The sequence below is a fragment of the Acipenser ruthenus genome, chromosome 2, assembly GCF_902713425.1.
Source record: "Acipenser ruthenus chromosome 2, fAciRut3.2 maternal haplotype, whole genome shotgun sequence".
NCBI lineage: Eukaryota > Metazoa > Chordata > Actinopteri > Acipenseriformes > Acipenseridae > Acipenser > Acipenser ruthenus.
The window spans coordinates 45,152,401-45,224,489 of NC_081190.1; the positions used below are offsets into that span (position 1 = coordinate 45,152,401).

The following is a 72,089-nucleotide window of genomic DNA, read 5'->3' on the forward strand; positions in this document are numbered from 1 at the left end:
TACAAATCTGTGGGGTGTCTTAAAGTTCACAGTTGCTGGAATGTTCGCGGTACGACGCTATATCGTCCCACCTATTTAACATGATACACAATAAACCCACATTAGAAATAATAATAATAATAGTATATATGACAGTTACCTGTAGCTGTGACTTTCAATCTTGGCTGCCCGTTCTCAAATCACCTCAGGAGAAATTTGAACAACTTTTCACACTCGCGAGACCCTGGTGAAGCGCGAGCTACCTGGAGTTGATTGTGATTGGTTAAGAGAAATAACCCAGGCGCTGGGTTAAGATCTGTCCCTGCTCAGAACGGTAAACAACCCAACAAAGTGACCCAACACACGTAACCCCATGGTTGGGTTACAAAAACAACCCAGCATTTTTTAGAGTGTAAGAATAATTTGTGAATACAATAACATATCGCATATACACACCACCGTCAATTAAGTGCTTGATATCCCCAACCACAGCAGCTAGCATTTTCAAAACAACTTTAAAGAAGACCAGTTGTGAATTGTTTCACAGCTTCTGCTTGTGAAAAAACAAACGGTTGGGGATATCAAGCCATTTTACTCATGTCGGGCAAAGTGTGAAGCAATTCACAACTTGTCTTCTTTAAATTAAATTGGTTTAAACGCTGTAACTGCTGATTCAGGAGCATCGTCTGATGCGCCTGGAGTACAGAAGGATATACCGTCTGATTGCACGCACCGCTGCCAGGCAGGATCGGCAATACAGCCACCTTTTGGAAAGGCTGGACCACGCTGATCAACAGCACCAAGAGGTGCTTGCGTTGCACGCCGAATTTCTGCACACAATAATAAGAGAACTGCAGGTGCCTACCCCGTGGCACCCGTTCTGCTATGTGCAGTCCTGCCGAATCAGCGGTCCGAGAAGTTTGTACAGAGCAATACCCACTCGCTTCTGCAGCGCACAGGTGTACGGACATGTATTGGTGACGGCTCCATGTCCACCCGTACAAGTTCCACCAGTTGGTCAAATGTAGCTCGGATGACCCGAAATGTTTCAATCCATTGTTTGTCAGAGAAAGACTCGTGAAGCACAACCTCCTCCCACCAAACAGAGGGACGATGATGCGCCCGCATTCGTCTTTCCTGCCGATACACAAATAGAGGTCTGTACATAGGAACGAAGTGGATGAGGGTGTCTGCTGGAAAGAAAGCTCTAGATAAGAAAGCAATAGATGCACGATTCCTTTCCTGCAAACCCATTGCATGGGACTGAAGGACTTCTTCCCATACAAGACTTAATCTAGCCAGTGTTTGTCTGCGTCTTCTCCATCCAATCCATTTTTGTTGCAACTACGTTGTAAGTAGGCCTATGATTTTATATACCCTTATAACTAATTAGCAAATACACACAAATTATGTATGTATTATATTAACAGTGTTTGTGTAAGTTTCCACATTTTCTGCATAATTAATTTTAATATTTCAACAAAGTACCTGTGTTTGAAACCAACACATCATAAGTTGTTTTTAATATATTTGTTCCACATTAACGCATATTTGTGATTATTGAACGCATACTACTTTTGTTTAGCACATTAACAGTTATGCAGTTGGCTAAGACTAATATATATGGGTGTGTGAAAGGACATCAGTAGCCTAAGAAGCATAAGAAAAGCAGTAATGGGAATTGGTGAGTGCTGTCGGTTTTTGTACACATGATACTTCTACCATTTATAGAACAACTAATTCTAAACAATAATAGTAATAACTACACCGTGTAACAATTTTTTTTTTTTTTTTTGGTTCCTGGGTAGTAAGTGTTATTTCCTAATTGCTTATGCCTCAAAAGTATAGAAAATGGCTATTATTCCCCACAAACTTTGCTTTTGTGACCTGGACAGTGATATTTTGAAATTTACCTATTTTCCAGAACATTCCAGATAGATTAAGTGCTGAGTAAACTTGGAGTAACTTCTAGAACTTTCTAGAACTTTCCAGTAATATAAATAGTAGTATAAATACAGGGGCCTTAAGCCCACCAGGTCAGTTTAGTTCCAGCTGCCTAAGTGGATACATACCTGCATTTTTCTGAGATGGCATCAAGAGGCTGCAAGCATCCGGCAGACGCATTTTGCTATGTCTGCGGCCAATTTATCAAGACAAGAGCGAAAAAGTACTCCGTGGAAGCATCTGCTAAGATGTGTGAGGCCTACAAGGCATATTTCGGCATGCCTGTCGGGGATCAAGACAAACCCTGGGCACCTCATCACCTGCGAGCACTGCAAAAAAACCTCTGGAAGGTATGGACAATTGTTGCTCGGAATTTTATGTTATAAAATTTATTAAAATTTTTAAAATTGTAAAAGTTTTTAATTTTAAACTGTTTTACAATTTTCAATGTTGTTGAAAAAATATATCATATATGAAAAATGTTGCGAGAATCTCTTACACATTAGTCATGGGTGAAATAAATGTATTTTTGTAGGATGGTACAGAGGGGAAAAGAGAGCCATGAAGTTCGCTATCCCAAGAATTTGGCGGGAACCCACTGACCACTCAAGCAACTGCTACTTCTGCATGGTGGACCCTTCCAAACGTCGGACTGGCAAGAATGCACCTGCTATCATGTATCCGGACCTTCCTTCATTCATCGCCCCGGTGCCACACTGCCATGAGCTCCCCGTACCCACTCCTCCGGAGAGAGAGCAGCCGTCTTTAGAAGAGAGCAGCAAGTCAGAGAGCGAGGAAGACGTTGTAGATCCAGATGACAATTTCAGAGGTGGAGCTGAGGAGAGAAACCCATACTACCCCAACCAAAAAGACCTCAACGACTTGATTAGAGATCTTGGTCTCACCAAGTCCAATGCCGAGCTTTTGACGTCTAGGCTCAAGCAGTGGAACTTGTTGGATGAAAGTGTGCAAGTCGCAGATCAGAGGAAGCGTCACCAACCTTTTTCCAGCTTCTTCACCCGTCAAGATGGGTTCTGCTTCTGCCACAATGTGACCAGTCTGTTCGAGGCAATCGGAATCGCCTGTAACCAGAATGAGTGGCGCCTCTTCATTGACAGCTCATCCAGGAGCCTCAAAGCCGTGCTGCTCCATAATGGTAACAAGTACCCGTCTCTTCCCCTGGCTCAATCGGTGCACCTCAAAGAGGATTACAACAGCATCAAGACCTTGCTGGACGCCTTGAAGTATGATGAGTACGGCTGGGAGGTCATAGCAGACTTCAAAATGGTGGCATTCCTGATGGGTCTCCAAGGCGGTTTTACCAAGTTTCCCTGCTATCTTTGCGTTTGGGACAGCAGGGACACCAAGGCGCACTACCACAGGCGGGACTGGCCACAGCGGACAGAGTTCTCTGTGGGGAGGAACAACGTCAAGTGGGAGCCACTGGTGGACCCCTGGAAGGTGCTGATGCCACCACTGCACATCAAATTGGGCCTTATGAAACAATTTGTCAGAGCTCTAGATAAGGAGTCGGCAGCCTTCAAGTACCTTCAAGACTTCTTCCCTAAGCTGTCTGAGGCAAAGGTCAAAGCCGGTGTCTTCGTCGGACCACAGATAAAGAAGATCCTGGAGTGCAATGAATTCCCCAAGAAGCTCACTAGTAAGGAGAAAGCGGCTTGGAACAGCTTTGTCGCAGTGGTTCGGGGCTTCCTGGGCAATCACAAGGCCGAAAACTATGTGGAGCTGGTTGAGACTCTGGTGAAGAACTACGGCACAATGGGCTGTAGGATGTCCCTCAAAGTCCATATCCTTGATGCTCATCTTGATAAATTCAAGGAGAACATGGGAGCGTACTCGGAGGAGCAAGGCGAGCGCTTCTACCAGGATATACTGGACTTTGAACGCCGCTACCAAGGACAGTATAACGAGAACATGATGGGAGACTACATTTGGGGGCTGATTCGTGAAAGTGATTTACAGTATAATCGTAAATCTCGAAAAACTACTCACTTCTAAATCTTTTGTAGTCATTTTTGTATTACTTTAGTATAAATACATGTTAATTTGGATTCATATGTTGTTTTTTTCTGACTTTATGTGAACGAAAACACACAAATTCGCCCGTTTTCTCATTGGAAATAGGTAAATTTCAAAATATCACTGTCCTGGTCACAAAAGCAAAGTTTGTGGGGAATAATAGCCATTTTCTATACTTCTGAGGCATAAGCAATTAGGAAATAACACTTACTACCCAGGAACAAAAATTGTGTTACATAGTGCTATTATTATTTTCTTCTTCTTGGCAGCATGAATCGTTTTAACTGCAAGCCTTTTGCATTCTAGACAGATGGGGGGGGGGGGGTAACCTTCTCTTCATCTCTGCCTAGCGCATAAAGCCTCATGTAAACCCCTATGCATTATTTATACGATATACGATATCCTATAACGGAAATGACATAGACAAGTGGGCGGGTGTTGGTTGTGGAAAGACATAAATCAGATCTCCGATTGGATGAACATTTACTCAGTTACTGTGATCCTGGACCGTGGAAGCTGTCGTCTTTGTACACTTTTGGGTCTCTCTCTCTCTCTCTCTCTCTCTCTCTCTCTCTCTCTCTACATTTTTTTCTTTCTATAAAAATATAGAATCACGTATTTTTAAAAAAAAATATTATTACAGTAGTAAAGGTGGGACTGAACAATGGAGCATACAAAATAGTAGCCTGCATTATAAAATTGTAAAAAGCACTGAGCTTCCACACCACTACTACAGTCTATGTACAGCAGCTATTTTATAGATATGAGTGATTACATAATGGTGTAACTGTATGAGGGATTCTGTCTTCCTTTTAAGAATTTAAATATTCCTGTGTGTAAACTTTTGGACGAGCAGCGTATAAGTAGAGTGTAGGCTGAACTTGGGCAAAGCAGAGAGGAGTTGCCCTTCGATTCCTCCTAATTATGAAAAGCTGTTTTAATAACGCAGTTAGATTTATTTTTTAACATGAATACAACTGTCCACGTTTGTTAATCTTTGTGACATTTTATAGAAGTGTTGTTTTAATACTAAAAAATATAACTTTTTTTCTAGATTAGGATGTATTGTCCATTTTAAAGGACTTCATAAAACATTTTTTATTAGTATTACAGCTCCCGAGTCTCAAGACCTTAGGTAATGAAAATACATATTCCCCTACTGAAGTGCACATGTCAAAGCACATTCACCATGTAAAAACATGGAACAATGTGGATGGAGACATTTGCGGAACCCCGGTCACGTTAAATTTGACTTGACTGTTCCGTTTACAAAGCGGGGTGTTCACTGGGAGGACCCTACCATCACAGCAAACAGTGCTATAAATACTGTATAATCAAAAGCTTTCATGGTAACCTACCTGGACAGTTGTATTCATGTTAAAAAATAAATCTAACTGCGTTATTAAAACAGCTTTTCATAATTAGGAGGAATCGAAGGGCAACTCCTCTCTGCATCACTCATATCTATAAAATAGCTGCTGTACATAGACTGTAGTAGTGGTGTGGAAGCTCAGTGCTTTTTACAATTTTATAATGCAGGCTACTATTTTGTATGCTCCATTGTTCAGTCCCACCTTTACTATGGTAATAATATATATTTTTTTAAATACGTGATTCTATATTTTTATAGAAAGAAAATGTGGAGAGAGAGAGAGAGAGAGAGAGAGAGAGAGAGAGAGAGAGAGAGAGAGAGAGAGAGAGAGAGAGAGAGAGAGACCCAAAAGTGTACAAAGACGACAGCTTCCACGGTCCAGGATCACAGTTTTGGTGCTGTTTTTTTAAGATGTAAGCCTTTTTTTGTGTTTGTACACAAAAAAGATGTAAGCGTTTTTTTGTGTTTGTACACAAATTTTAAGATGTAAGCGTTTTTTTGTGTTTGTACACAAATTTTAAGATGTAAGCGTTTTTTTGTGTTTGTACACAAATTTTAAGATGTAAGCGTTTTTTTGTGTTTGTACACAAATTTTAAGATGTAAGCGTTTTTTTGTGTTTGTACACAAATTTTAAGATGTAAGCGGTTTTTTGTGTTTGTACACAAATAAGATGCAAACGTTTGTTTTTGTATTTGCAGTTGTTTTTTTAATTGCAGGTAAGCTTTTTTTTTAATTGCAGGTACACATTTTTTTGTTTGTCTGTATTTTTTTATTTGCTTGTGTCTTGCACTTCAGGGCCACCGTAGTTTGGGGATGTTTTGCTGCATCAGGACCTGGATGCCTTGCCATCATTGAAGGAACCATGAATTCTGCTCTGTATCAGAGAATTCTACAGGAGAATGTCAGGCCATCCGTCCGTGAGCTGAAGCTGAAGCTGAAGCGCTGCTGGGTCATGCAGCAAGACAATGATCCGAAACACACAAGCAAGTCTACATCAGAATGGTTGAAGAACAAGAAATTAAAAGTTTTGGAATGGCCTAGTCAAAGTCCAAACCTAAACCCCATTGAGATGTTGTGGCAGGACCTGAAACGAGCAGTTCATGCTCGAAAACCCACAAATGTCACTGAGTTGAAGCAGTTCTGCATGGAGGAGTGGGCCAAAATTCCTCCACGGCGCAGAAAGACTAATCAATAACTACAGGAAGCGTTTGGTTGGATTTATTGCTGCTAAAGGTGGCGTAACCAGTTACTGAGTCTAAGGGGGCGATTACTTTTTCACACAGGGGCATTGGGTGTTGCATAACTTTCTTTTATAAATAAATATGTATCACATTTTTGTGTTATTTGTTCACTCAGGGTCCCTTTTATCTAATATTAGGTTTTGGTTGAAGATCTGATAACATTCAGTGTCAAAAATATGCAAAAATGCAGAACATCAGACAGGGAGTAAATACTTTTTCACTGTATATATATATAGTTTGAGAAAAAGGAAAACTGCTGAGTACCAAAATGATCAATAAGAAAAAAAAAGAGAAAAGGATATTTCAGGTACTTAAAAAGTGTGCGTACCTAAATTCAACGGTACTGTTGAGCGTTGACTCAACAAAAACGTCACTATTGTCACAACACTTCCGGGTATTTAGGAACGCTTCGTTGCATTCCTAAACTAAACGGATTGAGATCTGGTGACCGGGCAGGCCACTGCAGTAAGCTGAATTCACTGTCATGTTCGTGGAACCATTCCTGGACAATCCTAGCCTTGTGGCATGGGGCATTATCCTGCTGAAAAAATCCATTAGCAGATGGATACACTGCTGCCATGAAGGGATGCACTTGATTGGCAATGATGTTCAGATATCCTGTGGTTTTCAAACGTTGCTCCACTTTTATCAAGGGGCCCAATGTGTGCCATGAAAACACACCCCACACCATCACACCACCACCAGCAGCCTTCAATGTTGACACGTGGCATGATGGATGCATGTACTCATGTGGTTTTCTCCATACCCTAGTCCTCCCATCAGCGTGAAACAGCAGGAACCGGGATTCATCAGACCAGGCAATGTTTTTCCAATCCTCCAGTGTCCAATGTTTTCGTTCCTTAGCCCACTGCAACCGCAGTTTCTTGTGTTTTGCTGAAAGAAGTGGAACTCTGTTAGGTCGTCAGTGTGGTCATTTCTGTTAAAATGTCTGGCGACAGGAAAGGTAGAGGTGTTAATTCATATACTTCTCAGATGTTCCACGAAGCGATCAGCCAAGCGTTGTTTTGTTTCACCAATATATAGCTTGTTACATTTGATGCAGTCAATGCAATATACTATTCCTTTACTAATGCAAGTAAAAGTATCATGGATAGTAAATGAGGATTTTGCTCCCTTTACTGTGTTGCTGTGAATGTATTTACAAGTAGCACAGCGTGACCTACTGCATAGAAACGTACCCTTAAGACTGTCCAGATTGGGTCGAATGTTACTGTGGACCAGATGCTCTCTTAGATTTTTGTCTCTTCTGTATGACATTAGAGGAGAGTTATTGAAAATAGGAGCTGTAGAAGGATCATCTTGAAGAATGCTAAAATTTCTTTGTATGATGTGTTGTACTTTTTTGGTCATAGGATGATAAGTAAGAAGAAGGGGAATACGATTGTTGGTATTCTGTGTTTTGGTTTTGTACAAGGCATCCTTTCTGTTTATTGTCGATACACTTAACTGAGCTTCTCTAAGTATAGTGTCTGGAAAACCACAGTTTCTGAAAAATGCACAGATGTCATTTGTTTTATTCAAAAAATCACTATCATCACTGCAAATGCGTCTCAGTCTTAGTAATTGGGAGTATGGAATGGAGTTGCGACAAGCTTTGGGATGTGAGGAGTCGTATCTTAGATATGAATGAGAGTCTGTTTCTTTGTAGAAAATTGTAGTATTGAATTAGAAACCGTGATGGTAATGTCTAAGAAAGAAATTTGTTTAGAAATGTTCCATGTATACTTTAGAGCAATAAAATGTATGAAATCCATTAAATCTTCATTAGTGTTATCTGAGATGCCAAATATGTTGTCAATGTATCTAAGATATAAAATTGGTGTATGTCCCTTGTACAGTTGAAAAACTTTATTTTCAATCCGCCCCATTTTTGTTCCCATACTGACACCTCTAACTTGTTTATAAAAGTCTCCATTAAAGGAGAACAATTCAAAGAAAGGACGAGTTGGGCTAGTTGCAAAAGAATATCGGTTGCAGGTTCTTTTACTGTCCGTTTATCAAGGAAGTATTTTAGTGCTTGTAAACCGTCACTGTTGGGGATAACTGTGTAGAGGCATTTGACATCCATTGAGAAGAGAGTCATATTTTCACTGTTACCATTTAAAGAAAAATGATCTATTAGTTGCAAAAAATGGTTAGAGTCTTTAACGTATGAAGGTAGAGATTCCACAATGGGTCTGAAGACATCATCAAGAAACTTGGAAATTATTTCAGTGGGGCAGGAACATGCTGATACAATAGGACAGCCTGGGTTGGTAGGCTTATGAATTTTAGGAAGTAAATAAAAACGGCTACAGCGAGGGTCTTCAACAGTAAGATTAGACGCAGATTTTGGTAATAAGTTATTCTGGATGGCAGAATGGATAGTAGATGTGACTGTAGTTTGTAACAGTTGGGTAAGATCATTTGGGACATTCGTGTAGAAGTTAGTGTCAGAAAGTTGTTTAGATGCTTCTTCTATATATAGATCCTTTTTCCAAACTACTACAACTCCTCCTTTGTCAGCAGGTTTTATATGATGTCATTACGTTTCTGTATATTCTGTAAGGCGTGATATTCATCTGTTGTCAAGTTTAAACGATTAGTGTGTTGTTGAAAATTAATTTGACTTATTTCTCGTTCACATTTATCAATAGAAATCTAAGGCTTGAAATGCTCCGGAGGCTGGTGTCCAAGTAGAGTGCTTTTGTTTGTATTGATGGAAAATATCTAAGGAATCAGAAGCTGTGTTGGAGGATTGTGAAGCACCTAATTCATTTGTATCTGTGTCTGCAGGAAAATGGGCATGTAAACGCATGCGGCGAAAGAAATGCTGTGTGTCATTGATGACTGCAAATGTGTCAGTGGATTTTTTTATAGGTACAAATGTGAGACCTTTGGATAAAACAGAGTGTTCAGCAGTAGTAAGTGCCAAATTTTCTGGGATTGTAACAACAGTTTTATGTGGTCTTTGCTGTATTATATTTTGATAATTAATGGTAGTCTTTAATGTCTTATAGTCTTCCTTGAGCTTATCCATTTTTTTGCTTTATTTTCATGAAATCATAGATATCTGCATTTAAATTGTGAATAAGGCGACAAGCTTGGTAGTATAAATCATTATTATTTAACATATCTTTCAAGCATGTCTTGGAAATTATCATATGGTCAAGTTTTTGTATTTTATATTGATAATTTTTGATAGTATGCCTCATGATACTTTTACTACATTTAAATAAAGTAGATTGCACTTGCCTGTAATATCCTCTATGGTTGTCACTTGAATGGAAATTCATTCTGAAGCCTTTAGGAAAGAGGTTTACTTTTAAACAGTTCTTAATGAAATGAATATGGTTGGTAAATCTTGTCTTGCTCCATGTTGATCTTGCAAGTTTGATATAAGTTGGAGATATTCTTGGGTTAAAAAAACTGGTAAATCTTGTTAGTTCTTGGAAGCACTGTGATGTTATTTTTCGTATAGAAGTCATAGTTCTTAAGTAGCAGTAAAAATATATGTAAAGTTTGAGAAAAAGGAAAACTGCTGTGTACCAAAATGATCAATAAGAAAAAAAGAAAAAAAAGAGAAAAGGTTATTTCAGGTACTTAAAAAGGTAGAATAATTGATTACAAATCAATTATCAGGACGTTTCGGACTACAAGTCCTTCATCGGCTGAATACAAAAAAACAGTGCTTTATGAAGTTGATAAAAAACAAACAAGTTTTAAACAAAATTCCAGAATGCTGATGATGTTGATGATGTTTATGATGATGATGATGACCTCAGAATAGAATGTTCATTCCTAATGGCTCCAGTGCCTAGTTTGAAAATAAGTGCACATTCCTATATATAATAAAAGAAAAACGAGACATTTTTTTTACAACTATTTAAACTGTCCCATTGAAGTAACAATAAGGTTGTTGGAATATAATAAAATATGCCATCAGAAGGTTGTGAAAATGTCATGTGGATGTCCTCACATGGTTGTAGGAATGTCACAATAACGTAATATTACAACGTCGCAGGAACATTCCAGCTTCCTTCATTTGAACGTTTTTAGAACGTTGTTTCGCTACGTTGCCACGACGAAACTCCAACGTGCTGGTGACGTTGCAGTGACGTCATTTTATTAGCTGGATGTTCGTAACCTTTCTTACGTTCTTATGGTCTTACAATAAGATGTCGTTCGCCTCCATTAACAAGGGGCAGCACTAGTTTTAGTGGTTACTTGCATTACGATTAGCAGGTCTCTAAGGATCTCTGCACCGTCACTGTGGTTCACAGCCGCAACCTGTCCCCCGAAGTGACTTTTCAAAGCTGCGCTGGGGCTGTGCACAACCTGCACAGATTTCTATGGGTGGAGTTGTGTGACGTCACCCAGCAGCCCTCGAAGAACGCGCATCTCTGCGATTCTGTGCAGAACTCCGCAGTCTGCAATAAGAACACGAACAATTATTTCACCAACCTAACTATATAGTTTTTTTCATTGGTTCGCTTTGATTAATGTTTTGCCAACAGTAACAATCTGATTGGCTCGCATTTTGTGAGCGTGCCTGAGAGGCTTGAGCATTATGTCATTGAACTGAGAAGAGTCGCCTTACTTCAAAGCTATTGGTCTGTACTTTGACAAAGTAATTTCCTATTTGATACTTTCTGTGCCACTCTAGATATCTGTCAACTCGACTGCATCATTCGGCTGTTGTCAACCCAGCTCCTCCTCCTTTTTCTTGGTCTTGATTTTTATTGGAACTTTTTTCCGGCCGTCATTTTTTGCTTTCCTTTCTATTGGTTGAAATGACTTTCAATCTCTCCTGTACCCTCCCTGGCCGTGAAAACAGAAGGCAGTAATTAATACGGTAGGTTATTGACTAGCAGGTTCAAGCGATGTAGTGAGTCTGACTGGAGGGGTTGGGTTTAGGTTAACAGGATTAAAGGCTCAAAGGCTCTTTGTCACTCCTCGAATATTTTAGCCAAGAAAACTGACCCACATGTTAACTCGATTATTTTATATAGCGGGACAGAGCCGAGTTTGGGTTTTTCAGGAACAGCAGTTGGTTGTTTGTAATGTTAGTCAGCAGATCGAGCGAAAGGACATAGTGGACTCCAGACATCATATGTTTTTGTGATTATTGCACCTTATTTTTATCTGTACCACTTCAACCTTCAACTGCTGGACTTCCGGGTTCGTACAACTTTCTTTATTGTTATATTACTTTATTGTTGTTTAGCAAAAACATGGGAAATGAGAATGTTCGGTATCCACAAGTAACTGGAAATAGTGATCTGTTGTTTCTCCCTGTGGATATATCCAGACAGTTAGTTACCCTCATTCTAATTTAGAAATATATAAATCTCCGCAAGGCAGATGCTATGCAATCTCACATATGACTAGATTGCGGTTTTGGTGTTTTCAGTCTTACCAAGTGTCTCGAGGTGTTGGTCATTTTCAACATCGGAGTCATATGGCGGTTTATATTGCACAAATTTATATATATATAGATAGATAGATAGATAATTTGTGCAGTGCCGGTACCTTTTGAAAATGAAACTAAAGCTTTTAAAAGTATGTGTGTACATATACAAGTACTGGGCCTTTTGTGGTCAGGCTACACAGTCACACACAGTCACATTCCCTGTGGTCCATATATTAATAAACTGATTTGGAAATCACACTGATGTGATTTTGAAAGAATGGAGTGTATGGGTTTTGTATAAGCAAATAAATAGAGTGCTACCGTACATTTTACAACAAGCCCCTGTTAGTAATCGAATCAAAATGTATCATCAATCATTACTCAATTCACCAAATGGACGTGAGTGATGGTGCCCAAGGCAGTTGATGTATTTTGAGGTTTACAGCAGAAGGTGCTGCAAAACCTTCTACAATGAAAGTGCATAATATAACTGGAATGAAAGAGTAATCAGAAGCCGTCAAAAATTGTATTTAAGACCAGATTCTTACTGGACGGGGATAAAGATGAGGTTGAGGTGGGGGGAGGGTAGGTGATGTTGGTGCTGTCCCAGACTTTTGGCAAACCACATAATGTAATTTGTTTTTGAGCTACTGTAAAAGTAGTTCATCCCAATAGTGTCAAAGCAGTGGATCCTGTGTTAATGAGCTGTGGTTACAAATGTAGCTTGGACTGCAGTTAAAACAACAATAAAATACATAGATGTTTATGTATCAGATGTGATGAACATCACAGAGGATATGATACTAGGCAAAGATATACAGTGTCTTGTTTCCGGTTCTTGAATAAGGTCCTTAATCTTGGCACATTGATATTGACTGGAGCCATTCCAGGTACACAACATGGCGTGAGCAGTTAACACTGATCCCTGTGAGCTGCAAAGCGATATCTAATCCATCCATATATCTCCCTCTGTACAGGATCATTAAAAGTACACATATTGTAAACCATCTAGTTTTCTTGTTATACAATATAGTCTTTATGCAGAGGAAAAGTTAATTAAAAGTTTGTACATAAAATGCGTCAAACAGCAGCCATATTTTGTTTTCATCAGATGCCTTGCATCCATTTACCAACTGGTGCTAAACTTATTAAACCCATCTTGCAAGTCTTTTCTATTCACAGGTAGTACAGTAATATATGATCTTTGTATTCAGAATGGGTGGGACTTGGGAAATAGCACCTGCTTCTCAAAGACCAAAAAATAATAATAAAAAAAAACAGACATAAAATGGTATATGGCAATTTGGTAATCAAAAAAACAATTTATTTTACACTCGCTGCTGTTCTTCCATTTATTGCATTCAGTTATTTTTGGTATTTATTTATTTATTGTGGTTTAGATTTAGATGTATTGAGTACAGTATTACAACAATATGTTTTGTCACAAGGATGAAAAGATGATTAAAAGCTGAAATGTGAAACATTTATTCTACCAACAGTAGTTGTATCCCTTTGCTGTACTTTTCTATTGTCATGATGTGGGACTTTGCTTCCTTGTGCATGCAGTACATGTGTTTCTGTAGAACATCAAAGAAGGGCGAGACAGTGCTTAATTTGTGTAATGTACAGCTGCTTGCTAATGCTGAGTGGCACACATTACTAGGGATGTGAATTTTGGAACATTTATATGAATGTTTAAATGCTATATATGAATGTGGAAATACTTCACTTCTGGAAAAGGGAGTTACCAGGTATAAAATAGCAAAAGATTCTGGAAATGCTTTTACCGCCATCAGTATCTCCATCCACAGTAATTTCTTAATGTTTTTGTTTCAAATGGTGAAGCATTGAACTTGTGCTTTTTGTGGTACCCCAATTTTGTTTGCCATAATTTACATACCACGGTTTTCTCGTCTGGTTCCTTAAAATACTTCCAAACGTTGCCTCACCTCGTTCCTTTGTTTAGAGATGCCATTTTATTAAAAAAATATAACAAACTTCAGAAAAAAAACAAAAAAACACTTGTCATTAACTCTCTTACCACGTGGACTGGATAGGATACCATACCATGCCTACTACAGCATGAACACAGAGTGCACCACTGAAGCGCCAGATCGACGAGGATTAAACTAGCACCAGTGTGAATCTTTCTGTTGCACCAGTTAGAAAAACTACTTTGAGGCAATTGCCAAACCTCTTCTTTTTTAAAATATCCACCCTTACTCTGGCACCACCTCAGTCAGATATGTGGCCCACTGCATATGATAAATTACTAAAATAAATATGCATTTGATGAAATTTGTCACGTGAACGGTTATATGTCTAGCATATTGTTAAACGTTTGACCACTTATACATTTTAAGCGTTTAAAATTCCCATCTCTAATATTTACTTCATTTACTGTGTTGTGTAGAGAATTTGGGGCTTTTATAAGCTTCAGCGCACCAGCAACATAGCTTATGGGCTGTCTGATAATGTAATTTGATATTATTAGAGCTTTATATAGTAGATTGACTCTTTCCATTTTTTTTTTTTGTATTCCAGAACAGAAAATGAATAACCTTTCCTTTAGTGAGCTGTGTTGCCTGTTTTGCTGCCCTCCGTGTCCTAGCAAAATTGCCTCAAAACTCGCTTTCCTGCCCCCCGACCCTACGTACACCCTGATCTGTGATGAGAGCGGCAGCCGGTGGACTCTGCACCTCTCGGAACGAGCAGACTGGCAGTACTCAGCCAGGGAAAAGGATGCCATTGAGTGCTTCATGACCAGGACCAGTCGAGGAAACAGAGTAGCCTGTATGTTTGTTCGCTGTTCCCCAAATGCCAAGTTTACCCTGCTCTTCTCCCACGGGAATGCTGTGGACTTGGGTCAGATGAGCAGCTTTTACATCGGACTTGGCTCTCGAATAAACTGCAATGTCTTCTCCTACGATTATTCTGGGTATGGAGCAAGTTCTGGGAAGCCATCAGAGAAAAACCTCTATGCAGACATTGATGCTGCCTGGCAGGCACTCAGGACACGGTAAGGAGACATTTCAGTCTGTCTAATAGTAACCTGACCCTATGTTCGTTGCTCAGGGGACTTAAGTAATTGACTCTTTTAAGCCCCCACATTCATACATCTCTTGGAGACCCCCCGCCCCCACCCCCATTTAATTCCCAGTAGAAGTGAATTTGCTATTGCAATAGTTTCCCGACAGTGTCATTTGACCATGAGCTTTAATGGTTTACATCAAGTTTTAGTAATTATTCACTTTGGCATGGGGAAATTACTGTGGTATAACCATGCCCATTTTCAAAAGTGTTGAGTATCTCTGTTTTACACACAATACTACTTAAAAGCATTTTCTTTTTATTTTTTACTTAGTTATTTTCCATTGTGCACTCTATCAGAATAAACTGACCATGACAGCCTAGTTTGTTTAAATTCTCCAAGCATAGTACAGTAGCTATTATCACATGCCTCCCCCTATATAAACTTGTTACTCACTAAGTGACTGAAAAAAACTGTCATGATCCTGTAACAGTTTAGTAGAATTAGTGAGGCTCAGAAGTACAGCAGGCTTTCTTTTCTTTTTTTTAATCTCCAAAAGAAACCTTTATTGTAATTAACAATTTAGTCATAAAGAACATTTTCAAGCTGTTATTAAATCCAATTTTCAAAATGGGCTGCTGGGAACCTTCTAATTACTACACAGCTGTATTTTACTGTATTCTACCCCTTAGACTGAATACGTTGTCAGCTGATCTATAGTCTGGTGTACTGTAACTTGAATCTTTAATATTCTGATGGGAAACTGCAGTGCCACTCTGTCATGTGAGCAAGCAAGAGGCATATGTTATGAGGAGTTTTCTGTTTTAGCAGTAGGGTTTAGGAGCTCAGTACAAATTGCAAGTCTGCCTTTGTGTTTGTGTTTTAAACAGCTATTGTTGGGGTTTTGTAAAACCGAGCAGTGCTTAGATTTTTAATAAGTAGATGCCTGATACAAGTGAAAAGATTATTTGAATTATTTGTTAAAATAGTCTCAATACTAAAAAATGTAAACTAAAAGGGATTTTATACGTCAAGAGATTCGTGTTTAATGATGTAGCAGATTAACGCTAATAATGTAATGTTTTACTACTCTGAATAAAAAAAAAAAAAGTGTTTTCTTATAAAGCTGTGCTGTACTGTACAGTATACAGGACAAGTATGTACATTTTGTTCCTAACTCTTAACTTTTTAGTTAGGGTAAATCTTTTTCTACACTTTAAAAAAAAAAAAAAAAAAAAAAAAAAAAAGGATTACCGAGGTCTCAATTACTTAATTGGTCTAATTATTTGATTAACTGGATACATTTAATAGTTCTCTTCAGGCCTCAAAATGTTTCATAGGTAGTGTACCTTGAACCAAGTGCATTTTTAAAACAATGAACTGTAAGAGACCTTGGAAAATATTAAATATGTCAAATTCAACAAATAATTAGATAAATTATGTTAATTGAGAGCTTAAGTTGGAATGAAAACCAGAAGACTCTGCGGCCCTCGAGGACTGGAGTTTGACACACCTGGATAAGTGAGACTATATGGGCAGGTTATTCTCTGGAAACCTTATTTCCATTAGGTTCTATCAAGATCTATATAATCTGTTTCAATAGGAAACCAAACGGTTCTTAAAATGCAGTAACTATTCAGTACTTTAATGCACCATGGAGCCCTTCATGGTAATAATTATTTCACTAAAAGATATGTTTCTAGCATTCAGGTAATAGAGAAACAGAAAGTTGAGATGGTTAAATTAGTGGAGTATGAGAAATATTTTTTACAACTAGAGAGTAGGGAAACTTGCAGTACATGGTAATTCACAAAAAGTATTTGCTCAAGTAAAACTTATTTGGTTTTAGATAAGATGTATGCCAATCCTTTCTCGCTACACCTAAAGTCAGTAATGGTAAGATGGAACTCATTGCAACTGGCCCGGGTTGAACCACCCCCTGTAATTAAGTCAGTGCTGGAATCCATTTCTGTCTGCAAAATTTAATTTGTGACATTGTGCACATCATATTTAAAGGGGTAGTGTAAATCCCTATGCTGTTGGGGAATGTCCTGATAATTAATAGTCTTGTTGTTTTAACTTGCTGATTATTACATTACATGGTTTGCTGACTTTTCAGATAATCAGTTACTGTTCTGATACATAGAGAAGCACTACCCATCCATTGAGACCGCAGGAGAACAGGACAATATTGTATGTTGACAATGTCACAAAATGCATAACTACATTTTGCTTATAGGCTCTAATTTAAAGAGTATACACACATGCTCAGGCAGTACAAGTCAACAAATGACAGTGGCTAAGTCACCGCTAGGGGTTGTTTTTACAGTTATCCTCATCAGAGACATAAACACAGTAGTCCAGGTGTCATGTGCTTTCTGTTTAGTAAACAAGTATACTATATGCAGAACAAAAACACAACGGTATAGGCCTAATTAGAAACGTAAGTGTACTGATTCCATATAAATGAGTAGTGTCACTGTATTTAGTGTGTTTACTGTACAGTAGGTACTATTTTCACTATTCCCTATAGCTTTGTTAAACAGTGCTGATACTGTAACAGGCCTGTTTTTACTTTACACAAGACTTTTTCACAGTTTTTGTTTATCTGTTTACAATTTTTTTTTTTCAAGTTCACTTTTAGGTTGACGGAAGATATTATTTATAATATAGGTCTACTTCAGTAAACAGCTACTGTAATATGCATATCCAACAACTTTTAAGAACAATAATAAATTTTCTATAAAACATAACAAGAAACCTAAATTACAGTATGTGGAGTTAAATTCTAGATTATAAATGAGGTCAGTCACTCCCTGACTGGTCATGATCCAGTCAAAGAGGTCTAAGTACTGCACTGAAGCAGAAAGTGAAAGCGTTTGCGAGCTGGCTAATCCCTAATTTAACTAGTCATGACCACAATTACAACAACCCTTGCTGTAGCGCTTCCTGTAAATGAACTGTGCTGTAGAGCACAATAAATTTAATATCTACTGTATTTGTAAGTCTGGCGAAAGAATTATGCAAGGCTTTCCTTTGGTGAGAATAGTTTCTTGAGGAAGTGCAGCACTAAAAATGTACAGTTTATTTAGTAGGATATATATTTAATGGATTTTAGCAAAGGCTTTTGAGGATTTGCATGTGCAAAACACAGGCTACTGTAGAAATGGGATTCAGAAGGAACCAAATAATCACAGGTTGGGGATTAGAAGAGCGACAAGGAGCAGCTGTCTATACATATGTCACTTCATAAATGTGGCACAGTCTTGGATTTTATATGATAAAACTTTAGGCTTTTCAATCTAATGGCAAATTTACATTTTCCATAACTGTTGTTTAACATCAAGTTGCAGGTGGATTTTAAACAGCATTTGGAACTGTCAACCCTATTTTGATATTCAAACAAGATTTTTATAGACTGCTTTCATGGTATAGATTGGCATTTGAATCAAATTCTATATTTGTACATCTATATGAAACCGTGTGATGTTGTTTGACAACAGCGGTTGAAATGACAATCCTGGTATTGAAAGGGTTGCAGGTAGGGTGTCAAACTCAGTTCTTGGAGGGCCGCAGTGCCTTCTGGCTTTCGTTCCACCTGAGCTCTCAGTTACTTAATTGGTCTAATTAGTTGATTAATTGGACAAATACTCTCCAGGCCTCAGAATGTTTCATAGGTAGTGTACCTTGAATCAAGTGCATTTTTAAAACCATGAACTGTAAAAGGCCTTGAAAAAATATTAAATGTCCAATTGAACAAATAATTAGATCAATTAAGTTAATTGAGAGATTACATTGGAATGAAAACTAGAAGAAGTAGTATTCGGTTTCCTGAGTGGCTCACCTTGTAGAAGCGCAGCAGCTTGGTGTGCAGGGCGAGTCATACAGTGCAGGTTCAAGTCCTAGCATTCTGGACACACAAAACGATATAGGAAGAAAGTTGGCCATGCAAAAAACAAATACAAAGGGAAAAAGGAGAACTACCTGTATGCAAAAAGAAAAGAAAAAAACATACATGTAACAGCATAAAAAAATGTAAGAATGGATGGTATTTTTATATTGAAAATATGATGAGATGCTAGTAGAATGTATTCTTATAGTGGAATTATTTAGTGTTAGAATGCATTCTCATAGCTATTTGAATACCCACATTCTCCTTCATGGGAATGACAAATTACAATTCTTCTTGAAAACCTTGTTGGATGTTTGAGTAGAGCACACTGTTTGGCTTGGTTGTTTACAATTTATAATCCACATAATAAATCTTGAAAGCTTTTGAACTCCTTCACCCTTTGTGTTGCTCTTAGATGGATCACTCTATCTCATAATCATATTCTGTAAAGCCATAAATATTTGCGACCAAAATACTTGGCGAATCACACCCATAATACCTATTTTGCTCCAGAAATGCTGTGTGTATGTATTTCTAGTGGAATTTGATGTTTGTGTCAAACATGGTTGCAGTTTTTTTTTCATACGCAAAAAACACATAATAAAAGGCTTGCAAATATTTATGGCTTTACAGCATTTGGCATGTTACCAGATGTGTAATTTTAATGGAAAACAGACATTGAACCCGGATAGCTTCACAAGATATATCAAATATAAATGGTAATAAACCTATACAAAGAACATCTTTATTTTGAAACAGTATTAACTATCATTATTTATTAAAGTTAACAGTATACATTACCGTACGTAATTCTGCAAGAGCTTGAAAAATGAGCACAAACAAAAATAATTCCTCAAAAGTTATCAAATTGTAATGATACATATACTATTTTCACGTTCAAAGATACTATACCAAGTATATGTGCATAACATATTCTCAAGTACAATTTATGAAGGATTCAGTATTCACTGCTGTTTATTAGTATAAAAGCACTTAAAATTGTTGGATAAGACCCAGGCACCATACACACAAAGTGGTATTGTGCACATCAGTCATGAAGTGCTGTACCATTGCTGTGTGCCGTTCCAGTAAAGAGTTTAGGCGCCTTCCTGCTTTATATTCCATAAGGTTTTAAACAGAATCGACTGTTGGTATCTAAAGTCAGCAATCCATCCTGTTGGCAGGGGGCTTGGGAATTCCAAGCACTGTAGCGGCAATCAATTGATTTTTTATTTACAAGATTCTCTTGTGGATGAAATACAGTATGCTCCTCTGGCTTGCCACCAGCCACAGAGGAGAGTTCAGAAGCTACTTTCTAAACCTGATCTCCTCACTGACTGAGTAATCAGCAACCATTTTCACTTTATCTGATCACATCAAGGTTCTAAACTTGTGACTATAACCCAGTGGTCCTTCTACTTTGGATGTAGAAAAGGGTTTCTTGTTGATGTGAACACCAACAGGGAGTTGGTTAATACTCCTTTTTCGCTTCAGAGCAGGTCATCGTCTCCTGAGATCTGTATTTTGAACATTTGAGGGGGTGCAAGAGGTGGGTGTGGGTGAGGATCTGTATGTACATCACAGTGGAGCCTTCCCTGTGAAACAGTAACTAGTAACATCTACTGTATGAACTTGCACAAGTTTGAGTTGGCATTGATGCCACAGAAATATTCAAATTACTCTGAGATTTATTTGTACCTAAAGTAAAATTGTCATATTGTAGCAGATTCATTTTCTTTATTAGCACAAATATTTGACTACCTTACAGTTCCTATAGTGCTAATAGGGATCTGTGGTCTTCAGATCAGCTTAAATGAAGAATAGCTATGTATTTGTTTGTTTTATGTATGTGTTTTAAATCTGATTATCTGTGTAACCAACAACAAGCAAAGTGACTGGATCAGAAGCACTGTGAAGATCAAAGCTGCTTTCATTTGCTACAGAATTTCATCTGGGTTTAATAGCTTATATATATATATATATATATACAGTACTGTGCAAAAGTTTTAGGCAGGTGTGAAAAAATGCTGTAAAGTAAGAATGCTTTCAAAAATAGACATGTTAATAGATTATATTTATCAATTAACTAAATGCAAAGAAAAATCTAAATCAAATCCATATTTGGTGTGACCACCCTTTGCCTTCAAAACAGCATCAATTCTTCTAGGTACACTTGCACAAAGTCAGGGATTTTGTAGGCATATAGTCAGGTGTGTGATTAAACAATTATACCAAACAGGTGCTAATGATCATCAATTCAATATATAGGTTGAAACACAATCATTAACTGAAACAGAAACAGCTGTGTAGGAGGAATAAAACTGGATGAGGAACAGCCAAACTCAGCTAACAAGGTGAGGTTGCTGAAGACAGTTTACTGTCAAAAGTCATACACCATGGCAAGACTGAGCACAGCAACAAGACACAAGGTAGTTATACTGCATCAGCAAGGTCTCTCCCAGGCAGAAATTTCAAGGCAGACAGGGGTTTCCAGATGTGCTGTCCAAGCTCTTTTGAAGAAGCACAAAGAAACGGGCAACGTTGAGGACCGTAGACGCAGTGGTCGGCCAAGGAAACTTACTGCAGCAGATGAAAGACACATCATGCTTACTTCCCTTCGCAATCGGAAGATGTCCAGCAGTGCCATCAGCTCAGAATTGGCAGAAACAGTGGGACCCTGGTACACCCATCTACTGTCCGGAGCAGTCTGGTCAGAAGTGGCCTTCGTGGAAGACTTGCGGCCAAAAAGCCATACCTCCGACGTGGAAACAAGGCCAAGCGACTCAACTATGCACGAAAACACAGGAACTGGGGTGCAGAAAAATGGCAGCAGGTGCTCTGGACTGATGAGTCAAAATTTGAAATATTTGGCTGTAGCAGAGGCAGTTTGTTCGCTGAAGGGCTGGAGAGCGGTACACGAATGAGTGTCTGCAGGCAACAGTGAAGCATGGTGGAGGTTCCTTGCAAGTTTGGGGCTGCATTTCTGCAAATGGAGTTGGGGATTTGGTCAGAATTAATGGTCTCTTCAATGCTGAGAAGTACAGGCAGATACTTATCCATCATGCAATACCATCAGGGAGGCATCCGATTGTCCCCAAATTTATTCTGCAGCATGACAACGACCCCAAACATACAGCAAAAGTCATTAAGAACTATCTTCAGCGTAAAGAAGAACAAGGAGTCCTGGAAGTGATGGTATGGCCCCCACAGAGCCCTGATCTCAACATCATCGAGTCTGTGTGGGATTACATGAAGAGAGAGAAGCAACTGAGGCTGCCTAAATCCACAGAAGAACTGTGGTTAGTTCTCCAAGATGTTTGGGCCAACCTACCTGCCGAGTTCCTTCAAAAACTGTGTGCAAGTGTACCTAGAAGAATTGATGCTGTTTTGAAGGCAAAGGGTGGTCACACCAAATATTGATTTGATGTAGATTTTTCTTCTGTTCACTCACTTTGCATTTTGTTAATTGATAAATATAAACTATTAACATGTCTATTTTTGAAAGCATTCTTACTTTACAGCATTTTTTCACACCTGCCTGAAACTTTTGCACAGTACTGTATATAAAAAAATGTATGTGTATATATATATATATACAGTGTGTGTGTATGTGTGTGTGTATATATATATATATATATATATATATATATATGTATATATATATATATATGTATATATGTATATATATATATATATATATATATATATATATATATATATATATATATATATATATGTATATATATATATGTATATATATATATGTATATATATATATGTATATATGTATATATATATGTGTATATATATATGTATATATATATATATATATATATATATATGTATATATATGTGTGTATATATATATATATATATATATATATATATATATATATATATATAATGTTTTTTAGAGAGAGAGAGAGAGAAACATCAAAGAATCATAAGTTTTCAGTATGAAACGTGACACACTGTCAAAATGAAAACATTACAAAGTTAGTATCGGGTATGACCTCCCTGAGCATTAACACAATCCTGGCAGCGTTGATGCATAGACCTAATCAGCCTCTCGATAGACTGCTGTGGGATGTTCCGCCACTCTTCCTGTGCAGCTGCAGCCAGCTGGCGAAGGTTGGCTGGTTGCGGTTGTCTCCTGTGGATGGCACTGGTGATTTGGTCCCACAGATGTTGTATTGGACTCTGGTTAGGAGAAAAAGCTAGTCATGACCAAGACCTCAACATTGTTTTCTTGAAGTCATGCAATTGTAATCCTAGCACTGTGTGGTCTTGCATTGTCCTGCTGGAAAATTGACACTTCCGGATTGGCTTGCAGGAATGAAAAAACTGTTGCCTCAAGGACTTCGTCAATGTATCGCTGAGCAGTAAGGTTGCCCTCAATCTGCACTACAGGCATCCTTGTGTTTTAAAGGAGATTCCTCCCCACACCATCACACTTCCACCGCCCCACTGGTTGGCTTGAAGAACGCAACAGTCAGCATAATGCTTACCACGATGTCTCCACACACATTGTCTTCCGTCAAGTCTGTCAAGGGCAAAACGGCATTCATGTAGACGGTGAGCTACAGTCATTCTGCTGATGCGCGGGTTATTTCTTCCTGGAATTCCTCGTGATGTAGCCACTGCAGTTTGAAAAAGATTACACAGATGGATGTGACGGTCCTGGGCCGGTGTGGTGACCCTCTGCCTTCCAGGACGTAGCCTGTCCCACAAAGAGCTGGTTTCCTGGTTTCTGCAGACTAGTCTGCTGATTGTTGAAGCAGAACATCTCCAGGCAACTTCTCTCACAGACATACCGCCTTCAATCATACCAGTAGCAACTATTCGATCTTCATTACTCAAGCGGAGCATGGTCGTATCTTTCACTGTACTTGCGTTGATTAAAATCACGTCTTTTTGATTGGCTACTTATACAGATTACTAATTAACTCATTTTGGCAATTTTAACCCAACTCAAATACCAAAGCATCTGGCGTTTTTATGAAATCACATGTCTTGAGCTCAGTATTTTGTTATCCCAAGGAACAACACTACTGAAACAATCAACAAACCTATCTGCTCACTATTTAAAATGTAAATAACACTATGTATGTTCCCATTGAGCTATTGATGTAAAACGTAGACTGTTGCTTTTTTATTGTGCATATATATATATATATATATATTATATATATATATATATACTATAAAAATTATACACACAGGGTTCGACATTAACCATGGCCCGGCGGCCTGGGGCCGGTAGAGATCGCAGTTTGGCCGGTAGTTATGAAGCACCACAGGCCCGACTGGGCCGGTTACATTTAACTAGTATAATATATACACTGAGTGTACAAAACATTAGGAACATCTGCTCTTTCTATGAAATAGACTGACGAGGTGAATCCAGGTGAAAGCTATTATCCCTTATTGATGTAACCTGTTAAATCCACTTCAGTCAGTGTAGATGAAGGGGAGACAGGTTAAAGAAGGATTTTTAAGCCTTGACACAATTGAGACATGGATTGTGTATGTGTGCCATTCAGAGGGTAAATGGGCAAGACAAAAGATTTAAGTGCCTTTGAACGGGGTATGGTAGTAGGTGCCAGGCTCGCCGGTTTGAGTGTGTCAAGAACTGCAACGCTGCTAGGTTTTTCACTCTCAACAGTTTCCCGTGTGTATCAAGGATGGTCCACCACCCAAAGGACATCCAGCCAACGGCAGGCCAGTGGTCGAAAACGGCTCATTGATGAAAGAGGCCAAAGGAGGCTGACACGAATTGTGCAGAGCAACAGACGGGCTACAGTTAGTCAACTGACAGTCCAGTACAACATTGGTGCCACATGAGTACATGCATCCATCATGCCGCATGTCAACATTGCAGGCTGGTGGTGGTGGAGTGATGGTGTGGGGTGTGTTTTCATGCCACACATTGGGCCCCTTGATAAAAGTGGAGCAATGTTTGAATGCCACAGGATATATGAACATCATTGCTAATCGGGTGCATCCCTTCATGGCAGCAGTGTATCCATCTGCTAATGGATTTTTTCAGCAGGATAATGCCCCATGCCACAAGGCTAGGATTGTCCAGGAATGATTCCACAAACATGATGGTGAATTCAGTTTACTACAGTGGTCTACCCAGTCACAAGATCTCAATCCAATTGAGCATCTGTGGGATGAGATGTTGTCCTTTGCTGATGATGTCTTTCCCTTGGAGTTCCATGCCAACATCACCTTAGACACCGTTGCTCGTGAAACATCAGCAAGTTGAGCTGTCTTGGTCACTGAAGCTCCTGCCAAATGCGCCCCAACACTCGCCCCTCTTTCAAAGTCACTGAGGTCTCCTCTAGGCAACCAGGCCTGTCCAGCATTTTTATACATGACCCTAAGCATGCTGGGTTGTTATTTGCTTAATTAACGCATGAGCCACACCTGTGTGGAAGCTCTTGCTTTCAATATACTTGGTGTCCCTCATTTACCCAGGTGTTTCCATTTTTTTTGGTCTCACTTAAAAGACAGTTGTTCTACTGAGTTCCCCGAACTAACTTGCTTACCAGTATTCAATAATGCAAACTGTGCGTGCTCTGCTCTCCGTGCCACCACTTCAAGACATGAAGCTCTAGGAAAATGGGAAGTGAAGTCCTGCTTTTGTTACATTTCATAAAACTGCATCAACATAATTATTATAAAACTTAACTCGAGGCAAGTTAAATTTTTTTTTTTTTTTTTTTTAAACATATTTAATACATAATAAGTCTTTGAAACAGTTACTCATGCTTGGGGAAGCAGTCAGCAAGAAATCCTAAAATGGATTTTCACCAATACACGCAACCGTACACAGAAGGTCACATGAAACAGGTGTAACTTAGGATAGTGTTAAGTCCACTCAGTTCCGATACGTATCCTGGTCCATTTTTTTCCAGTTCCAGTTCAATATATATATTTTCAAGATACCTTAACCGTATGAAAGTAAATTGTGGCATTTAATTTGATATATGATATAGAAATGTTGCTTCTAGGCCTTTTAAAACATAACATTTACAAAGGAAAACAGTCCAAGTAATGCAACTCAGGCGGAATCAGAGTTTTAAAACCATTGCATACTAGCACATTTATTGAGTTTATCAATAAACTCAACCTAATTTGCTTAATATTACAGAAAGAAATGTATCTTAAAAGGCTTAGAGGTACTAAGTAATTTTTTGTTACTTTCAGTTAAAGGGTTGTTCACTAATGCGTTTAAAAAAAATAAAAATAAATAAATGTAAATGTTTCACACAGAACACATAAACCCTTTAACACTTAAACTTGGCACAATAAAATCTGAGTTGTTTGTCTAAATAAAATCCTCAGTGTAGTTAAAATGCGCAAACATACAGTAATACTAAGAGGTCAATTGTATTTTGAATAACCCTACTAATGTAAAAGCACTGGTATTGTAGCTGCTGTTTTATAAACACTTGCAAAATACCCCAGCAACACAAACCAACACTTTTTTTTATTAGTTATTTTAATTTTTTTACCAGCGTCATAATTGATCTTTTCACCCACTATGACAAAATCCAGAGACCATTTCTTAAAAATTCATTGAAAACAATGCAGTTACATCCTCAACCTCCTTAAGTCTGGAAATGTTGATTGTGCCTATTTCCAAAATTATGCTGCTGTGGTCTGGTCTGCCCATTTGTTTTTATGAATATATTGTTTAAAAAAGCAAAACGTTTTTAATCAAACTAACTCTAAAACATCTATCCAGCATGCAAATCCATATGTATTAAATTAATCAAACACGTCTAGAGCTGATTCACTCAATTTGGGAATTCTGGAAAACAAAGATGACCGTGCAACAGCTTCATTGATCATCTGTACCGCGGGCTGCCGTGCCAGTGGCTGTAGAAGGCTATGGGAATGTAAAAAAATAAATATAATTATTCAGGCTCCAGATGGTTGTTTTTTGTGTTATACAGTGCATCATTATGTTAAATTTTATGTGCTTTTTTCTTTAAGTTTATAAGCTTGTACATGAGTTTGGATTCGCAAGTGGTAGTTTGGATTTTAAAAACTAACAATTTTAGCAAAATATGGCTTTTCTCCAGTTTTTTTTTTCTAAAACAATTATTTTTTTTATACATAGTATAACTTTTAGATCAATATACATTAAACCAGACAACAAACACTAACCCCCTATTTTTTTTTTCTCTATCATTTAAGTTTTAAGCTTACTTAAATAAAAATCTATGATTGACCCACCAAAACAGTAATTTCTTATTGATACTTGGTAAGAAATAATAAGAGACCTTAAAATGATTTAAGTTGTTTTAGACAGTTCAGACATTTCTCAGTGCTGGCAGGATGCAGACTGTTTGTTTGTTTATTTCTCTCCCTGTCTACTCCATAGTTCTTGTGAACTCGACGAACGCAGGTACTCTTGATTTTACCTTCCATGCTGCTGACGCTCTTCTCTGTTGTCACGTGTTCCTCTCACTCGATCTTTCGGGGACAGAGCCTTTTCATGTCTAGCCCCAAGGCTGTGGAACGACCTCCCGAAGGTCATAAGGGATAGTGACTCTGTAACCACTTTTAAATCTAAGTTGAAAAGACATTTTTATTTAATGGCTTTTATTGTATGAAATTATGTTTTATTGTTTTTTTTTGTTTGTTATTGTTCATCACTTTGAGATGCACATGAAAGGCGATATATAAAATAGATTATTATTATTATTATTATTATTATTATTATTATTACTCATAGAGGCAGGGCTTGTATGCATCAGAAGAAGCGCTGCGGTTATTGAAAACGAAACTGATCGTGTAATTTATTTTATCATAAAGACTATGAGTCGAGTGGAGACTTTTGGGATGGTAGTCGAGTGTAGTCTTTTGAGCAGGGACTCGAGTCGAGTCACCGTAAATTACGACTCGAGTCAAGTGATTACAGCTCTGATTCAACCACAGGGGCCTTCGCCCTGTCTTGGACCAGCACCACCTGCTCACAGTGTCTCGTCACTGTATGGAGGCTCTCTCGTGGTGGAAACAACCAGCTCATCTGTGCTTGGGCACAGTTCTGGGCAGTGTCATGAGGACAGACACTTCCAACCTAGCTTGGGGCGCTGTCTGGAACGGCCAGGGTGTGCATGGCGTGTTAAAACCCCCACTCCACATAAATGTTTTGGAGCAGCTGGCCCTGCTGCAATCTTCCTGGAAGATTACAAGGGAGACACATGTTGATCTGCATGGACAACACCACAGTGGTGGCTTACATTAACCACCAGGGTGTTCTCTGGTAAGCCGGTCTCAATTGTGTTGCCCGGAAGTAGTAGCCCCGAAGTGGCCCAGGAGAACTTGGTTCTCGGCGCTGGCACAGCTCCTGTACGGTCAGCCGTGGGAGTTGCCGGCCCGTCGCGACCTGCTGAGTCAGGCGAGGGACACTCTCTGGCATCCAGACCCAACAGTTCTGCAGCTCTGGATCTAGCCCCTGAGCGGAGACATAAGAGTCACCTTGGGTTATCTGACAGGGTCATGTCACCCTTCAGAATTCCAGGGCAGTATCTACCCACTCCCAGTACAGCTACAAATGGAGTGTCTTCCAGACGTGGTGTCAGTCGAGTGCACTGGACCCTGTGACTTGCCCACATGGCAGATATACTGCAATTTTGCAGGACCTGTTTGATGAAGGAAAATCTCTCTCCACACTTCACTACCTAGGTTTCCTGGGGACAGAATTTTATGGGTGTTCGGAGGTCAAACCCCCCTAGAAAGGACCTTGTCCCTCACTGGTGGCTCAAAGTAGTGCTGGACACACATTCAGCAGAGCTGAAATTCCTGTCCTTAAGACAGCTTTCTTGCTTTCTATTACCTCCACCAAGTGGGTAGGTGAAATGCAAGCATTCTGAATGGTGAAAGCCTGTTTGCTCCCTTTCAAGTACGAAATGTAACCACTACCTAATGGGTGTTTACCTCCTAAAGACCCCGAAACCTGAATAAATTTATCAAAGCCGCTCGCAGAGCCTCTGTGATGCAGTCATGCCCGCCCCCGATGGCATAAAAGGTCTGCACTCACATAACTCAGCGTCATTAAGATAATAACTCATCATCCTCCTGCTTACATATGTATCTGAGATGGATTTACAAAGTGGTCAAAATGTAAAATAAAATTAAAAAAAATAAAATAAAAACTAGAACTGCCAGGCAGTTTTATGGCTCCCAAGCCCCAGTACCAGTACCAAACACTTAAGCACTTATGGAAGAAGCGGGTTTAGTTCTTGATATTTGACAAGTTTGAAATCAGTAACTTCACCAGTTCTCCAAGAAGATTTTGAAAGTTCTTTCCAAAAAATGCGTCGGGCGGCCATCTTGGTTCACCACTTTTGAAAAAGTTAATTGTACTAATACAGGCATGATGGTTTTCAGGTTTGGTTAATCAAGTAAACTGTTTTTAAACTGAAGCAGTTTTAAATTTAATTTGAAAATTTAGGTCCGGCAGCCATCTTGTTTCACCCTTAGCGGTCCATTTATTCAGCGAGTGTCAGGCGCGTCGGGTCCAATTTATTTTCACACACGCAGTTTATTTTAGATGCGCTGTTTAAAAGTATTTTTTTCACAGTAAAACAGGTTTAAAATGCACTGCATACCAACAGGACACTCAGTACTGCATCTCCAGCCCTGCCCCACCCCTTGTTCGCTATATTTTTCAAATGCCTCTTAATAATAATAATAATAATAATAATAATAATAATAATAATGGTACATACCGATAAATCATCTCTTGATCACTCGTTTTATCACCAAACTCCACAATAATGCGATCCAAGTCGTTATTTTATTAATATAACATCTAAAAAAAGCTCTGCAAATGTATGTGATGTTCTTTGAGCGCTGGATGCGGAAGCAGCTATCTTGTTTGTTTATGTCTGTGTTATCTATGTGGTGTCGGGTCTATAAGTATTCATGAGATACGCCCTTTTTATTCGGCTTCTCTCGGCTCCTATCGGTCTCCCTCGGCCATTGAATGGTTTTCTCGGCTTTTTTCGGAGAAAAAACGACTAGAGACCTGTTTTTTGCGTCTTTTTGATGATGTCGGACAGGGTCCGACATTGGACCGGAAAGGGAAAATTGCGATGTTGGACCAGGTCCGACATAGGACCGCAAAGGGTTAACAAAATAACACCATTTTGCCATATTTAAATTCTGTTGTCACCGGGATGATGCCTACCAAGTTGGGAGTAAGTTGGTTAAATGGTTTTCGAGCAGAAGCAGTTTGTTTGGTGCACGTTTTGGGGAATTTGGTAGCAGCCAGTTTGATAGTAAACTTTATCGCAGCACCGTTTGCTTCGCAAGCTTGAAGCAGGTTTGGTTGCTGATGACATATGCCAAATGTCAGATCAATCACTTCAACGCTTCCCAAGAAGAATAATTTTGGTTCCAGTCAACACCATTTTTTTTTTTTTTCAGTTGTATTGATACAGTGACAGGGATGATGCTTGTGAAATTTGGAGTTAGTCAAGTAAACCGTTTGTCAACTGAAGCAGTTTTAAATTTAAGACGTAAATGTCCGTCTGGCAGCCATGTTGTTTTACAAAACAACACAATTTTTACATATTTGTATTCCATTGTATTCCCAAGCCCCAGTACCACTACCAAACACTTATTCAATTACTGGATGAAGCGGGTTTATTTCCTGATATTTGACAAGTTTGAAATCAGTAACTTCACCAGTTCTCCAGAAGAAGAATTTATTTCCAAAAAATGTGTCAGGTGGCCATCTTGGTTCACGCACAAACACCATTTTTGAAAAAGTAAATTGTACTGACACAGGCATGATGGTTTTCAGGTTTGGAGTTAATCAAGTAAACCTGTTTTTTAAACTGAAGTAGTTTTAAATTTAAGAAGATGTCGGTCTGGCGGCCATCTTATTTTACAAAAGAACACCATTTTGCCATATTTGAATTCCATTGTCCCCAGGATGATGCCTACCAAGTTTAGAGTTAGTTCGTTAAACAGTTTGCAAACAGAAGCAGTTGCTTTGCACAAACTTGATAGACAACCTTGCCAAGGCTATGTATGCAAAGTTTTGTTTCAATTGGCATAACGGTTTCAGAGAAGATGTTAGAATATTTTTGTCAAATCTAATGTGGCTGCCGAACCATGTGACCAATCGACTTGTGTTGATCAAATCTACTTATAGGCCATAAGGGTAGTATGTGCCCCAAGTTTCACGTCTTTCAAATAGGAGGCACTTTTTTACACAGAGAATTGTGAGGGTCTGGAACCAACACCCCAGTAATGTTGTTGAAGCTGACACCCTGGGATCCTTCAAGAAGCTGCTTGATGAGATTCTGGGATCAATAAGCTACTAACAACCAAACAAGCAAGATGGGCCGAATGGCCTCCTCTCGTTTGTAAACTTTCTTATGTTCTTATCTCTACCATAAGCGGTTTTGGAGAAGATGATTTTGTTAAATTGGCCAGCATTCGTGAAAAATGTCTGCCAAACCATGTGACTTTGTTTTTGCTGTGACACAACTTGCTGCTTGCATCACCATTACAAAGGCTGTTTGGGTTCTAATAAGCAGGCTTCCCTCAGTCTCGTACTTGTACTGACTGTGTGGTTAGCCAGAAGCTTATACAGATGGGCATCCCTGTATGTTGCTTCCTGCGGTAACATGAACCGAGAAGGCCCGTACTGTACCCGTACCAAGGTCACTGACCTGCTCCGTTCCCGACGCGGTACCGTACCAAACAGGGAACGAGGTTACCGCACCAGTACCGGACCGGTTTCTTCGCGGCATTGTGGCAATTGATGAGGGCATCCACAGCAATTGCCGCATGGCCACTGTTCATTTAAAGCCCTAAATACATACATACATACATACATACATACATACATACTGTACATACATACATGTTATATTTATAGAATTCTGCCATTAATAAGGTGCGTTGAGTAGAAGATAGTTAAGTGGAAATGTAGTGCGTCCAAGTGAACTTCAGGTTCCGGAGCACATTGAAAACAATATGGTATTAGGAACTCTGTTACCTGGTAAATGCAGTGTGTGTGTTTAAGTTAATGGTAAGGTAGAAAAACTGCTCTTCATTTAGATTGGATTGCCTGTAAGCTGTAAGATTTCTGATCCTTCTATGCAAGCACAGATCTGAAAAACAGAAGTACCGCTTTGTATTTAATTAAATGCCAGCTTGACATGCATCCTTTACAAAATTAAAGGTACTGTAGACCTCTTATATTCACATGGTAACTTGCTTACTTTATATTTTCTGCTGCTCAGCCATAGTCCATCGAGTCACCTCAAATATAATCTTTGAGTCAAACTACAAAAAATCTCGTCATCTTATTGAAAAAAATAAAATAAATAAAAAGTTCTGACCACGTGGTCATGATCACTTTTATGTCTCTCTCGTGTATATGACTCTGCTCTAAATCATGTCTTAGAAAACATTTTCCTATGTGTGTGCAGACACCTGGACCCAAGACGTGAGGACCAGACCTTTTCATCTTAACTGTTTATAATGAAAAGCGTTTAGACTTTTGTGTTTTGTCTGGTTGGCATGTGTGCATTTCATTTAAACCTATTGAGCATATTGAGTAATTCATAACTAAAGAATATTGGATTTTGTTTGAATGGTTAAAAAAATATTGTATTATTATTTAGATCAGTGGTGGGCAACCAAAGATAATCAAGAGGGCAGCAGGTTCCGGCCCTCAAACAACTCCAAGGGCTGCAAGACCTCCTTTACCGCAATCGCAAGCCAAAATTTATAAATTTTAATTTAAAAAGAGCTATGTATTACATTATATAAACATTAAGTATGTAATAAAGGTTTGAACATATCAATGCAAAAGAAAAAGCATTTAAAATCATAAAAATACTACTTACGACTTCTGGGTGACCATATTTTCCACCAGCTTTTTGAAGTTCGGAGTAGGGCAGGTGCAGGCCCATCACAGCTCAGCAGTGAGGTTTCCATATGTTGGTCTGTTGCATTTGTTGTTTTTGATTTTTCCCATCACAGAGAATGTCTGTTCGCATGTATAGGTTGAACATGGCCTGGAAAAGTATGCCATAGTTGGGGAATGCCCTCTTTCTTCAGCTGGTTGATGATGTCTTCATCCATGCACGCACGTGAAGTTTTTCTTGTCAAGCCCAAGCCTCTGGCACACAGTTCTACTGTTAGCAAAGTCAAATCCGAACGGGTTTGTAATCAATGAAATTAATGGCTTCAGCTCATTCAGTAATTAAAACTGGTTTTCAAAACGCTCCTCCAGTCCAGTAAGCATGCCTGCGATAACGGATGCATCGTACTCTGTCTCGCTGGCATCAGAGCAGTTGTTCATTGCTTCTTAAGATGGGGGAGATGCATGAAATCGTGAGACTGCAGCTGAGCTGAAATTAACTGTGGCATGAATTTCCTGACGCTGGCAATTAGGGGAGGTAGGAGGTGATTTTTCCTCAAGTTTAGTGTGTTGATGACCGGAGATATCAGTGAGAAAAGCTAAATCCAGCACCCACTGCATCGTCAAGTTCAGCCTGTACATGAGAACACTGAATAAGAAACTGACGGACAGATGGGAGTAGTACAGTGAGACGTTCCAGTACCTTTCCCCTGCTAAGTCAACGTACTTCAGTGAGTAATGAGGTCCCCATATTCAATATCCAGTTGATTCAGTTCGATAAACTGCCAGTGGTGCAATAGTCGTGCTTATATAAAATGAACAATATGCACCACTTTGTACATCACAGCCTCCAGTCTATCTCCCTTGTCTAGCTTTGCACAGAGGTGGCTCCTGGTGGATTATGTAATGCACCCTGAACAAGTTATGTATGTGAGATGTCAACAGTGTCACAAATACAAGATTTACTCTGACCATAGAAGGACAGCCATCTGCTATGACAGAAACTAGTGGCAAAGCATGCGATCTAAGAAAAATCTAAAATGCTTTGAAAAAGTCAGTCCCTTGTGTAATTCTACCAGGTCCAGAAATACACATGCAAAGCTGAGCAACTTCCCTGTTGTCATTGGACTCATCTAGAGCTACACTAAACACCTCACTTGAATAAAGTATGCAAAAAAGTATGGCCAATTCATCTGAAATATCATTGTCTCTGCGACAAACTGAGTCTGCTGAGTTACAGGCTTCTTGTGTGTCTGAGAATCTTCTCTTGGTTTTTGAACTCCTCGAATGAAATCCCAGAAGACTCGATAAAGCACTCTTTTATTCATTCTCCCTCCAAGAAGGGCTTTGCATTTTTTGCAAGCAACCACGCAATGCAATAGCTTGCCACATCACTTTGCAATATGCCAGTTTTAAACACTTTCTGTTGTGAAGCACGGCTGCTCTTAAGCAAGCATGCAAGCTGCCGTGTGCGTAGGGCAGATCCTTGGGAAACTTTGCTTCACAAGCAGAATGGCGAGTTTCGTAGTGTCTCTGAATACTGAACCATTTTGGAATTGACAGTGCTTCCTTGCAGATGAGGTAAAATGACTTCCCCTTGTGGTCCATAACAAAGAAATCCAACTCCCAGCTCTCTTGAAGAGTCCAGTCCTACCTTCATCGGCAATCTTTTGCTTTTTGACACTTCTTTCACCGCGTTTTGAAGTAGCAAATTAACTTGGCTCTCCACCATCTTATCTACCTAACCTTTTCTTCCTTTCTTTAAAACTATAATTATTACAACAGATAAGTATTCAACTAAACTGGCGGGTTTAATCAGCAACAAAACTTGCGCAAACTGAAACGTCATACCTTGCGACAGCATTCTGCTATACTGCTAACACTTTCACTCTCTGTTAACACAGTAAATTATACACGTTTTAAAGAAACCGTGTACATTTATGTTTTGATTTTATTTTCATCAATGGAAGAGAGCATTAACTCGCTTTTCTTCTTGGGGGATTATTCTTTTTCTTTCTTTTTTTTTTTTTTTTTGGATGGATGAGGGGATGAGGGGGGCCGTCGAAGGCCGAGGGATATTTATTTATTGTTTTTGACTGGACAAGGGGGCCGCAGGTAGATGCATCGTGGGCTGCGGGTTTAGATAGTAATTTAGATAGTTTACCAACCCAATTTGAGTTGGTCCGGTAGTATTCATATGAGTACAACAATAATACTCTAATTGTCCAACGAATTGAAGAGGACCTAAATAGCGCACAATGTGTACAGTAGTTCCTGGCATATTTGTTTTGTGGTTTGGGCCACCATATCGCCTCTATGACTTGTCAATACATTGTATGCGTCCTGAGGGATTGATCTGTCGTTACCTGCTTGGGATTGGAGTTTGCGTATAAAAGGTTGTTTTCTGAGACTGTTACCATTCCAGAACCCCCAGGACTGTCCTAATGGACACATTGAATGAGACAATTACACAGGCACCCACTCAGGGGTTTCGCTGTCGCTCGTCACTCTCGTAATTTGCAAATGTTTTTTGAAAGTGACGACAAAAAAAAATGTGGAATCGTCACTAGTGACGATCGTTTCTGTTTGTACTATAAAAAAAATCCCTTTTGTTAAAGTCACACACAACGTCTCGTTCTTCAAAAGAAGGGATCGCTAAACCATAGAGTCACTGCTGCTGATCAGATCAGCGCCTCGGCCTCATCGATTCATTGACTCTGCAACGCAATGAAAACACAATAACTAAAAAAAAAAAAAAAGTAGCCTACGGTAACGTTATAAAATATGTGAAATGTGTCTTTTCTATGACCAAAAATGCTAAAATTCAGGGCCAAAATTATTCCGTATGTGTTAAGCACCAACTGTCTCTTGACCATTTCGCCAGTAGACCTATAACGAGCATGATAAAATTATATTTATACTGTGTATGTGGTTTTATACGGCACTGTATATATGCCTACAATACATCTTGCATTGAAAAAACACCACTGGAATCGGAATAAAGGAAATTATTATGTAATACAGTTCACGTGCAGCATGGTTTTGGTAAGTAGCATTTTCTAAACTATATAATTATGTGCAGTATTAAAATAAGTTAAAAACATAGCAAATCCACAAAACCAACGAAATACATAGTGTATATTTGACATTTTATTTGTAGTGTTCTGTGTAACACGGGCCAACGTTTAACCTGAAGCAGATATACGCGTTTATCATATCAACAACACCAACGTATGTTGTAAAAATAAAGCAACAATTGTTTTGAAAACTGTCCAAAATATTTACTTGGTGGCTAAGAATGAAAAATGTCAAGATAAAAATGACATTTTCTATATATATGGAAATTGTCAAAATAAAAGGGGAAGCTAGAAGACTTTACCAGTGAGGACAACAGCATTTAAATACTACTAATATTAAACTATATCTGTTGGTAATGTGGTTTCTTCTAGCAGTTTTCAAACTGGGGTACACGTACCCCTGGGGGTACTCGAGAAAAATTCTGAAATGGCAGACAACGCATTTTATTTAGTACCACTTGCCAATCTATTGCAAACTTTTGTCATGTAATCAACGTTTAATCGCTAACACCAGACTGATGTGCTGTGACAGAGCGTTCAGTGCACACCCGGCTAATTTACATATTAAATATGTACATTTTAAATAAGCCCTGTTGTTTAAATGTAATATAAACAGTTGGGCGGTTACTGCAGTCTGTCTGGGATACAAAAAGTTTAAAAAACTTTTAAGTTTAAAAAACTAAAAGCCTAGTCTTTAACTCATTTTATTTCCTGTGTGCGTTCATGCCTGCAAGTCAATATTTATTCTTTTCAATGACCCGATTAAAGTTTACTGTAACTTAAGTACTACATTTCAAAATACAGAATGTTTGGCCAGTCAGAAACCGCAGTATTGTCATGCGGTCTAGTTTGACAAGCCGTTACGTCTGGTGTGAGAGTAGTAAGAGTTTTTAGCTTTCAATCCAGTGAAAAAATGTGGGTTGTTTGCTCAATACTAGTACATTACTAGCAAAGGGCGATCAAGACGAAATACCATCAAAGATTTAAAAACGCCAAAAATGTCTTGCGACTGAAGCTCTCTCCAATTTCCCTGCTATCATCAGTGATTTGTGTGGTAACAAGCAGGGACATCCATCACACTGATACTAGGTAAGCATTTTATTATTCTTTTTTAATTAGCATCAGTACTGTACGTTTTAGTCACCAATAATTAAAAAATGCCGGTAATATGTTTTCATATTGAGGTCAGCTGTAGAGATGTGTAGATAGTGAACTTTTCTTTGCCTTCTTTTCTATAACTTTATCATCAATATAAATACATGATTGCGGTAAACTTGTGCGCGCAAATTAAAAAACAAAACTGTTAGTCAATACTGTAAAATGTCGCAGAAGAAAATCCATTCGTTTTTCAGCACGGCCACAGCAAGAGTGAAACAAACAGAACAACACGTTGTAGAAAATGAAGACTTGGATTCGGAACACCAGAAAAAAAAGAACAAACTAAGCTCACAAGCGTCAGATAAAAGAAAAAGAAAACAAGTAGCAAAGTTTCAGCCTTATTGCAAAACTCTGTTTCCATGGGTTGTATATAATATTTTAAAAATGTTTTTTTTTTTTCTTTTTATTGTAAAAAGACATACATGGTATAGTAATTCATAATGCATTCTGTGTCTGTATGTAGCTTTTCAGGGCAAATAAATCTGGTTCTTGAATTTTAATGTTCTAAAACTTTACAGCTGTAAATTACCAATTTATTTAAACTGTAGAGCATTATTAAAATGGTTTAATTAAATAATTGTTTTGGTCAATACAGTGATTTAAGGTATAAAATAAAAACAGGATTCATAACACCCTTGAAAACTTGTGCGCCAGTAGTGACTATTGAATATCTGGAGTGACTAATGTTTTTAGAAAGTATTAGTCACTAGTGACTACAAAAATCTAGAACCCAGGGGAAACCCTGCACCCACTGTAATGCTCCTTTTGTGAAGTCACTTCAAGCTGTCCCATGTTTATTGCTGAATAGTTGCAGCATATTCTCACACAGCTACTATAGGTCTAGAGGATCACATAACCCATCACTGTGCTGCTTCTACTTCAAAGCAACTTTATTGTGAGACTGCTTACAGAGCATGTGAAATTGATATCCAAATCTCAAACTAGGTAATCCTTTAAAATGCTGGCTTGAAAGAAAATAATCACAACTGTCCTTCACATTCAAAATTTGTTTAAATAATCCATTTCACTGTTCTAATTTAAAAAATAAATAAATAAAGAAATAAATAAAACTGACTGATTTAAAGAAATGAACGTTTTGAAAAAGGTATTTAACCATACCGAAACAGTGGGCAGCTGACTGATCATTTTGTAATAGTATCTGTAATAATCTGTTCTTTTAAGATTAGTCTGCAACATGATTTTTCAAAAGTAGGTTGTACAAGTGTACTTGGCATGTTCACCCTCGTTTCAAATCTATTCTTGAAGGCTGCTGTATACAGCTGAAAAGCTACAGTACCCTAATTTCTGCTACAGATTTTTCTTTTTATCCTAGAATAAACCTTGTTCATTCAACTCTTGGGTCTGTACTGCAAATGAAAGTTTAATGGGAAAATGTGCCACAAAATGTGTTCTAAACAGCTCAAATAAAGGTAATTTACACAGTAAACAAGGTCAGTTTTAAATATTTGTTCTGCCAGACAATACGCCCTTCTGTTCAAGCACCAGATACAACTTTTTATTATTCATGTTCCTCTAACAAACTGTAACGCTAGGCACTGGCAAAGATATTAATGATGCTTCTTATTCTGCTATAGTGAGTTTAGAATGTAGTCGTGGTTTGTTGTTATGGCAACTACTGTAGCTATAAATCCGTTCTTGTGTAAAACCTGATGGATTGATTTAATTAAAGGCACAATGGTGCAGGCGATGTTTTCTGTTCGTCGGGAGATTTTTTACTGGTAGGCCTAATGCTTTGATCAAGTAATCAAACACTTATGACAACATACATTAGAAATGCTACAAAATTCATAAACTTGAACACACAAAAAAAATATGATGCCTTTTAAACCATGCAGCACATGCTCTTCTGGAATTCGTTTCTTTGGGGAAAATTGTACATGTTCTTGTTTTAGGGTTTAAATCCAGCTGACCTGTTTTCAAACTGCCAAATTATGTGCTGTTTTTCTTGAATGTGCTGTAGATCTGTCTGTAACATTCATTTAGCAGATGTCAGCATGTGCACAGTGCAGCAGATTAAATCCATTTCTCCAGTGAAAACTGCTTAAGAGGCATACTGGCCATCTGATCCTTGCTTCCTTACAACCAATTTTAGCTAAAATGTTTTGTGTGTAAGCTCAAAATATAAAATCTAATGTGTATGTGTACAGTAAATTGATGCAACCTGAATTTCTTATTCATTTGTTTTGTGTGTATTGTTTAAAGGTAGTACAGTATTAGGGTGTTTTTTAATGTGTCTGTCTTACAGCTTTGGCAGTTAAGATTTTTTGTTTCAAGTGGGTGTTGATTCTGTGACCATCTTAAAGCTGCAGAGTCCCACAGTCATGTATTGTAATATTTTTCAGTGTACCCTAAAATATGGCAATGGAGCTTTTAAAAGTTAACATGCGTGCAGAGGGTGATCTTTTGGATAATAATAATAATAATAATAATAATAATAATAATAATAATAATATTATTATTATTATTATTATTATTATTATTATTATTATTATTATTATTACTATGTTCCATATATTTTAAATAATGTATAACTACTGAATGCAAAATGCATCAATACGGGGTACACTATTTACTATATACAGTACTACCTTTCACATTTATCAGATGTGTCCACGTCTAAGTTTCTCTTTTCTATACTGACTACACTTGGAAATGTACTGAATACTCTTCTATTCTTGCAAGTGTACTAATAATGTTTCCCTTTACCCTTCAAATCACATCATATATATATATATATATATATATATATATATATATATATAAAGGTTGTAGTCAAAATTTTACATACCCCAACAGAAATTTATAATTTCAGAAATTTCTCAAAGAATTTTAGAAAAATTATTTTGTGGCAAAAGTTTTGCTTTTGTGAAAGTAACAAGAAGTACATGGCTACAATTTTTTATTTCAGTATTTTTTTTGCAAAACTCCAGAAATGCTAATTCAAAAAGTATTCATACTCTTTCATGCTATGGTAGTATTATCTACAAGGTGCAAGAAATTTCAATATGATAATGCAGAACCAAATTCTAGAAAAGTCTATAAAATGCTGGATTGTAGGTGAACATTCTTAAAGAGTATAAAAGAGTTAGGCATAGGATGATTGCTGTCATTACCAATAAGTCAATATGGCACAATTGTAAAACCGATGGGGGCCTAGGTAGCCCCAATTGTTTCTTCTAACTTGTATCAAAAACAAGCTAAGTTAGTAGAAACAATTGGGGCAACCTTGGCCAGCACCAAGCAAATAGACACAGCTGGCAAAGTGGTGGGGGCCAAGGTTGCCCCAATTCTTTCTACTAACTTTGCTTGTGTTTTTTCAGGCACAACAAACGCAGATGAAACGCATGAAAAACACGAGCCAAGTTAGTAGAAACAATTGGGGCAATGGTTTCTTGGAACTTGGCTTGTGTTTTTGATATCTCTATTTTAAATGGCTGGGCACTTTTGATAACTTGGGTTTGCTGCTGTATCCTGTGGTAGTCATGGATGGCGGTACCAAACCAATTAGACCCTGCACTTTAATGTAGACTGCCATGTGCTTATTGGTTGCAAAAAATGGTACGAGGATAAAGGACCATTGCGGTTAATAAAGTGCTGTCTGTCTTGTCAGTGTCTATTTGAAATTTCTACACCGTTCACTGACCACGATGGTCTTGAAATCGCGCACAACAACAGGGCCCTCCAGTCTAAACAAGTCATTAGTTATCGGGCCATATGCAATGGGGTGTACCGAAGAGATTGATACGTTTTGCACTTGAGACATTGACTGTGTAGCTACTTGGAACGGTTTCAGTACATGTACCTTTTCTGACCTGTTTTCCCAGTCCATTTCTTTCAGTTCTAGCACCCTAACATCTGTGCTTTTGATAATCTGTCGATCACTCAAAACTGTGTTTATTGGCCATCTCTGTTCAACTAGCTGTTCAAACATTGCATAATGCTATTCCATTGAGTGGCAGTGCTGGTTTAGGGGAAACATATCTAGGTGTCCCAAACTGCTCCTATGTTTGTTTAGTACTAATGTTCTCAACATCCTATTTCTTTGTATCAAGCTTTTCTTTGTTCGATGTTGTTTCCTAGGTCATGATTAGTATTTTAGGAGACCCAATTGCACTCTGGAGATTCTTTGTAGAGCAGGTAATAGAAGTGATAATTCTCCTTCATGCTGGATTGTGAATTCCTTCCTTGGTCGGTGGAGAAGCAGCTTTTATATATATATATATATTTTTTTTATTTAATTATTATTATTATTATTTTTTATATTTTTATTTTTTTTAAAACATTTGCAGCATTTGATAAAGTGGACGCTTCATCGTTGTTTAGTGTTTAGACACGTTTCCCTGTGTAAATGCCTCACAGAAATAAAACAACTAATTAACAGTCTAGATTAGGATTTTGTAGATTGAGGGCCATTCAGAGTGGTATTATTATTATAAGAGACCATCAAACTTGCAGCTCTTTGTATGCTTTCATTTTGGATCCTAAGGTCCTTTGAACAGGTAGATAATTAGTTACCCGTGAAAAACAAAACCTATTGGTGCCTTAAGATGACATCACTGTAGTTCCTATGTAGAACTACAGTTGCCACCGCTTAGACAGGCACGTTTGTGTTAGCGCGATTCACCCGCAGTAAGCGATGGATGGTATAAACACCCACACAACCTGACTTTCAAAATGTCCCCCCAATCATCAGTACAGTATTAAGACACTCATTACACTAATAAAAAAGATGTATTAAAACCTGCGATGGGACCAGAGTAAGGGCGGATATGTAAAAAGGCAGATAAATGAGTCCTGTTTTAAATACCATTATACTCGGCTGTAAGAATTACGGTACTATATTATTATTTTGCAATTCGTCTTTTATTAGGGAGCTCCCCGAAGTCCCTTGTTTAGAAAGGTACAGGGTAGCCGTCTGCCATGCGGGTGCGTGCATTCATTGCTGAGTGACAGTCAGGAGATCGAGACGGAGGTTGAAGTTGATACACCCCGCAGGCGAACAGGATTTATTTACATATTGTAGCGCTGAGCTGCGGGGTTTCCAGGATATAATGAGACAGACAACAGTTGTGGTTCAAAGCAGTAGGGAAATGCTGTATTTATTATTTTTTTTTAGCTTTTAGTGAATAAAGGCTGTCATTCTTCTCCTATCACTGACAAACACAACCTGTGTTCACTCTCTCTCAATTCTCCCGCCGCCAGATTCTGCTTTTCTCTTTCAAACTGTCATCTCACACACACACACACACCCGTCCTTCCCCCTTCCTCACTCATTGGTCCAACACTCCCTATCTCTGACTGGTCATGTCAGACCTGCTCCTACCCTCCTCAGTGACGCACTCACACTGTCTTTCAGCTCTAGTCACATGCACTAAAACACACAGAGAAGGCTAACAGATCTGAACAAGAATAACACAGTTTATAAACACACATTATTTACAGAGTACTCCCACCCCCTTATCGCTCAGTAACGAGGTGCAAACAGCTGATTGAGAGATCTGTCAAGCTTTTTTACTACTACAGTAAAGTGCTGCCTTTTGTATTGAAATCTATGTGAATGGCAAGGTAACAAGGTGAAAACAGCTGATTGGTGGATTAGTAAAAGCGATTCCTACAGTAATAAGCAGTGTGTTTGTTATTTAAATCTATGTGAATGGTACATAACGAGATCCAAACAGCTGAGTTTGCCCAAAATAACGCTTAACATGGTATAAACGATGCCTTTGTTCTTGAAATCAGTGGGAATGGCAGACTCTTATTTGTCCGATATAAACGGCTGCCTGAAATAACCCTGTACGGTGTAAGTGGTGGCGATTACTTATTTAACTTGTTGTGTAACCACTGCTCTTTCCTTGATCTATGCTACTATGTAATCCAGAGATATGCACTGTAAAATGTGGGGGGAAAAATGCAGCGTTCCTTTATCTTCATAACACATGGTTCTATTTTAACCCTTTGCGGTCCTATGTCGGACTTGGTCCGACATTGCAATTATTCCTATCTGGTCCAATGTCGGACCCTGTCCGACATCATCAAAAAAACGCAAAAAACGGGTTTCTAGTCGTTTTTTCTCTGGAAAAAGCCGAGAAAACCATTCAATGGCCGAGTGGGAGCGACAGGAGCCGAGACAAGCCGAAAAAAAAGGGCGTATCTCATGAATAGTCATACTTGCCCCTGGCATCAGATAGGGGCAGCCATAAGGAAACAAGCTGGCTGATACTGCATCAGCGCTCAGAGAATATCACAGACATTTGCAAAGCTTTTTTCAGATGTTATAGTAATAAAATAATGACTTGGATCGCATTATTGAGGCGTTTGGTGATAAAACGAGTGATCAGGAGATGATTGATCGGTATGTACGACTATTATTATTATTATATTATACTATATATTATCTGTGAAAGCTATAGCGAACGAAAGGGTGGGGCGGGGCTGGAGATGCCTAGTGAGTGCTTTGTTGATATGCAGGGCCTTTTAAACCCGTTTGACTGTGGAAAAAATATTTTTAAACAGCGTGTCTAAAATTAACTGCGCTTGTGAAAATAAATTGGACCTGACGCGCCTGACACACACTTAATAAATGGACTGCAAAGGGTTAAACATCCAAACACTGGTTATATTTACTGTAGATCTGCCACTGTTTTTAGATCAATTGAATAGAGCCATAATGTTGTTTTACATTGTATAGGTACGGCATCTGCCCTGAAAATGTGATCATATATGGCCAGAGTATAGGAACAGTACCATCGGTGGACCTTGCTGCACGATATGAGAGTGCAGCTGTCATTCTGCATTCTCCCCTGACCTCCGGAATGCGGGTAGCTTTTCCAGATACAAGGAAGACATACTGTTTTGATGCATTTCCAAAGTAAGTATGTTCCTATCATTTTAGGCAGTCTTTAAACTAAATTATGTTTTGTATGCTGAATAACTGTACATGGACAAAAAATGTTGACTTGTTCTGTTGCCGTTAGGTACCCAGTAAATTGTGCCAGTTGAGTCATGCTTGCTGTTAGCAGCCTGGATAATTGTATTTGCCCAGAAAGCATGCTTATCCCATTAAAAGGTTTTGATGACATCTAGCCTATTTCTTTTGATCATGTGAGGAAATACCAAATAATTGTCTCTTTCTGACAAGGTATTTGTTCCAGCCATGTTTTAAATTAAAACAATTAAACCTCCATCAAGTCCTAAAGCTGTTAACTGCTTAATTTATACCTGTTACAGATCACCCCTCCATGATTGTATTTGACCATGCCTAAATAATAATAATAATAATAATAATAATAACACTATGTAACACAATTTTTGTTCCTGGATAGTAAGTGTTATTTCCTAATTGCTTATGCCTCAAAAGTATAGAAAATGGCTATTCCCCACAAACTTTGCTTTTGTGACCAGGACAGTGATATTTTGAAATTTACCTATTTCCAATGAGAAAACGGGCGAATTTGTGTCTTTTCGTTCACATAAAGTCAGAAAAAAACAACATATGAATCCAAATTAACATGTATTTATACTAAAGTAATACAAAAATGACTACAGAAGATTTAGAAGCGAGTAGTGTTTCGAGATTTACGATTATACTGTAAATCACTTTCACGAATCAGCCCCCAAATGTAGTCTCCCATCATGTTCTCGTTATACTGTCCTCGGTAGCGGCGTTCAAAGTCCAGTATATCCTGGTGGAAGCGCTCGCCTTGCTCCTCCGAGTACGCTCCCATGTTCTCCTTGAATTTATCAAGATGAGCATCAAGGATATGGACTTTGAGGGACATCCTACAGCCCATTGTGCTGTAGTTCTTCACCAGAGTCTCAACCAGCTCCACATAGTTTTCGGCCTTGTGATTGCCCAGGAAGCCCCGAACCACTGCGACAAAGCTGTTCCAAGCCGCTTTCTCCTTACTAGTGAGCTTCTTGGGGAATTCATTGCACTCCAGGATCTTCTTTATCTGTGGTCCAACGAAGACACCGGCTTTGACCTTTGCCTCAGATAGCTTAGGGAAGAAGTCTTGAAGGTACTTGAAGGCTGCCGACTCCTTATCTAGAGCTCTGAAAAATTGTTTCATAAGGCCCAATTTGATGTGCAGTGGTGGCATCAGCACCTTCCGGGGGTCCACCAGTGGCTCCCACTTGACGTTGTTCTTCCCACAGAGAACTCGGTCCGCTGTGGCCAGTCCTGCCTGTGGTAGTGCGCCTTGGTGTCCCTGCTGTCCCAAAGGCAAAGATAGCAGGGAAACTTGGTAAAACCGCCTTGGAGACCCATCAGGAATGCCACCATTTTGAAGTCTCCTATGACCTTGATGCCATCTCAGAAAAATGCAGATATGTATCCACTTAGGCAGCTGGAACTAAACTGAACTGGTGGGCTTAAGGCCCCTGTATTTATAGTACTATTTATATTACTAGAAAGTTCTAGAAGTTACTCCAAGTTTACTCAGCACTGAATCTATCTGGAATGTTCTGGAAAATAGGTACATTTCAAAATATCACTGTCCTGGTCACAAAAGCAAAGTTTGTGGGGAATAATAGCCATTTTCTATACTTTTGAGGCATAAGCAATTAGGAAGTAACACATACTACACAGGAACCAAAAAAACACGGTGTAATAATAATAATAATAGAGATTGCTCACTCTGTAGCAATTGGCTCTTACAAGGAACTTAACTATAATTAGAAGCATACAGGAACCTTCAGTTCTTGGAATTGGTGCCTCTCAGACAAATTGCTAAATATTTTGATAGAATGTAAGTTAAAATCAAAATCTTTATACACTAACCAGAACACCGGAAAAACTAAGCTAAATTTCAAATCTCAATCTGCCTTTGAATCCTTTTGATTCTTCCTGTGAATAATTTACCAATTTTACCTTGTCCTTTCTTCTACCACTGTACTACTTAATCTTTAGTGCTGTTTGTCTTGTCTGTTGCTACCATTTGTTTTTCCTGCAGCCAAACGCTATGCACACCTTCCTTTTGCAGAGACTAGGCCACTGTCCTTCGCCATGTGTTTAATAAAAGCCTTGTCCTTCACAAGCAGCAGCACGTGTTTGCATTTTAAACAGCAAGTGCACCACACAACAATGTATCCACTCAAGATCTCATTACAACAATGTTAAATGGCTGTACAAAGTACAGATGCATTAATAATGACTGCTTTTGAAAATAGTATCTTAAAAGAAAAAAAAGGATTTCCAAATGCCATGTGTCAGTGGACATTTATTTATGCATTTATGTAGGCTTTAATTATTTATTAATCAATATTCTAAAATGCATGGGCAGTATCCTGAAGTCTCACAATGCTATAATTCCCTTTTTCTTTTTTTTGTTTTGCAGCATTGACAAAATTTCTAAGATTACCTCTCCAGTATTGATTATTCATGGAACAGAAGATGAAGTCATAGATTTTTCACATGGACTAGCACTGTATGACCGCTGTCAAAGACCAGTGGAGCCGTTATGGGTGGAAGGAGCTGGCCATAATGACGTGGAGCTCTATGGACAGTACCTTGAAAGATTAAAACAGTTTGTTGCACATGAGCTGGTGAATTTGTAAAATATATATATATATATATATATATATATATATATATATATATATATATATATATATATATATATATATGAGAAAAAGGGACTTAAAAATGTTATATAACTGTGAATTTGTTTTGTTTTGATTGCTGCTTCTTGTCATTTACTGACTGCATGTGGTGAATAAGATGTAAACCTGAGGGTTTATTTGCAAATCATGTTTGCTGCCTTTTGAAGAAATGTTTGCAAATATCAGTAATGAAGGTTTTCATGCCAGGTATTTAAAGAAAAAAAAAGCTGGAATACTGTCATGCAGTCGGTCTGTAACTCGTTTCTGTACTTAGTTCTTTATGGTTAAACAATTGTTGTTTTCATTTTTATAATATTTAACTGTAGATGTACTACATAACATTTAGAAAGTACGGTAGAAATTATAATGTAAATTCAGAAAATTGCTGTGCAAGTGTTGCCAAATGTTCAGCATATCGGAATCAAATTTATACAGAAACATTTTTAAACATCTCAAGAAAGCTGTTTTTTTTGTTTTATATATTTTGTTTAATTATGTACAATAATAAAAATAATAATTCAATCGGCTTGAAGTTTACTTTTATTTCTGAGACCACTCTTAAAAGTTGGATGAATTTGAAGGCTTTCTTTAACATTAAAAGGGAGCTTATTTCAAGCCTTTTGTCTTTTAACAACGTACAGCTTGGCTAATAACCTAGCTAATTTTTGTGCTCTCTCTCTCAATTCAATTTCAAGTGCTTTATCATTGCCAAAGCAATGATGGGTAAATTCCATCTTTACAATGAACATTTAAAACATATGTAAATAAAACAAAAACAACACAGTACTTCAAACACATCACAACAACAATAATAATGATATACATTTATATATGTATTCTATAACTATTTATTTATTTATTTTTCTTTTCCTCCCTGTGTGAGGAGCCTCAGTGTCACTCCCAGTCCCTCAGGCTGTGGCAGGCGCTTGTGTACTGGGCTGCCACTTCTATACAGCTTGTCTGCTCTCCGAAGAGGATGGGGAGTTTTTCTGGGTCTGGCAAGTCTGAGAAGTCTATGCAGAGATTTTGTATTTTTGGGAAGAAGGCTTCCCTTATATTCTTATATTTTGTGCACTGCAGTAAAAAGTGTATCTCTGCCTCGACCTGATTGAGCTGACAGTGATCACACAGCCTGGCCAGCTCATTGATATAGATGTTGAACAGTGTTGAGCTCAGACTGCAGCCTTGTCTCACTCCCCGCCCCTGTGTGAAAAATTGTGTTCTTTTATTGCCAATCTTAACCCCGCATTTATTTTCTGTGTACATAGATTTGATGATGTCATATACTTTACCCCCTACACCGCTTTGGATAAATTTGTAAAATAATCCTTCATGCCAAATTGATGAAAAGCTTTTTTAAAGTCTATACAATAAGCAAATATTTTCTTTTTATTTTGGTTTACATGTTTGTCTATTAGGGTGTGTAGGGTGTAAATGTGGTCAGATGTCCGGTGTTTTGGAAGGAAGCCAATCTGACTCTTGCTCAGGACACTGTGTTCGGTAAGGAAGGCCAGTATCCGGGCGTTAATGATACTGCAGAACACCTTCCCCAGATTACTGCTCACACAGATGCTCTCTCTCGCTCTCGCTCTCGGGAGATGTGGCTTCATCACGGTCCACACTGCTGATCCTGGCATTGTCGGATCACTTCCTGTTTCAGAGGGTGGTGGCTTTCTTCTCCCCTTTAGCAGGCAGGACCAGCGGCAAATAGTACATAATCACCTCTCACCATACCCATACAATCAGTCGTGATCCCAACATTGAATATGCTGTTTACTTTGTAGATCATAATGGAGGAAATGCAATCTCTCCGCTTTTTCAAATTGTAAATAATTTAGTGTTTTTACTTTTACATTTTTATTTCCTCCTCGTCTGTTAAGCATACATATTTATAAATCAATTTTCTTTAAAACAGCGTGGGTGACTAATGTTATTATTTTTTTATTTGTGTAACTTACCTTTCATTACAAAAGGAGCTTTGCTTATTAATAAATACAATGTAAAACATTTTTTTTTTTTTTTTTTTTTACACAAAACCAAAATCCAACAACCACATATAGCTAAATGCACTATATGTTTACAAACTATACAACTGATGAAAGTTAATTTACGGTCATTGCTGAACACTCCCAAGTACTGAGATTGTCATCTGCTGATCTGAAACGCCTTGAGAAACAAAACAAGATGAATTCCATGTTCTATATAAAATTTTAAAGACAAAGGACCATGATTGGCTTTGGACAACCTGATTTCTCAACCAAGGGTTTTCACGGTTTTTGTCGGCAGTATTTCTCTGGTAAAACATACGTACAAAGTAGCAAACCTTTTCAGGGAAATAAAATATATTTTTGATGGACCAGAGAATCCCTGGGTGTTGGCTAATGCAGAACAAACCAACAATCCTAGAATGCTAAACTAAAGAACAACCTGGGGATGGAGTGTTTGTTGTCCATTTTGCCCAACGCCACTTGCTTACTAATGAACTTGTTATCCCTGATTGTCCAATATTCGGCTCCTCAAATACAGTATATGTAAATAATTTTTATTAATAAAAAATACTCTGTATCCAAAAGAAGATAATTTCCCCCCTCTTCATGTGAAGTCCCAAAGTGCATCCTCCCCTCCAACAAAATGTACATTGTTTTTGTATTATTCCTGTGGACATTCTAGTTTCCAAAGGTGCTGTTTCAATTTTAAATCAACATACAACTAAGTATGGTATAACACTGTTTAAAAATAAAATAAAATAAATGTTACGTGGCAAAATTGCTGTGCAACTTTTAACTCTAATAAGTAAGTGCAGTACTTGGTGTTTTAAAGCCTGGAGACTTTGCTTTTGATCTTTCTTAACTTACTGCAGCTCCTGTTTATCAGGGAGCACGACTGCCCTCTTTCCTTCACTCAGTGGTTGTGAATGCGTGTGATGCACATTTCTTTCATATGCTACAGTACCACACAAAATGTAAAACATGCATGTTCTCTGTGTCCCCCTGGTGGCCACCCTGCAACACATCCACATTCATAAAAAATAATCCCAATATGTTGGTATATTTAAGAAATGTTATCATATAAGCCCATGCTAAGAAGGTACAACACCATGTGTCAAAGAAAGGTGCTCCATAACTATTAAAAACTCAATAGTGCGAATTTAGAATACTAAAAGAAACTTACATTCAATGACAAACGCTTCAACTCAAAGTATTTTTTAATGTCTCAAGAAATGTGTCGTTTGTCATTGAATTTAGTACAAGCTACATATGGGGAATGTAAACACACTGGAACTGCTTTATTAGAATTTTTGGAACTGGAGAATATTGTAGTACAAACACACAAAGGAAAACAGCTTTAAATACTACTTCTCCCATTGCACTGCTCCCCACCCCCTTCAGCAGTGAATAATAATAAATACAGGGGTTTGCTATTCTAGATAAGAAGACTCCACTGCTTACAATATATTATTCATCCAGTCTTTCTTTGAAATAAAAACAATGTGTCAGGATGCGCATCCATGGGTTAATGTAATGAAGGTTATTTAAACATTCGCATCAGAAGGACTGAGACATGTGTTCTCCATGTCCATACATTAAGGTTACCATGGTAAAAGTATTTCTGCAGCTTACCAGTCTTACAACATGCATGTGTAATGACCCAAGTATAATGCAAATCAGACTTCCTTAACCATTTTAGGTCTGCTACACCTGCATGGTTAGTTGGTCTTACAACTTCTTTGTTAGCAAACATTATCTGTTTTTGTCATTCTAGTCTTAGAATAAAAGAGAGGTCATATCATTGGTGGAAGGATTAGGGGTTGAATAATCAAAAAACAGAGAAATAGACACACTTAACTCATCTAAATATGTTTTCCATCATTAAAAAATCTGACAAGGCACCAGGGACAAAACTGTCTGTTTGGTAATTCAGGTCAGTCACGAGTCATTTGCCATGTTCAAACATACCTGTCAGTGCTTTACCAAACTGCTTACCATGTATATGACCCATCACGTCAAAAACACCTCATGGGTTAGATAAAAGTTCTACTTCACCGTGTAGTGTATTAACAATTCTTTACTACACTTCGCTATGCTTTTACCATGTAGTGTATTAAGAGTTATTTACTACACTTCGCTATGCTTTTACCATGGACATTTTGTTTCATAGTTTAAACAATCTAAACAGTCACTAAAACGTGAAGCTTTTTATCATTGGTTAGGAAATAGACTCATGAGAATGCTAAGGTTTGCTAATATAACTTTCTATTACCGTCTACGTAAGAAATATTTTAACACCATGTGTCATAACAACATGATCATAACTCCCTAAATTACATAGATTCATGTGCATTTCTGTGTCCTAGAACACTATTTTCACATGTGAAATCACTGGAGGTTTGACTTCTGCTGACCTCTGTGCTGTCCGATTGGGAAGCTGTAATGAATGCCACAAATAAACCATTTTATTATAAATGTGGTGTCTACATGTACATTAGATATCACACATACTTATTACATGCAGAGAGCTGAGGAACTGGTAGGTCTGAGTACTAGCTTAAGCTAACATTCTCCAGAACAGGAGCAGGGGGCAGTACACTTGAGGGCGGCCTTGGCACATTTGCATTACCCAGTGCATCCCTTCCTACACCCACAGGGAATGAGTTTGTAGCACGACTGTGATGTTTCTGGAAGGGTGGGCCACAGTGCTTGCCACCCAGTGGTGTCCTTCCTCCAGCCCCAGTCTGATGGGCTTGGAAGCTTAGGGTCAGGAGTTAGGGCCTCTACAGTGATAGCGTTTTCAACCAGTAATCGAACTGGACACTCTGCTGTGCTCTCATTGCACACCATTCTTCCAAGGACACAGCATCTGTCTCTGCTGCAGTTGTTGCAGATGTGTATTTAGCATATGCTCGGTGCAGTAGTGTGTGAATACTTGCAGCTGTGACTTAGTGTGCGTGCCGGGTCTTCATCACATGGCTGGCTCTGATGAAGGAATCTGCTGTACCAGAGCTTGCGATGTCGACCTGCACTAGAGCACTTGTCCATCTGCTATCATCTAGCCAGTCTCCCAGTACCTGCAGATATAAAATGAATGCTTCCCAGGGAGGTTGCCTTTAAGCTGTGGACTACGGCGGCCCTGGTGGTCCAGGTACCCTTTCACCATCAGCCTAAGGTGAACTGTGTCAAATGGGAATGCCCATTCTGACAGCACATTCAGGTGGTTGACAACAGTTGCTCTTCGTCATGCGTGAACAGTGTTGAGTAGCCGGCTGTCTTCTGAGTCATTGTTCTGATTGCGACTTCGTTGGCTTATTGTGCTCTTTGGTACAGCGTACTTTTCTGACACCTCTCGTAAACTCATCTGCCCTGCCTTTACTTTCCTTATCGTTTCCGACAGGTTAGCTTCACTGTACGATTTGCACGGTGTGGACTGCTTGCCGTGACGGGCATTGGAGTACCTTCGTCGGTAATGACGCACCATCTTTCACTGGTAATCTGCAACTGTGAGGAAAAAACACCACCATTCGTTCAAATTTCCTATGGTACATTATAAGCATTACTCACATCTGTCTGTATGTGTGTATTTCATGCGCATATGCTGGTAGTTTAATTAATTAATTTATTTATTTATTTATTTTTTGCATCCTAAATAACCCCTAACCATTGTCCATAATAACCATAATTACATTCACAGTTACAGCCTATAAAATACATGGCTTTTTTAGATAAACAAAATGTCCACTTATCCAGCAAAACCTTTACTATTTCATGGTGTCATTCAAAAAATTACCAGATTTATTGTATTTTCTGTATAAAACGTATAAAAGTTTGACTGGGACATGTTTTCACATACATTACTTACATACCTCCTGAACAAACTTCAAAAACGTGGTTGCTTTAGAGAGCAGACATATTGGTTATGAATCCCTGCAAGTTTTGTTGGAGGCACATCAGTGGTTAGCCTACACCGCGACCTAGTATAATTTTTCAGCACTAATCCCAAACAGCCCCGTTCTACGGTGCCTATTCCGTGTTGGTGCACATAGCTGCACATCGAAGACTCCGAGGACACCAGGAAACTCATACCTCCCAAGAAAACCCTACTTTGTATTTTGTTGCAGCTCGTGAGAGATTGATTAATTCTCCTGCCCGCTTTACTAAAGCTGCAGGTACATATCGCACTGCACAGCTGACTGACTCATGTCTGCAGTATACAGTAACCCACAGTGTGTTGGAACGAGCCAGTGGCATAAAATGTTAGTTTAGCAGATACCCTTAATGCTATAGGCAAACAGTGTGCTCTCCGCATGTCTCCTTCCAGGTCAACCTGAAGCAGTTGGCAGATGTTAGTGATTGTTTGGCTGTTGCGGCAAAATTTACATACGATCAGCCTGATTTTCAGAAGGTGCATTTTTAGAGAGAAAATATATGTCGCAATGCATTTGCACGTCGAGTTCTTTTGCCACCTAATTATTCATCTCGATTTTCAATAGGGTCAGGTTAATTTCTCTTACTTGCAACGCTCTTTGCGACTGCTGATTATTATGGAGAGCCATTTGTGCCAAAACTATCCGACCGTTAGTTTGTCAATTTGTTTGTCAATTCGTTAATTTGTCAACTTGTCTGTCAATTTGTCAGTTCGAGAATTGGTCAATTTGTCCAGCAATTTGTCCATAAATGTGTCAATTCATACAGTAATTCATAAACGTATTTGTTAATTCATCTAATAATTCATTAATTAATTTGTCAATTCATTAATTTTCCAATCAACCAGACATACTTCCCAACAACCAGACAAACTTCCAACTGTCAATCTTGCACTGTGCCGAAAACACTGCAACTTTTCTAGCCAATGGGAGCACACACTAATATTTTAATCAACGAAATTCCAGCCTCACTCAAAACTGCTTCAGCCAATAATATTTAGAAGGGCGTTTCAAAAGATATTCTATTTAACAAGATACTCGACTCTGCTGATTTTCAATGGAGACTTCCGTCTCACTGCGCGCAAAGCATTGTGGTATATAGAGAGTTAGGGGAAAAAAATGCTATGGAGAGTTTATGCAGGCGTAAGAAATGTTGCTGGTTTTCGCCATGTTAAAAAAAATGCTGGTAGTTTGTTTACTGTACTATATTGCTGTGTCTTGATAATATTTTATGTTGTTATGTATTTCTAAAGTAACCGGTGTTACCGGACTGTTAAATGATTTAATCAATACCCTTCTTTAGAGTGATGTTTCTGCGCATGCGCCAACGAACGGGACTGTGCTCAGAAAATAGCATTTTTCATAACAACTACGTATTGTCATAATTTGCTAATGTTGCCATTTTCTTCAAAAGGCCTTGGGCAAATGTGAAATCTACTTCAAAAGTGTTATGCGAAAACCAGCAACATTTCGTACGCCTGCATTGACTCGCCATAGAATGTTTTTGCCTAACTCTCTATCACCACAATGCTTTGCGCGCAGTGAGACGGAAGTCTCCATTGAAAATCAGCAGAGTCGAGTATCTTGTTAAATAGAATATGTTTTGAAACACCCTCCTAAATATTATTGGCTGAAGCAGTTTTGAGTGAGGCTGGATTTTCATTGATTAAAATATTAGTGTGTGCTCCCATTGGCTAGAAAGGTTGCAGTGTTTTCGGCACATGCGAGATTGACAGTTGGAAGTTTCTCTGGTTGTTGGGAAGTTTGTCTGGTTGATTGGAAATTTGCAGGTCCGTACAGCCTTTCGGATTAATGAATTGACACATTAATTAATTAATTATTAGATGAATTAATAAATATGTTTATGAATTACTGTATGAATTGACAAATTTATGGACGACCTGCTGGACAAATTGACCAATTCACAAATTGACAAACAAATTGACAAACAAATTGACACATTTACGAATTGACAAACAAATTGACAAACTAACGGCCGGATAGTTTTGGCACAAATGGCGTTCCATAGATTATGACTGATTTATGAAAAAAAAAACGCAGACATTTTTGGCACGAAATCAAATTCCACTAACAATACATACTTCGTATATTGCAACAGGTCGACAACATTTCTGCAGCAAAATAGGTTTTATGGGTGTGAGTCGTCAAATATTTTGGTTGCAAATATTTATGGCTTTACAGTATCACAATATATTTGCTGATGCAATAGTAATATTCATATTCTTTACATGCAATATCTGAATGTTTATGTATGGCGGAGGGCTGTGCTGTTGGTGAAACAGGGGTAGTCAGTGACAGGGCAATGGCGAGAGCACTATCCAGGTGGTCTTGCTCAAGCTGGGCGTATTCCATCCTCGGTGGCTCCTTTACCCCTGGCGGCTACCCATACTGGATTGCTGGGCTGGCGTCCGCAGCTCCCAGCCCATCATTAACAGGCCAGCAGGGTCAGTGGCAAATGGAGATCCCAATCCCGCTGGTACGCACTGGTGGCGATGGCCAGTTGGGTAGCGGGCGTGCGATTAAAACGCTGGGGGTGAAGGGGGGTGGTGCGGGTTTTGCTGATCCCCAGCCACTTGCAGACATCGCCGAAGACCTTGCTTTCAGAGTTCCACCCTTGGTCTGAGTGAAGCTCCTGGGGAACCCCCAACAGGTAGAAGAACCCACTGATGAGTGCATCCGCCACCGTCTGCGCCTCCTGGTTGGGCAGCTCGTAGGCTTCTGGCCACTTTGTGAAGTAGTCTAATGAAGCCAAAATGAATAAGTTCCCACTGTCGGAGGTGGGGAAAGGACCCATGACATCAATGGCCACCCTCTCCATTGGTTCCCCGACCTGGTATTGCTGCAGGGGGGCATGCGACTGTTCTCTGGGGCCTATCTTGGCGGTGCAGTGGGTCTCTATTTCGCGGCAGCAGCGAACCCAGTATTACCAGTCATGGAGGTGGGACAGCATTTTGTTGCTGCCGAAGTGGCCTACCCCCAGCGTGCCGTGGTTGGCATGGAGTACAACGCACTGGAGTGAGGCAGGCATCACTAGTTGCAGGCAGCCCTTGCCAGTGGACAGGACTTGCCATCGCCGGTGCAGGATGCCCTCCCGCAGTCACTGTGACCACAACCCCTTCAGAGCTGGAGAGAGAGGGGCTGTGGCGACCGCCACATAAATGATGTTAAAAATACATCATTATCTGTTCTTTAATTAGAATGGATTAAACCTGGCCAGGTTAAAATAAATTGTTCTTCTCTGCCTTATTTATTAACTTATCTCCCGTTTGGCTTAGTTGTCCAGGCTTGAGGGGGATTTATCAGGGTTCATTGTATTTATTTTTTCTATGTGAAGGCTCTTCTATTATGCTAGTTACGGTAATTGTTTTAATTAAAGCCAGCTGGGTTTCATTGATAAAAAGAGAGTATTGTGGGAAATGGTGGAGTGGCCTGAAAGGAGAGCTGAGCTGGGTTTGCAGGAAGCAGGAAGCGGGAAACGGCTAGAGAGTTTGTTGCAGTTTCTTTTTTGCTTTTTAAATTATTTAAGCTTATCTAGAAACGATGTAACATTTCTTCTGAAGTAGTACTGAGATAACTGTCATGAATACAACTCTGGAATGCTGTTCGTTTTTTATATATATATGGATGATTTGAAACTGAAGAAAACGGAGATCGATTTACGTCCCAGGAACAACGCGCAGCCGGTCCTCGGACACACGGCAGGAAGGGGTGAGACGGTCTGTTAAACTTTTCCTTTTTTGTGCTGGACAATGTTGGATTACAATTTTTTTTTTTTTTTATAGTACTATGGGCGTTTGTTTTGATACTTTATTTTTCTTTGGAATGTGTTTTTTGCAAGTTTGTTTTGTCTTGAAGCATGATTGACTTTGTTTTTTGGATTGACTTTGTCTTGTTTGTTGTTTTTTTTTCTGAAATAAGGAACTTTGTAACTGCATTAATTTACATGGACTGTTTTTTTTTTTTTTGTTAATACTTTTTGATTATGTTTCAAACTGTTTTGTGTACCGTTCTTACCAGCAATATCCAGGATTAACAGGGTCATTTTGAGTGGTCTTTGCCGTATTACTTGCTGTTTCACTTCCAAAATATTTATATCACTGTATACACTATGCATTTTATTGTGCTATGAGGTTTCTTAGAGCAATGTTTAAGGCATATTTTGCTTCCTTTGTATTGCCATTGTACTGTTCTACAGTTTTTTGCCACTGTAAAAAGGTTACTGAAGACTAAAACACTCTTACCCACGAACTTTTGGTCCCATTATTCACTGTCAATCAGGCTTTAATTATCTGTTTTTTTAAATCAGTTAGTTTTGGCTTGTGTCCTTAAGTCTGGTTGTTACAGGGCTACTTCAGACCAAACAGGCCATCGGTCCTCTTCCTTCGACTTCATCAGCAGGCCAAGCTTGGGGTCCTGCCTCTGCTGCTCCTGACACTCAGCGGGAGATAGGGGCTTCACCTCTCTCACCATCACTGTGTCCCCTTCTTCCAGTACCTCTCTCCCTGGCTTCCTGGCGATCGCAGTATCCACACCCCATCTCGCTGCATGGTCGCCTGGACATGGCGTCAGCATTGCCTTGCTTCACTCCTGGCCAATGCTGGATGTCCAGCTCGTAGGACTGGAGCATTTCAAGCCAGCGGGCTACCTATCCTTCCGGTTCCCTGAACCATAGCAACTATTGCAGCGCAGAGGTAGGGGCATTAGCATTAGGGTTAGGGCATTGTGCTGCTAGGAGAATGCAGCCTTGTGTTCGGGGGCCCACTAAAAGTGACAGATTTTGTCCAGGAGGCAGTGCATGGGGCTGGCGATGGTATCCATGTACAAACTTCTGATAATAGGATGCAAGGCCCAGGAAGCTGCAGACTTGTCTGGTGTTGGCCAGGGTGGGCCACTGCTGCATGGTGGAGATTTTTCCCAGATCGGTGGCGATGCCCTCCTCGCTGACCTGATGGCTGAGGAAGGTGGTCTTGCGCCTGAACAAGTGGCACTTGTCTGGGTGCAGTCACAGTCCGGCACAGGTGGAGCAGGGCCTAAGGTACACCACACATGCCTGCTTGGGGATGCTGTCCAGTACCTTCTCCATCAGCCGCTCGAAAGTGGATGGGGCATTGCACAATCCGAACGGCATGACTTTGAACTGCCAGAGGCCCTGTCCAGTGGAGAATACGGACTTTGTTTGGGGTCAGAGGTGAGCTGCATTTGCCAATAGCCGCTCCTCAGGTCAAGGGAGTTGAACCAGGAGGACCCAGTGATGAGGTCCAGTGACTCGTCAATGTGGGGGAGCAGGTAAGAGTCCTTCCTGATGACCGCGTATAGTCGGCAGTAGTAAACACAAAAGTAATAAGGGAGGTAATAACACACAAACAGACAGCAGGGAGTACGATACATAAACACAAATGCACAGATTGCTACAGTATTTTCAAAAAGCGCAAAGCCTACAATTCCATTGCGCCACTGACTTGCATGACTTTTGAAAATACATTTTGCAACATATCTGGAGTCGCAAAGGTGTTTGGCGACCTGTTTTTCCCTCTGCCCCTTTTGAAAATCAGGCTGATAGTGTGACAGACAAGCTCAGAAAAGACAGGTGACTGCAAAATATTTAGGGAAGTCTCCTCCTACTCTCTTTGTCTGTCCTTAGAAATCCAGTGTGCACTTAATATTTCTTTTATTTCTCTTTCTCTCTCTCTCTCTCTCTCTCTCTCTCTCTCTCTCTCTCTGTCTTTTATTTACCTGCTTCCCTGGTAATTTCAGAAGTATTTATAGTTGTCCATGTGATATTTAAAGTTACATTCCCTTTCAAGTCAAAGACGACCACCAACATTAAGTATGGGATATTCCCTGCCCTTGAGGTAGGTAATACTGAGCTCTCTATATCAGAGCTGCCGAAGGCCACTTCCTGTGATGACGCACTCGGTCATCCCTCGGTCACCCCTCTTTTTCCTTCTCGAGACGGTAAGGTAAGACCTCTGTGTCTAGAACTGAGCGTGTTGATAGGAAGAGCCCTCGAGTCCATTCGGGTCTGTTGTAGTTCCTAGCATTCGTGCTGAAAGCTGGCTTGCCGCTTTCCCGGAATCAACGACTCTTGAAAAAGACCGAGTTTTTTGTCTTTCTGTCTTTCAGCCCCCCCCCCCCCCGGGCTGGCCGCTCTCTCTTTGCTGTCTGTTGTATGTGAGCGGCTGTCTGTGCAGCCACCCGCGAATGAGTTGTCTTTTCCTATAGAGAGTCACACAAGTATCCTCCTCGGGGCTAGGCCTGCCGTATCCCCGCTGTCGAGTGACCCAGCCGCGCTCCCTTCCTCGGGGCTAGGTACTACCGTATCCCCGTCCGAGTGGAGTCGCCGGCCAAACCTGACCGCTGCGGTGTGTCGGTTCATGTGCGTTCGGTGTGCTCTCTCTCCTTTACTTCCTTCTTATAAACTGTAATTTTTGCTTGACAAAAACTTCACCCACTGCGGCTTCGGCCTCTGTTCCCCCCGGTACACCCCTCGCGCTGACCAGGTGTGTGTGTTGACCACGCAGTCTGGGTACGCACTTTACGTAGCGTCCTCTCCGGTGCTGCGGTACCGCGGCGCACGCATAGCATGATTCTCTTGGCACAGGCTGCGTATTATCCGACGCCAGCGTAGGAGCTTTACGCACACGGTACTTGGTCACAGTATGCAGTGTACGTAGAATAGTATTCACAGCGCATACAACGCGCAGGTGTTCATTGCTCCTTTCCAAAAAGTTACGCACAGAGCGCAGTGTACGTAGTTCCGCTCCCGCTGCGCAAGGCGTCAGAAACATTTGAGCTGCTAGCGCATACCTCGTGGTGCTGCACGGTATAGTGCAGGCCTAGTCTGTTGTGCATCATTTTAAAATAAATAAATAAATAAATAAAAATAAAAAAACGATGCTGATTATGAACAGACCCATGCCGGGGTTCCATGCCTGTATGGCTTGTAACGGCAGTATCCCACAAGAGGATAACCATACCCTCTGTGCACATTGCGCTCATTGCGTAAGTACTGCTCTACTAGTGCATAGCTCGCGGTGCTGCACGGTAATACCAGTGCGCACGGAGCTCAGCTCAAGCGCTGCACGCTGTGTACATATTACACGGTGCAGGCGTAGTTGGTTGTACATTAGTGCCCATACGCTGCGTAGTACACGGTGCACTTGTGCCCACGGTACCCGGCGCAGGGTAGGCGATGTTAATGGCCTTAGCCATAGCAGTAGCGAAATTTACACTGTGTTAGTACCTGTGGGTCAAACGCAGTGAAAGCAGTACTTAGTGCTATGCACAAGCCAGACGTCCTGTCTCAGGACTGCCTAGCATCTCGAATGCAGTACACAGTGCGCTTGGAACCCACGGGATATTGCGTAAGCACTGCTCAACCAGGCACATAGCTCACGGTGCTGCACAGTATCTGTGAAAACAGGATACTCGGTGCGCACGGGGCTCAGCATACCTTGCTGTAACGCTAGTGAGTGGACTTGCTACGTTAACACTTACCAGTGTTCAACGTAGTGCGAGCAGTGCCTCAGTGCTAATGCACAGAGTCAGCACCATATCGGGGTCCTTCCCCGTACGGCCTGCGACGCATCATACGCATCAGGACGTATGGTGCTCGGTAGGCAGGTGCTTAGTACATCAGGGCGCATAGCGCCTCGGGTGCTCGATGCACGAGGTGCCTCGTTGCCTTCTGCCTGTAGAAGGTGCTTTACTCCGCGGTAAGCTACACGCTGCCCCGGTCGTGTCACTGCACGTAGTCCAGGCTAGACACCCCTGTCCAGTTACTACGCTGTGTTTACTCTTTTTTCTGCTTAACAGCCTACATCGCTTTGTGATTGCAGTCTGCTGAAAGCCTTACAGCGATCGCTGTTTTCTGCTTTCCTCTGCTATTAAGTCGCCCAGGATAAGGGTGTCTGCTAAGGAATATAATAATAATAATAATAATAATAATAATAATAATAATAATAATAATAATAATGTTCAGTTTAAAAGAAAGAGACACGTATTCCTCCACCGGGCTCCAGCTCTGCCGTACCCCGCTGTGGAATTGACTCTGCTGGACTGCCTCAGCCCACCCTATCGGTGCGCTTAAAATATTCAGTTCACCTGCGTTGCCGTGGTGTCTGCTTTATTACCCTCACAGCTTGCTGTTGTGGGCGTGTATGTGTGTTTTTATTTCACTGCCATGCGTTTTTAAAAATAATAAAAAACGATACAAGCGCGATTCCTCCATCGGGATCCAGCTATGCTGAGCCCCACTGTCGAGATGCTTACGCCGGCTTGTTTCAGCCCGCCTACTCGGTGGGCTGGTAAAAACAAAACAAAATCAGTTACCCGCATTGCCGTGGTAACTATTTTTACCCGCACAGCTTGCGTGGAGGGTGTATTTTATGTTTCTTGACTGCCTTGCAGTTTAAAAAAAGAAAAAAAAAAATAGCGTTATTTCCACCGGGACCCAGCACTGCTGGCCCCGCTGTTGAGCGGCTTCTGCTGGCTTGTCTCACCCTGCCTACTCGGTGCGCTGTTTAAAATCAGTCACACGCGCTGCCGTGGTGACCGTTATTTTACCCTCACAACCTTGCTGTTGTGTGTGTGTGTGTGATGTGTTTTTTCTTTACTGCCTTGCAGTTTAGAAAAATAAGTAAATAAAATGTAGTATGATTTAACCGGCAGCTCTGCTGCGCCCCGCTGTTGAGTTACATATGCAGGCTTGCTTCAGCCCGCATACTCGGTGGGCTGGAAAAACAAAACAAAATCAGTTAACCGCGTTGCCGTGGTGACTGATATTTTTATCCACACAGCTTCTGTGGTGTGTGTGCGCATTGTTTCTTACTGCCCGGCAGCTCTGCTGTGTCCCACGGTTGAGTTGAATCCACCGGCTTGTTTCAGCCTGCCTACTCGGCGCACTTGGTCACCCGCCTGGCATGGTGAATGTGTTTCTCCCATAGCTGAATGGCTGGGTTACTGCCTTTGCAGTTAAGAAATAACAGGTTGCAGCTCCTTGAGCCTGTGCTCCACCCTGGCATACGCTATGCGCTGCCACGTTATTATTATTATCCGCGTTGTGGGACTGCACGCGGTCCAGAACCAGGTTATCGCCACTCTGCACCATGGTGCAGCACCGTGCGCTCCCCTGTACTGCTCTCCTGGTTGCCTACCGCAGCCACTCGAGTCTGGGTATCCACCCCAGTGTATGCTTTGCGCTACCCCAGGTTATGTTGACTTCACAGGGTTAAGGCTGGGCTCGGTGTTTAGATGCTCCATGCCTCAGTGCTTAGCACTACAGCATGTGAATAACACCTGCACTCGGTGCCCCGATGCTTCGGTGTACCAGTACTGTATTCTACCTCACTCAGTGTCCTCGGTGCTTCAGTACACGGCTGAGCTGTACGCGGCGCTGGGCCTGGCCAGGCAGCAGGCTCAATCCCTTGCTGTGGCCCTAGCTCAGCCAATAGCGCCGGTCCTGGAGCTGACCCCGCCTGCACCGGTGGTTGCCCCGGATGTTACGTGCTGGCATCTGCCGTACTCGGCAGGCTGTCTGGCCGGGCGAATGGTTTATCACACTGGACTGAAAGAACGCAGATTCCACGTTGCTATTCGTCTAGTGCACATGAAGTATCTCCGCTTCGCCTTACAGGGGAGCGTCCTGAGTTTTCTGTGCTGTGGTTCAACCTCTCCTTAGCCCCTGCACGTTTCAAAGTGCATGGATGCAATCCTAGCTCCCTTGCGGCTGCAAGTGATCAGGGTGATGAATTAGCTGAACGACTGGTTGATCTGCCCAGTCGCAGGAAGGAGCAGTGGCCCACACAGTACAAGCCTGCCTGTCGGACGACAGAGTGGCTGCCATTTGCAACTGTCTGGCCCTGTTCAGCAAGGGTTCACAGTATAATTGGTGTTGTGTTAAAAACTATTGGGTCTGATGGCCTCGGCTTCATCACCCACCCAACTGGGGTTACTCCACAAGCGCCCGATCCAAGTGGGGCTCAGTGCCTTAGGCCGCACCCCAAGCGCTACAGACACCGTCAGCTGACCATGTCTCTCCTAGGCTGGGAAGCCCTACGCTGGTGGAAGCAAGCCTCTCTTCTGAGTGAAGGCGCAAGCATAGGAGTGATACACAACTGTCGATTGGTGATGACAGACGCACCCAACTCTGTTAGGGGGCCGGTCTGGGCAGGTGGAGGAGTTTGCGGACCCTGGTCGGATTGCTGGATATAATGTGTGGGAACTGAGAGCAGCCCACGAGTGGTCCAAAGCGTTTTTTGTACGCTTTCCCGCCTATACCGCTGCTCCCTGCTTTTCTAGGAAAAGTGGGGTTAGAGAAAGCGTCAGTTCTCCAGGTGGCCAAGAGAATGTGGTTTTCGACCCTGTGCCAGCTGTTACATAGCCAGCCCTGGGAGATTCCACTTAGTTGGATCTCCTCAGTCAGGCGGAAGGCTCTCTTTGGCACCCGGAGCCACGCAGGTTCCAGCTATGGGTCTGGCCCCTGTAAGGGACTGCTGGCTAGCCCTAGGGCTATCGGACGCAGTTGTGGGTACCATGCAGAGCGCTAGGGCGGACTCCACTAGGTTTTTTGTATACCTATAAGTGGAAGTATTTTCAAGCTTGGTGTCTGGCTAGAAACCATGACCCCATCACTTGCCCTAGGCCAGTCATATTGCAGTTCCTGCAGGAACTGCTTGGTGCTGGACGGTCACCTTCCACCTTGCAGGTGTATTCAGCGGCTATCTCTGCTTGCCATGCCCCCGTAGATTGTATGTCTCCAGGTGTGCATTTTTGGCTACCCATTTCCTTAAAGCCGCACGGTGATTATGCCCTCCTCGGAGGACTGTTCTCTCCGAATGGAGCCTTAATATTGTGCTAGAGGCTCTCATGAAGGCCCGTTTGAGCCCTTAAACTCCATTGAGCTGAAGTATCTGTCTATGAAGACAGCCTTCCTCTTAGTTATCACCTCTGTAAAGCGGATCATTGAGCTGCAGGGGCTGTCTGTTCACAGCTCCTGCATGCGTGTGTGGGAGGATGGAAGCAGAGTGTCACTGCGCACCAACCCCGCTTTCCTCCCCAAGGTGATTACAGCTTTCCACATTAACCAGTCTGTGGAACTAGAGTCTTTTCATCCACCTCCATTGCTTCAACGGAGGATGAGAGATTTAATTTTCTCTGCCCAGTACGGGCATTGAGATGTTACGTGCTAGGACAAGAGAGCTGTGTCAATCTGACCAGCTCTTTGTCTGTCATGGAACACTGACCCTAGGACAGCCCCTCTAAGCAGCGTCTGTCACACTGGATTGCAGACACGGAGTCGACTGAATATGATGGTGCTGGGTTACCCCCACCTGGTAGAGTAGCTGCGCATTCGACTAGAGAGTTGGCTACATCGTGGGCCCTTTTAAGGGCGCTTCGATGTCTGAGATTTGTACTGTGGCTAGTTGGGCTACGCCGCATACTTTCACCAGATTCTACCGCATTAATGTGGTAGATCCTGCTGTGCCATCTGCCACAAGGGTCCTTGAGGGTGTAAGTTCACACCGCTAACCTCTAGGTTAGACAGCGCTTGTGCGTCCCTCATATACTGCCGTTCCTTCTCCCTCGCGACAGCTCTGGTATACATTATCCCATACTTAATGTTGGTGGTCATCTTCGACTTGAAAGGGAACATTAGGTTACCTACCGTAACCCTGGTTCCCTGAAAGAGAAGACGACCACCAACCATGAGGTCGCTCCGGTCGCCCTCACGGGTTCGGCGGAAAAAGAGGGAGATCTTCCGGTGAGTGACGGTTTTATACCCTCGGTAGGCGGGACTGAGTGTGTCATCACAGGAAGGGGCCTTCGGCAGCTCTGTATAGAGAGCTCAGTATTACCTACCTCAAGGGCAGGGAATATCCCATACTTAATGTTGGTGATCGTCTTCTCTTTCAGGGAACCAGGGTTACGGTAGGTAACCTAACATTATACGTGTTACTTAAAGAATGCCGTATTTAAATACATGCTAATATAAATACTGTAAATATACCAAAACAGTAACAATTGCGCTTGACCGCACATCTCCGACAACTGGTCAATACACTTTTATGTCAGTAGGTGGTGTGAAGAGACAGCGCAGCACAACTTGTAATATGACTTGCTGGTTCAGGCCACTCGTTTACTCTTGTGTTGTCAACACAGTTGCCAAGTCCGCTTATAATAAGCGGAAATGGGCTTGTGTTTTTAAAACTTCGCTTTAATTTTTTGAGAGTCGCGGGTTGCGTGATTGACTGGTGTCGGTATATGCACGTCATTAGAAGTTTAGAATCATCCTATCCCCACCAGTTAAACTAAAAAACTAGAAGTACTAAAAATAAATAAATAAATAAATAAATAAATAAATAAATAATTTGTATAAACACCCCCACTCCCCTCCCTCTGAAATAGGTTTGGGCTTGTTGTGAAAGGCAGTGCCGCTTTTTTTCTAGTGAGACAACACTGGTTGTCAATTTGCAGCGCAAATCTTGTCTCGCTTCCTTTTCCATCTACTTATGTGAAGGGGTTTGGCGGAGTTTAGTTTTAAATGAAAAACATCATGTAAGAACGCTAAAATGTCTATAAAAGTAGGAAATCTATTTCAACGTTAAGAGGTGGCCGCAAGTAAGGATCTTAAATCGACTGGATAAAACCGACAGCTGATGGCAAGTGAAGCGCAAAGTAATAAATAAGCGGTAAGAAATCAACGCAATTCTATAGATGATTACTAAACAACTTAAACATACGTTTACTTTATTTACAGAAGCTAGTAAAACAAGATGTTTTAAAGTTTGTAGCATGCATACTGTCTTTAAATTGGAAAAGTTCTACTGCACTTTTGTTTACGATGAAACAAAAGAACATGCTCCAGACGTTCCCCTGTGTTTCTCCCACCCCCCAATGGGAACAGCCACAGGTCATCTGGTTATGTGCTGGGAAGAATCTCTCCAGTCCGATCACCACCCCCGCCAAAGACCAAGCCTTCTCAGAAGCCTTCCTCGGATCCCCAACAAGGCCACGCCAGTTATTCATTTACAGAGCAAGAACAGAAAAGAGAACGGGCAGCCACTCAAAGAAGGAGGAGCAAAAACACTTTAGTATGCTTTGCAGTTTCTCTTCTTGCTTTCTTCATAGTACTCATTCTTATGCTTAGCCTGACAACAAGAGACGTTCTAGATGGTAGGTATATATTCAGTGCAGAGTTTGTGATGTACATTTTGTTTACATTTAACTTGAATATATAAATCAAACACAATTTTACTGACAATGTTTAGTCATATTACCGTTTCAGCTGGGATATTAAGTTTTAATTCTTTACAAATAGATCATCTAGTGTGTGTATGTGTGTGTGTATATATATATATATAATTAAATATAAATATATAATATAATTTTTATTATTAAATTAGCGATAGCTTTCAAAAACATAATGTTTAAAAAACATAACGTATTTGTCCTGTAGTAAACTATATGCATTTGTTTAAATGTAAAGAATGACTAAACATAGTATTAAAACACTGCTCTATATGTTAGTATCCCAGCTCAGCCCTGACTCACATTCTAACCCTAGGCAGGTCACTTAAGCTTCTTGTGATTCAGTCCCCCATCTGTATAAATGGGCAGCTGCAGGGTTCCACTGTAAACAGGCTGAGTGTCAGTCTTACCATTGGTAAATAACCAAGGACTTGTGCGAAATGAAACTTTATTAAACTGAAGGTGTAATAACCATGTATTTTCTTACCTTTCTGCAGCTGCAGCAGTAAAATAAAAACAAAAAGGCTGGGAAAAAGCAACAGCAATTACAATACAGGACCTGAACACATTTACAGAGACAATGTAAAGCCTTGGTTGTTACTTTTAAGTTGGTATCAATTGATTTCTAGCCTTTGAAATTACTGAAATCAAAACAGCATTTACCTATTATAACTGTTGACGGTCTTGTAAACCAACTTTACTTTTACTGTGTTGACCCTTACATGGGCAAGTCCTGTCTGAAAACCCTTACCTAATGCAGTATTACAATGAAAATTAGCCAACCTCCACAATACCATTAACAGTTCATGACAGAATTGGTACTGACTCCAGTTATAATGGCTGATTAATTTTAATTCTGTTTTCATTTGCCTATGAAACATATTGTAATGTTGATCATCTTAATAATTTCAGAAAACTGCCCAGACCACAACCCAGCTCTTAGCAGCTGGAATCCTGGACAGGATCCACAGAAGACAGTAATTATCAGGAAAGGGGACTTGTTTCGTCTAGACTCTCCTGCCACTGTGCATGCTATAATCATTCAGAAAGGACGTAAATCTTGCATCAGTTCAATTTTTTTGGTTAGATAGCCCTTGAAACATGCTTTACAATAATAACTGTATTTGTCCAAGTCAAAAATAAGGTCAAAGGTAATCAAAATTGACATTTTGTACCATTTTCAGACACTTCCTCACCAAGTGGGATATGTATGAGTTACTCAGCTCTTCATCAGCCACAAGCCGAGGAAACACCTCACCAGAGTTGACCTTGATTGAACCTGTTAAAACGATCATAATTGATATCCTTATCCATTTTATTTCTCTGTAACACGTACAACCATGCTTAGACTGATTTCTATTCATATTTACTAAAATATAATAATACAGATCATCACTTTTTAATCTAACCGTGCCTACGTGTACCTACAAACTTTATATACTATCGGTATTTTGCTATTTACATTTCTTTTTTATTATGTTTTTAGGTGTACTGGTCTTTGCTGACGATACGGAGGGCTTCAAAAATATCACCTTAAGAACTCGTTATATCCTGATAGAAGATGGTGGCGTGCTTCACATTGGAGCAGCAAAATGCCACTACAGATCCAAAGCCACAATCACCTTGTTTGGTAGAGGGGATGAAGGTGAAGAAGTGCCAGGATTTGGAAGGAAGTTCATTGGTGTCAGAGCAGGGGGTTCCCTGGAGCTGCACGGAACTGAGAAGTTATCATGGACGTTTCTTTCTAGAATTTTAGCCGTGGTATCAATCTCTTGAGTCCTAGACCAGGACACGGCAGAGGTTTTAGTCGTGGACAGGTTTGATACTCATGACATGAGTCCAAAAGCGACAGTCGAAGGCTTCATGAGTTTTTGAAATCCCTGCACCCAGGTCGTATAGTTTCGTTTGCTGTTGGTGATTCAGCAGGGAAAAGTCTACTAGATGAAACCAAGAGAGTCATTGCAGATCTTCTGGGAAGCACTTTTGTCTATGATTTAAAGTACAGGTAATGCTTTTTTCTGGCCTTTTAGTAGCATGTCTGAGGTATTTTCTCAACCTGATATATTGATCCTATTTAGAACTTTAGATCTGTTGTTTAAAGATAGTTGTTTGAGAACACGACAGGTAAGACTCTCACATCCTTCAAAGAAAAGAAAATAAATGTCTAGCAAACAAACAGACCTCCAAATCAATAAGTCACTTGTGAAAATGTAAGTCTTTATAGGAGAAGTAAGAAAAAGTTTTTTTAAAACTTTGGTTATTTTCTCATAAATCATTAAAAACACACACACACACAAATGTTAATTTGATATTTTATTAGTTTGTCATTCTAGCACTTTGCTTTCAAGTCTTCACAACGCATTTTGAATGATATATTACAGATTGTGAGAACCTGTATGGGAATTTCCTATAAAAAAGATGAACAAATCAGATACATTATGATAAGGAAATACGGAGGGCCGGTGCCAGGTTCGTGTGGGCCCCAGGCAATGGACCTCCAGTGGGCACACCCCCCCTCCCCACATTCACCCCAAAAATCAAAAATATTTTTCTATCAAAAAGGTTTATATAATCAGTATTCCCTCGCTAAACCGGACATGTCTGGAGGGAGAATTTAGTTTTTTGTTAAAACAAAAAACAAACAAACAAAAAAAAACATTTTGTAAGAATACAGTAGTAAAATCAAATGAATACCTGTAGTGCACTTTCTTTTTACTTTAGCCTGCTGGTGACACCAAATATATCATGCTGCTGCATTGTACAAATTACTGTACAGTGTGAAAATAGTAAAAGATTATTTTTAATTGAAACTAAATGAGTGTAGTGCATTTTCTTTTTTAGCCTATTGAGTACACAATTAACAGAAAACAGAACACACACTTTACATAATAATTTTAAAATTTTTTAGGATATTTGCTTAACTTTTTTTTGTAAGCATGGGAGGGTGGTTTTCAAATCAAGAGATTGATTTGGAAGAGTGGTCCCTAAGGTTCTTACAGTAATACTAACATTTTAGGACCCGCATCCACTACAGGGTAGAGGGTTGGGCTGAAGTTGGAATAAAACTCATCACTTACCCCTTGTCTGGCAACTTGCCCAAAGTGAGTTAGGTGCTCCTGGTATTTTTTTCTCGAAAGCCCTATTTGTTACGAGTCGAATGAGGTGCTACACATGATGGTAGCGTCAAAGTTGAGCCCAGGGTGATTTTTCTGGTCAGGGTCACTTTTTCACTTTAGGTTGACCTTTGCCAGGTCACAGCTCGAATGGGAAATAAAATAAATAAATAAATAAATAAATAAATAAATATTAGCATTTCTGAACTCAGCAGACCTGAAAACCCCCGGGTGATTTTTACTAGCGAAATCTGAGATGGTCGGGAAACAAAATGCCCCTTTTCTGGTTGAGTTGGCGTGGAATAACCCATGTTGAAATCCCTAGTTAACAGAGTTATAAGTATCTGGGAGATCCAGTTGTTCATGTTTATTAGGCTATTATCTTGTTTATGTTAAGCGATGAAATGGTTGAATCGATTGTATGCAAACGGGCCATTCTCCTCCTAATGACACTGTAGCAGGGCAATTGCCCTGCACATGTGTAAATTAGTGTTGGTATAATTTGTATAGGGAAATGGGTTATTGTGTATCGTTTTGGAGTTGATTTGTATGATTGAATGATTGTTTACAGACAGGCGCTCGATTGAGACTTGCTGCCTGCTAAGCTTGGTTGAGGGGAAAGGCAGCAAGTGATTGGCTGTGCTGGTCCTCAATCAGCAGATGGGCGGGTCTTGACCGAGTGTCCGTCAGTTCAAAAACATCTGCGGGAGATGGCTCGGGGCGATTGCAACGCCATGCCAGAGGGGAACGGTGTATACTCGGGAGGAGAGGGTCCGCTCTGCAGGAACGACAGCTACGCAACCCTGAGACTGCAAGCGGTGCTTGTGAAGGCAATGCCCAGCCAAGGCCGTATGAAGCACCAGGAGTCGTTGTATGGATACCGGCTCATAAGTAGGTTAGTTTAGGGGATCCCAGGGTTACGTAGTGTAGCCGGTTCCTGGAGCAGGACGCCTCGTTCAGTAAGGCTTGCGCTCGCCCTCTGTGGCACCTTTTATTTGTAGTTTTTGTACTGTGTTTTATTTTGTATTTTTGTACAGCTTGCTGTATGTGTCCTCTGTGCGTTACCATGGCTGGTAACGTCACATGACCACCTTTATTTACTTTCTGTTTATTATTAATAAATCCTGCGCGCCTGTGTTGGCGTTTCAACTGCATCGCCAATGTCTCTCTGTGTTGCTTAAACAGCGGTTACCCACGCACGTGACACGAGCAACACCCTGTCACAGACACCATTTGAATCAATGTACATTTTTAAACAAGGTATCAATATGTTCATGTTGTTATTAATAATCAATCAGGTAGCTAGCCTAATATAAACAGAACTAAAGTATTCATGTTTTTATAAATGTAATAGCCTAATAATAATAGCTTGTTTTATGTGTTAGAAGTCTATGTATATGTGTATAATGTATCTAAAATGTGGTCCTACTTGGGAATGTTTGTTGTAATAGTAGATAATTTTTCTTCTACAAAAACTAAGAGTTGCACCATCAATAAAAAAATATATAGCAAACCAAAAACATCCTTTAAGATACGCAGAGAGGACTACAGTCTAAATGGAGGGATCTACATTCCATTGCATATAAATATGTTTAAAATCAGCCTTCCAGTGAAAAAATAATGGATATTTACCACAAAGAACTACGTTTTACTTGGCGGTAAGAGCTGACAATTCCAAAAAAGATAGGAAATTGTCATGTAAGTCCACCACTGTGCCCTTACCTGACCCATGTTCTGACGAGGCTTTCCAGCATGCACTGTTTAACTGGTACAGTAGATGGGTTCACTACAGACAACATGTGTGGTCACCAGTGGGTTGCTGAGGATTCAAGTTCTCTTAAACAGCCTAATACATATCCTTCAGAAGATTAGAAGAGTCACTGTCATGAATGGATAAGAAAGATCTATAAAGTTCATGGATTGATTGGTTGGAAAATGCTTGTGTAGCATACTATTTGTCTCATTTCAATGATCTAGAGCACGAGATATTATAGTAAGGTGTGCACATGTGTTTAATTTATTTGTTATGAATACAGTGAAAGAGCACAGGAATGCAATACAGAACAATGTTTTTCTGATATTAGTGCTTCCTATTGCTGCTACGGTAGATTACTTAATATTAGAGTGAGCTAATGCTGGGTTGCTCAGGGAATGTTTAACTAAGCCAACATTCTCATTATTATTATTATTATTTATTTCTTAGCAGACGCCCTTATCCAGGGCGACTTACAATCGCAAGCAAATACAAATACATTCAAGTGTTACAATATAAGTCATACAATAAGAACAAGAAATACAATAATTCTCAAGTGTGACAAACCACAATTCAAACCACATATGTATTGAAAATAAGCCATTGCTTATCTGTGTGGAAACGCCTAGGTGCTTGAATTGCGAGTAAAGCTAAAATGTCTGAATTCCAGATAGGCCAGCCCTTTTTATCTAAGACCTATATTATTACACCGTGTAACAAATTTTTTTTTTTTTTGGTTCCTGGGTAGTAAGTGTTATTTCCTAATTGCTTATGCCTCAAAAGTATAGAAGATGGCTATTATTCCCCACAAACTTTGCTTTTGTGACCAGGACAGTGATATTTTGAAATGTACCTATTTCCAATGAGAAAACGGCGAATTTGTGTCTTTTCGTTCACATAAAGTCAGAAAAAAACAACATATGAATCCAAATTAACATGTATTTATACTAAAGTAATACAAAAATGATTACAAAAGATTTAGAAGTGAGTAGTTTTTCGAGATTTACGATTATACTGTAAATCACTTTCATGAATCAGTCCCCAAATGTAGTCTCCCATCATGTTCTCGTTATACTGTCCTTCATTGACAGCTCATCCAGAAGCCTCAAAGCCGTGCTGCTCCATAATGGTAACAAGTACCCGTCTCTTCCCCTGGCTCACTTGGTGCACCTCCAAGAGGATTACAACAGCATCAAGACCTTGCTGGACGCCTTGAAGTATGATGAGTACGGCTGGGACCCCCGGAAGGTGCTGATGCCACCACTGCACATCAAATTGGGCCTTATGAAACAATTTGTCAGAGCTCTAGATAAGGAGTCGGCAGCCTTCAAGTACCTTCAAGACTTCTTCCCTAAGCTGTCT

The 72,089-nt window shown here is 39.9% G+C and overlaps 1 protein-coding gene across 2 annotated transcripts; it reads left to right on the forward strand.

The window, feature by feature from the left end:
- The first annotated feature begins 11,326 nt into the window (after positions 1–11,326).
- LOC117408633 (alpha/beta hydrolase domain-containing protein 17B) lies at positions 11,327–47,202 on the forward strand. Of its 2 annotated transcripts, none has more exons than XM_058996476.1 (4): positions 11,327–11,429; positions 14,532–15,006; positions 43,764–43,943; positions 46,411–47,202. In XM_058996476.1, the coding sequence occupies exons 2-4, from the start codon at positions 14,540–14,542 to the stop codon at positions 46,628–46,630; spliced, it is 867 nt and encodes a 288-aa protein (XP_058852459.1). In that variant the 5' UTR covers positions 11,327–11,429; positions 14,532–14,539; the 3' UTR covers positions 46,631–47,202. The 2 variants fall into 2 exon arrangements, with proteins under 2 accessions (XP_058852459.1, XP_034761441.1); XM_034905550.2 differs by lacking the exon at positions 11,327–11,429 and adding an exon at positions 11,436–11,755.
- Positions 47,203–72,089: the final 24,887 nt, after the last annotated feature.

Excerpts from the sequence above, each read along its gene's own strand:
- LOC117408633 (XM_058996476.1), top strand. The coding sequence starts at position 14,540 with ATGAATAACCTTTCCTTTAGTGAGCTGTGTTGCCTGTTTTGCTGCCCT. Across the intron at positions 15,007-43,763 it reads TGGCAGGCACTCAGGACACG|GTACGGCATCTGCCCTGAAA; the intron begins GTAAGGAGACAT and ends TACATTGTATAG. Across the intron at positions 43,944-46,410 it reads TGTTTTGATGCATTTCCAAA|CATTGACAAAATTTCTAAGA; the intron begins GTAAGTATGTTC and ends TTTGTTTTGCAG.